Genomic DNA, 72,089 nt, shown 5'->3' on the forward strand with positions numbered 1-72,089 from the left:
TGGATGTATGGTTCCTGGTCATTGCCCGTCTTATGTAGGGGCTGGCAGGCAGGCAGGCACACCTTGCGATTGCGAGAACCGTACGCGCGCGCGGCACCACGGCGTGCAGGCGTGCGTTCGTGTCTTTGCTTCCTGGCATGAAGCTTCTGTCTCCATTGTTTGGATATCTGCCGGAGTGCCGAAGCACAGGTAGATTGACACACCGAGGAGACAGGGAGGGTGTGACACATATCCCAACACCACACAACACAGTTTGTGCGCGTATGTAAGATTGTCGACCGTCCATGAAATGATGGCATGCTTCTGCTGCACCAAGCACGCATGCGCGATTTTCCAACGTCTAGCAAATTCGATACTGTTTATCTTGCACATTCACACTATCAAAATGGCCGGGCAAACAACAAACCCATTCTTTATTCCTGCACTTTCGAGCTTGTTGGGGGGTACCGGCCGGCTAGCAAATCTTTCTCCTTTTTCGTTTTGTTGCGCGGGGGCCGGGCCATGAGATCGTGGCCGTCCATAACAGTACTGACATGTCGCTTTCCTCTTTACGCCTTGCGGTCAGGTCAAAGAAAAGCCAATGGACAATACAGACTAGTGGGCATGCTTTCTAGAAGAAGAAAAATCGTCCATTCGGGGATTGGTGTCCCTGTCTTTTCTTTTTGTGCGCGATATACATCACCCGGCTAACAAAGAGTTAGCTTCTCAACCCTCCGATCAATCATTACTAGTATCTATCATCACTGACTGGCCAAAACAGTTTTTTTATAAAGCTGCCAGGTTGAAATTTCGATATATCTAAATGGCAATGTTTATTTTTGTTCGGTATTCCAACGAGTATAGACGGGTAATGAATTTATAACAAAAACATTTATTTTTGTTATCACTATATTTATTATTAATTTAAAGTTTTGTAGGAATGTGTCTGGCTATTTTGTTATTCATTTTATGCTCTGGTGGAACGGTGGTCAAGCCGGTTTGCGCGGTGAGTATTGTCCGTTACATGTTTTAAGACTTCCGGCATGAAATTTTCATAATAATTACATGTATTGTTTGTGCAGGATGGGTATGAGTTGAGAAAGCTGTTTTTATTATACTTGCTAAAACATCATGGGAATGAAGCTAAAGGAAACTTTTCTGGTATTGTGAAAGAATTTCTTAAGCGCGTCATCTAGATATTAATAGTTTTATAATAGATGTTTAGTTGGAACATCGCTCAGTTTGTTACATGGGCATGTCGTTAATTTTTCTTTATGACATCAATTTACATTGCAAAAATGGACTTCAGTTATTAAATAATTGTGTCTGTGTTATATTGTTTGTATGTGTGGAATTTAACATGTAACTCTTGCAACCTCTTTCAAGAGCCCGTGGCAACGCACGGACATTCTACTAGTCATTACTAGTATCTATCATCACTGACTGGCCAAAACAGTTATTTTAATAAACACTGAAGGACCAATGACCTATTTGTCCAGTTAGGGTTTCTCTTTCCCTCTCTATCTATAGTGGCTAGGGCACTCATCACATCCAAGCTTTGCTAGTGAGCCTCTGGATACACCTCCCCTCTGTCCGCCGCTCAGGCGGCCGGTGACGGGGAGGGGGACCCCGGTGCGCCATGGCTTCGGCTGGTAATTTAGGTTAAGGTTTCTTTTTCGCATGGGCGCCATTTCGGGGGATTATGGCGCTTCATCTTTGAGTTGGTCTTCGAAGCTCAAATCCTCCTCGATTTTGTCCATTGCTACAGAGTTAATGGAGCTCAGGCATAGATTCCCGACAACTCCTTGGGGTAGCGAGGTTAGGGTTTCTCGCCATGCATGCACAACGAAGAGATTTGGTGTAAGGCTCTACATATCGATTCAAGGGTTCAATGGCGATCACAATGGCTCGAGGTCGTCGGTTCTTAGGGGCACATGCACAAAGACTTCAGGATTGTCATTGACAAGGTCAAGCCGGCTCTGGTAGGGGAGTGGTGACAACGACGCGTCGATGACTCGTTCCGGCAACGATAATGGTTGTTTGGTGGTTGGAAGTGCATCTAATTCCCGGATGGTTTTACTAATTCATATGACTTATATACCAATGAACTAATATGCCTACTCAAAGAATGTTTAAGAAAATTTCAATTTAGGTACAACAATTGGGTTGTGAAAGTGGACCCCTCAAAATGATAAGGACGAATGTTGGCAAAGCCTCAAGACTCTACATTTCTATTTAAGTGATCCAAGATCACATTAAGTCTATAGGAAAGCCAATACTATTAAGAGGGGATGAGGTTTTGAAAATGAATTCACTGCTTAAGTGATTAGAGATATTGCTCCAAAAACATCAGTCACACTCTCACCTTCCACTATGTCCAAAACCATAAAGTCCATCTCAGTCACACTGAAGCATACACATCCGGACTCACTATGATACACTTGACATAACCGTTGTCTAAACCCTAGCATCTCGGGCCTACCGAGTTGACCCTTCAGTCCCACCAAAGAGCACTGGCAAACATTCTGTAACCTTCCTGAGTTTCTTGACTTGACTGATATCCATGGACATCTCATTTACCCATATGCAAAATGGGTCGAACAGTGGGTCTAAACCTCTGACAACAGGACCTACATGTGCAAGACAAAATTAATAAAAACTTAAATATTAGAATGATATGTGCAATTGCACAATAATGTCTTATTAGCCAAAGGACCATGCATGTGCAAACCTCGATGGTAAACCTCAGTGTCTTCCCATTGTTTCCCTGCGACACATATAAGATAGACATTGATCGGGTTAAGTAAGAGTCAGTAAACTATAAGTAAAATATGTTAATAAAAAATAAACACATTAGAGATCCGACAGATTAATTCGAGGTGCATGGAAAAGCCAGTTAACCAAACCAAGTGTTTTAAATAACCTGGAAATATAGCAACTGTATATATTTCTCATATATTTAGTACAACCAAATTTGATTTATTGCATACCTGCACAACAATATACAAAATTGTACGCACAACAAATGAACATCACATTGCAGAATTGAACCTAACATTTAACTGAATACCACAACAAATGAACCAAACAGTTAACTAAGCACCACATTGCAATGTAGAACATATATTAGAAGATTAGATAGTTAACGAAACCAAACATGCTTAAGAACTACTTGGAAATAGAGAAATTATAATGTTTATCATGTATAAAGTACATCCAAATTAGATTTTTTTTTTCTCGCATGCATAATAATACAAAATTGTACCCACAAGAATTGAGCATCGCATTTCAGAATTGAACCAAACAGTTAACTGAACATCATAACAAATGAATCAAACAGTTAACTGAGCACCACATTGCATATATATATATATATAGGACAACACTATTCTGATCCTGGGATCAGAATAGCTATTTGGATCACGCGAGCGCGCTATATAGGGCCGGACGGCGATGTTTCCGAACTCGCGAACCCGGGTGGTGACAGGAAAAAATAAAAAAGCCCACCCCACCTCCCGCTCCCCTCCCTCCGATCCACCACCGATCCCCCACCTTTCCCACCTCCCGCCCCGAACGGGGATGCGCCCGCCACCCCATCCCCAACCGGCGGCGCCGCCGCTACCCCGCCGTGCCCCAACCAGAGACACCGTCGCCCCAAGATCCCATCGCTGCCGCCACCAAGACACCAACGCTGCAGGCTGCATCTCGTTGTTCCACGCCGCCGGGATCTCGCCTCCCGCCTTCCCGTGCATGCCGGTGGAAGAGCTCAAGCACCGCTGGTTGCCCCGGGCACCACTCTAGCTTCTTTCGTTGCGACCTTCCCAGGGGCACCACCACGACCTTCTCAGTGGCGTCGCCGCGACCTTCCTAGGGGCACCGCCTCGTCCTTCCCAGGGAGGCCACGGTGACTTGCCGACCTCCACCCGGCGCACATGCTGTCCAGCGACCTTCCGATCCGTGCTCTGCTGCGGCAGCCGCCGGCGGCCTTCCATGCGCCCTGGAACCCCCCCTCCCGCCTGGATCCGGCCCCAGCACCTCCCCTCGCCTGGATCTGGCTATGGCTCCGCCCCGCGCCTGGGTCCGGCCGCCGCGCTGTACCCGCCCTCTCGACCCGTTCACTGTCAGCACCCCCACCCCCAGCTCAGGAGCGCCGGCATCCACTGCTAGCCCCAAGCGCGCCACAGTTCCCCGCCCTACCACCTCCTCTGCTCCGGCCACGAGCTCCTCCTTCCTTCTCTGCTCCGGCCACGAGACTCTACTGTTATGCCACAAGCCACCACCAACGGCAAGCGCCACCAGCATCCTGTCGGCCCTCGTCTCCTTCTCCGTCCACCACGGGTCACTGCCCACATCCGCATATACAACATTTCCTTCAGGATTCAGTTCAACAAAAGAATCTGCAGCAATTCTTCAGTGTCTTATTACTCCATCAGCAATTCATCTTGTGTTTGTTTTTTGTGCTTGGTTTTTGCAAAAAGGGAACCATTTTTCCGGCCAATTTTGAAAAAATTACAGTGTAAAGATGTTCTCTCAAACGTGTCTATTATTATGTGGGTAAAAGAACTTTCCTATACTTCAACAACTTAGTAGTAATATACAGCAGTCCAAATGTTTGTTTTTTCAACGGGCCAATATGTTCATTCACCAATTTTGTGCAATGAAAAAATAGTAGCTAAATTTTTTATGGCTAATGTGTAGTTGAACCAATTTAGTAGGGCTGCATTGAAGATGGGAAGTTCACGAGAAAAAAAGGTGAAGTAAATGAAATTGAAAAAATGAAGTTAATGAAATTCCCTTGATTTTGTTAAACTGATTCCATTCTTCTGATTTCTTGCAGCAGTTCAATGTATATTACACAAGAAGAAGAAAATAACACTAGTTGCAGATGTTGTGCTTTGTGAATGTCGTAGGCTTATAGCCGAGACAACGGCCTCCACATTTCCTACCAGCCTCGCCCAATCCCGGTGCCGGCGTCCACCCCACCACACCGCCTGAGTCCACCACTCCGCGTCCGGCTGCACACCCAGTGCACCACCACTAGAGACCTTCCTGACTCCCTCGGCCTCCTACACACTATTGCTGCTCCCTATACTTTTTTGATGAAGTTAGGTGATGTTGCTGGCTTTGGATGTAGCAATGCAGCTATGGATATTGTGATGATGCTACTATGTTCAACAGGGCATCTGCTTTGATCTGAAAAATGAATTTGTATGAGTTCCTATAAAATAGAATGTGTGGCAGGTCGGATACAAAAAAATTTGAAGTTGAAAGGTAATAGACTTGATAAAAATAAGGAAAACTCTATAACAAATAAGTGTTTGAAAAGGAGTTATGTGGCATGTGCCGAATTAGATCAAAGAATAAGGAGATAACACCAAAAGTGTGTGTGTGTGTGTGTTGTGATGCAGATAGAGTACTAGTTGGTGGGCATGTACGTTTTAGTTTTCAGAGTTGGTTTCTTCCAATTTTATCTCCAAAGTTTTCAGAGCTGGTTTCTTCCAATTTTATCTCCAAAATGCATCAATGCCGTGGAGTATTTATTCTTCTTGTGTTTTTGCATCAGTCAACAATGCCATGGAGAAAAAAAGAAATCGAACTTCAACTTCAAATAATAGCCAAGTACAATATTTATAAAATTCGGATTGTTCCCGTTTTAAGAAAATAAAACTATGAAGTTCAAATTTTAAAACTAGCGAAGTTCGATGTTTATAAAAACACTAGGGAGAATTAGACAAATAAAACGAGTATGAACACATGGAGAAAAAGTTTCATCAGTACATGGACAAAATGTACAAAAATTCACAGTATCACTAAAAAAGATGTTATTTTGTTGATTTTTTTTGACAAAAAACCCCGAGGGAATTTACGTTCCAATTTTTTGTAATAAAACTATTAAGTTCGAATTGAAAAAAGGATCAGTTCGATGATTACAAAAAATAATCATTTTAAAAATTATTAAAAAATTGGATTACCCCATTTCTACAAAAAGCCTAGAGGTTCAAATTTAAAAGAGGAAGAAGTTCAATGTTTATTACAAACCTAAAGAATGTAAAAAAAAAGCATCCCAAACAATTTTATATAAAAAAGGGATTTTTTCCTTTAAAAAAGACCCTAGAAGTTCAAATTTGAATATACGGAACGAGTCGATGTTTATTAAATAGATGGAGAAGTTCGATGATTTTCCTCGTTATTAAAGAATGGAAACAAGAAGTTCAAAAATAAAATAACAAGAAGCTCAAATTTTAAAAATAGAGCGCTTCAAAATTTCATAAAAAAGAATAAGAAATAAAACCAGGAAGTCCATATTAAATCAATGGAGAATTCGGTGATTTTCCTCGTTATTAAAGAAAGGAAACAAGAAGTTCAAAAATAAAATAACAAGAAGTTCAAATTTTAAAAATAGAGTGCTTCAAAATTTCATAAAAAAGATCAAGAAATAAAAACAGAAAGTCCATGTTAAATAGATGGAGAAGTTCGATGACTATAGAAAACTCAGATTTTTCTCGTTATTAAAGAATGGAAATAAGAAGTTCAAAAATTAAAAAATAAGAAGTTCAACTTTTAAAAATAGAGCGCTTCAAAATTTCATAAAAAAGATTAAGAAAAACCCAGGAAGTCCATATTCAAAAGATGGAGAAGTTCGATGATTATAGAAAACTCGGATTTCCCTCGTTATTAAAGAATGAAAACAAGAAGTTCAAAACTAAAATAACAAGAAGTTCAAAAATAAAATAACAAAAAGTTCAACTTTAAAAAATAGACCGCTTTAGAATTCATAAAAAAGGATTAAGAAATTCAGATTAATATTCATAAAAAACTAAGATATTTTCACGTAACTGAGAAAGGTTCAGATTGATAACTCCCAGAAGTTCACGTACTACACGGTGTGCATTTTGTATTAAAAAAGAATGAAAATCAAAGCATAAAGTTTTGTTGCTAGAAGTTCAAGTGCTCGATTGGAGAAAGTTCAAAAATTCTTGTGTGGGAGAGGTTGAACAAAAATACGTGACAGAAGTTCAAGATGAAAACAACGAGAAGTTCAAATACTGCAAGGAATGCATTTCAAATGAGAATAAAAGTATAGAAAATTAAAAGCTTAAAAGGTTTGTTGAAAGAAGTTCAACTGCTCTGTCCGGGGAAGTTCAAAAATTCTTGCGAGAGAGGTTCACCTTGTATTTCCATGTTCGAAAACACACACAAAAAAAATTCTATGTTTTAAAATAATTCTCAATCCACAAATAAGTTCAATTACTATTTGGGAGCAAATTTGACTTCAAAAAGAAATAAAAAAATCAAATTATAAAAATGGAAAAAGTTCATGTAATACATGGTGTGTGTTTGATATGAGAAAAATGAATTAAAAGGCAAGGTCCAATTTTTTTGTTATAAGTTCAAGTCCTCGATCGGAGAAAGTTAAAAAAATTATTATGAGAGATGTTGTACAAAAGGAATATTATTTGTGTAACACTAACGAATGGATGAGAAAATTACAAACAAAAATACGTCACAGAAGTTCAACATGAAAACAGCTGGAAGTTCAACTACTATGCTGAATGAATTTTATATTAAAAACATTTAAAATCGTCGCGAGTATGAAAAGATGATCAACATGAGAAACTTGCGTGCTTACAGCAGCTTTCCATCCGTATATCACCTGCTCAATTCCAGTGAATGGATGGAGAGTTACCAGCAGTGGATGGAGACCTACGAGCAAAAAAATCACGTGAAAAACAGAGTGAAGTTTAGGTACACGCGCCGAGAAGTTCCGGTTCTTCACGCGGTGCATTTTCGAAGAATCTGTTTCGCGATAAATGCAGAACGCATGATCCCGCCGTTTTCAAAATTACTTAAAAACGGCTAGGGATCAGAGAAAACCATCAACATGAAAAAGTTTCACATTTTCCGTAGCTTTTCAGCGGTATATTATTTGCCCCATTCCGATAAAGTTTGTAGAAATTACGGCAAGAATACGTTTTTAAACATTTTCAAAACTGACATAAAACCGTAGTGAATTAGGAGAAACAATATATACAAAAAAGTTTCGCATTTCTTCAAGCTTTCCAACGCCATATCATTTGCTGCATTTGGACGTACGGTTAAAAAATTAGCTTAAAAATATGAACTCGGTGGAACTTGTACCATTTTCTAAATTACTTTTAAACCATTCAAAATTATAAAAAACTTTTAACATAAAAAACTAGCGCATTTTCATAAGATTTCCAACACCATATTATTTGCCTCAATTGGATTAGCCTTTTAGAAATGGCGTCAAAAATACGAACTTGGGTGTTCGGTTTACGAAATTTTACGATTTTCCGAATTACTCTTTAACCGTAGGGAATTAGAGAAAACTTTGAACATGTCGAAGGAGCGGTTTTGCAGCAGCTTTCCAACGCCATATTATTTGCCTCATTCCGATAAACGGTTTAAAAATGCGATCAAAAATACGATTCACGTTTTTTGTATGAAGAAAAAACGGTTTTCAAAACTGCTCTTAAACCGCTCACATTTTGCCAAAATTTAACTTGGGTCATGATACTGATGTCCATAGCTATCCAACTTATATCGCAAGCCCCATTTGGACACCTTTTAGCTGAAGTTCAATCTAGTACTCGGGGAAGGTCAGGCGCGTTACTCGGGAAGTTCATGTTGTGATCAGAATATTATTCTGATCCCGTGATCATAATAGTGTTTATGTATATATATATAGGTAAAATTGTATCTACCGAAGCTTACCACAGAACTAGTTAAGGGTCTCTAAACTTTTAACGGTTTAAAAGTTATCAAAAAATATGAAATAAATATGGGAGCATCTCTCTAATGTAATAAGATGATCCAACGGAGGGATTGCCAAAATATGCATCTATGTGTCCTCGGCAAAAACAATAAGGATTTCAGCTCACTTCAACATAAATATATATTGAACTATTTGTTTTTTTGTCCAGAACACATACAGTAGTATTTTTTAATCCCTCGGTTGAATCATGTTATATTATATGTGTGTTGGTTTAGTGTTTTTTTCAGAATTTTTGCGAACTAGAAGATCAGATTGCATATTAACATTACACAGGACAATTCACTAGAAGGCACCGGCGGTGGCCTCGAGAAAACACCATGAACTGTCATTTAAAGCAGCCAACTCGTGGCGGCGTCCGCGCACAAGGCCTCGACGGTGAGGTGCTCCTCCAAGATCTGGCGGTCGGCACGCATGGTGGCAATCGCGGCCTCATCTGCGTGTGTGGTCGCGATTTTGTTCTCCGCTGCCAGATGCTCCTTGAGCTCCTGGTTATACTGTGTGCACCATGACTTTAGGCAGCACTTATTTGGAGGATGGGGCGGTGATTTGGGTGGAAGGTGTCGTGTCCGTAGTCAGGGCATGTGGGATGGAGGAGGGGGAGGAGGATAGGGGTAGGGTCTGGATTGCCTTACTAGATCGACGAGGTTGCGCAGCAGGAAGGAGCGTCGCCGGTGAGGCGACGCTGCAAGCAAGAAGTGAAGATTTGAACTTGGGAAGGAAGGACGAAGCAGTGAAAATGTGGCTTTGGGGGTAGATATTTCCGCGGTTGCCAATTTTTTTTGCTCGGTGCAGCGAAAAACTGACGCGCAAGTGTGCTTGACGCGCGGGCGGTGGACTGTATTCGAAGCTTCCGGCGTAAGCCATACATGAGGGTGCTCCAATATATTTTATACTGCATGGTACTGATTCTTGCTAATAAACTGTTTCTGGTGTACTTGATTGTTTTCATTTTGATTTAAAAGACAAAATGGGTTATGGCGGGAAAGGACAGTGTTTGAATTGTTAGAACATTTATCTGCAGTGAACATGCAACCATAGGAGTGTCGTGTTAAAATTTGGAATTATTCAGGGTTCGTTTGGTCTTTTTTATATACTCCCTCCGTTTCAAAATATAGTGCTTCCTCGGTTCCCGTGCTTCAATTTTGACCATATATTTAACCAATGAGACCGACTGCAGCGGGAGCAAAAATTATATAATTGAAAACTTCTTTTGAATACGAATTGACTAGTATAAGTTTTGGTTAAATTTATGGTCGAAGTTGAACCTCGGAAAGTGCGGGTGCACTATATTTTGGAATGGAGGGAGTACTAATTGAGTTTATAGGCATTTAATGTGCATAATTCAAATTTGAACTACATGCACATGCTCCGGTGCACCAAAATGGCTTAAAAATCATATATGTGTCCTTGAGTGAATGTTTAGGTCTCATGCAAGAAATGGAAATGAATTTCAAACATTTGGGCATCATGGCTCGGTCCAAAAGATTGACAAACTTGGTTTTTAAATTCCTATAAATCAAAAACTCGTCTGGAATTCATGAAACTTAGCATGGCGTCATGACATGGCACCAACATGCCATAGTAAAAAAATTGTCCGATTTGGAACAAGTTTTGGTATAATCTTCTTACAAACCGGAGCTTCTCTCAAAAGCCTCATGGTTCCGATAAGGAACGTGTCATCTTTGTGGGCGAAACGACATACGCTGCCTCTTCCTGCCTAGATTTTTCACGGAGTCAACATATACCAATAAGAGTGCCATGCTAAAATTTGGAATTATTCAGGGTTCGTTTGACCTTTTTTTACATTAATTGAGTTTTCTAGGCATCTAATGTGCATAATTCAAAATTGAACTAAATGCACATGCTCCAGCGCACCAAAATGGGTTGAAAATGATATATATGTTCTTGGGTGAATATTTAGGTCCCATACAAGAAATGAGAATGAATTTCAAACATTTGGGCATCGTGGCTTGACCGAAAACATTGAGGAACTTGGTTTTAAAATTCCTGTAAATTCAAAACTTGCCTGAAAATCATGAAACTTGGCATGGTGTCATGATATGTCACCAACATGTTATGGTAAAAAAATGTCCAACTTGTGACAAGTTTTGGTATAATCTTCTTATGAATGGGAGTTTCTCTCAAGAAGCCTCATGGTACCGAGAGGAAACGTGTCACATTGGGCGAAGCGACAGACGCTGCCTCTTCCCGCCTTAAATTTTTTTATAGAGACAACATAGACAAATAGGAGTGTCGTGCTAAAATTTGGAATTATTCAGGATTCATTTGGACTTTTTTATACATTAATTGAGTTTTCTATGGATTTAATGTGCATAATTCAAATTTGAACTACATGCACATGCTTGATACGTCTCCAACGTATCTATAATTTTTTATTGTTCCATGCTATTATATTATCTGTTTTGGATGTTTAATGGGCTTTAATATGCTCTTTTATATTATTTTTGGGACTAACCTATTAACCGGAGGTCCAGTGCCAGTTTCTGTTTTTTGCCTATTTTAAAGTTTTGTAGAAAAGGAATACCAAACGGAGTCCATACAGAATGAAACCTTCGCGATGATCTTTCTTGGACCGACTACAATCTAGAAGACTTGGAGTCGATGTCTGGAACTCCACGAGGAAGCCACGAGGCAGGAGGGCGCGCCCCCACCCTCGTGGGCCCCTCGTAGCTCCACCGACGTACTTCTTTCGCCTATATATACTCTACCCAAGAAACATCAGGGAGAGCCACGAAACCACTTTTCCACCGCCGCAACCTTCTGTACCCGTGAGATCCCATCTTGGGGCCTTTTTCGGCAATCTGGCGGAGGGGGAATCGATCACGGAGGGCTTCTACATTAACACAATTGCCTCTCCGATGAAGCGTGAGTAGTTTACCGCAGACCTTCGGGTCCATAGTTATTAGCTAGATGGCTTCTCTCTCTCTTTGATTCTCAATACAAAGTTCTCCTCGATATTCTTGGAGATCTATTCGATGTAATACCCTTTTGCAGTGTGTTTGTCGAGATCTAGTGAATTGTGGATTTTTGAACAAGATTATCTATGAATATTATGTGGTTCTTCTCTGAATTCTTATATGCATGATTTGATATCTTTTCAAGTCTCTTCGAATTATCGGTTTAGTTTGGCCTACTAGATTGATCTTTCTTGCAATGGGAGAAGTTCTTAGCTTTGGGTTCAATCTTGCGGTGTCCTTTCCCAGTGACAGTAGGGGCAGCAAGGCACGTATTGTATTGTTGCCATCAAGGATAAAAAGATGGGGTTTATATCACATTGCTTGAGTTTATCCCTCTACATCATGTCATCTTGCTTAATGCGTTACTCCGTTCTTTTGAACTTAATACTCTAGATGCATGCTGGATAGCGGTCCATGTGTGGAGTAATAGTAGTAGATGCAGAATCATGTCGATCTACTTGACACGGACGTGATGCCTATATTCATGATCATTACCTTAGATATCTTCATAACTACGCGCTTTTCTATCAATTGCTCAGCAGTAATTTGTTCACCCACCGTAAACATGCTATCTTGAGAGAAGCCACTAGTGAAACATATGGCCCACGGGTCTCTTTCCTATTATATTACATCTCTTTTATTTACATCGCATCTCGTTCACTATTTTACAATCTTTACTTTCCAATCTATACAACAAAAATACCTAAAATATTTACTTTACTATCTCTATTAGATATCACATCTGCGGGTGACCGTGAAGGGATTGACAACCACTTTATCGCGTTGGTTGCAAGGTTCTTGATTGTTTGTGCAGGTACTAGGTGACTTGTTCGTTGTCTCCTACTGGATTCATACCTTGGTTCTCAAAACTGAGGGAAATACTTACGGTACTTTGCTACATCACCCTTTCCTCTTCAAGGGAAAACCAATGCATGCTCACGAGGTAGCAAGAAGGATTTTTGGCACCGTTACCGGGGAGATCTACGCCAAGTCAAGACATATCAAGTACCCATCATAAACTCTTCTCCCTCGCATTACATTATTTGCCATTTGCCTCTCGTTTTCCTCTCCCCCACTTCTAAAATGATTTTCGAAAACCTTCGCCTTTTCTTCACCTCTCTTTCATTCGTCTTTTTCGTTTGCCCTTATGTCTAACTTGGATTGTTTGCTCGATTGCTTGGTATAATTGTGTGTTTATTTCAAATCAGGACCAAAACTTATGGATCCTCATCCACTTGCTAATCTTTTTAAGAGATCCAATTATGTCGAACCAATTGCTAGTGAGTTGAGTGCACTAGATTATCTTTATGAAGTTTTCCTTGAAATCCGTGAATCTGAAAATTGTGATGAAGTGCTTTATGAAGTGATTCACGGTAGATCTTTGAATAAAAAGAATGATTGCAATGATGTTATTATAAATTCTATTAATATAAATTGTGCTAATAATATGCAAAACCCTAATCTTAGGGATGCTAATTTTGTTATGTCTACTACTTGTTGCAATGATCATGATTGGGGTGATTCTTCTTATAATCTTAAAAGTTTATTTAAGCCCCATGATGAATATGAGATTGATAATAATGTTTGCAATAATATTGAAAGTGGGTTTGGAAGAGTGTCAACTTTAGATCCCACATATTTGGATAACGTTCAATGTGATGAAGTTTTTGATAAAAGTGGGTACGGAGAGGTCATGACTTTATTTTATGATTATCCCACTATTTTGGTAGAGTGTCAACTTTGCATGCATGTGTATCATGAAGAGAAAATTTTATGTGATACCTATATTGTTGAATTTGATTATGATCCTACATGTAATTATTATGATAGAGGAAAATACGGTTGTAGAAATTTTCGTGTCACTAAATTACCTCTCGTTATGTTGAGATTGCTATTGTTTATTTCTCCTTCCTTGCATATGCTAGTTTTTGCTTGTCTTGATAATTTGTTTGCTTATATGATTCCTATGCATAGGAAGTATGTTAGACTTAGATGTGATTTTCATATGCTTCATGATTCTCCCTTCGTGTTTCAATTGCTATCTTTCATGTGAGCATCATTAAAATTATAGATGCCTGGCTTAATGGCTTTAAAGAATAGCGCTTATTGGGAGGCAACCCAATTTTATTTTTGTTCTTGATTTTTGGGTCATGTTTTGATTTGAATAAATCATCTAGCCTCTGGTTATATGTGTTTTTTTGTTTTAGTTAGTCTTTGTGCCAAGTAAGACCTTTGGGATAGCTTACGGTGATAGTTGATTTGATCCTGCTGAAAAACAGAAACTTTTACGCCCAGGAGATTAGTTTTAATTTTTAATAGAAGCACGATAAAATACTAATTCCTTTTTCAGAGGGTTAATAAACAAATTATCTAGGACTTCCTAATTTTTCAGAATTTTTTGAGTTATAGAAGTATTCGAAAGCTACAGCTTGCTACACACTATTCCGTTTTTGACAGATTCTGTTTTTCATGTGTTGTCTGCTTATTTTGATGAATCTATGAGTAGTATCGGGGGTATGAACCATAGAGAAGTTGGAATACAGTAGGTTTAACATCAATATAAATAAAGAATGAGTTCATTACAGTACCTTAAAGTGATGGTTTATTTTATTATACTAACGGAGCTCATGAGATTTTCTGTTGAAGTTTTGTGTTGTGAAGTTTTCAAGTTTTTGGGCAAAGATTTGATGGATTTTGGAATAAGGAGTGGCAAGAGCCTAAGCTTGGGGATGCCCAAGGCACCCCAAGGTAAAATTCAAAGACAAACAAAAGCCTAAGCTTGGGGATGCCCAAGGCACCCCAAGGTAAAATTCAAGGACAACCAAAAGCCTAAGCTTGGGGATGCCCCGGAAGGCATCCCCTCTTTCGTCTTCGTCTATCGGTAACTTTACTTGAGGCTATATTTTTATTCACCACATGATATGTGTTTTGCTTGGAGCGTCTTGTATTATTTGAGTCTTTGCTTTTTAGTTTACCACAATCATTCTTGCTGTACACACCTTTTGGGAGAGACACGCATGAATTGGAATTTATTAGAATACTATGTGCTTCACTTGTATCTTTTGTGCTAGATAATTTTGCTCTAGTACTTCACTTATATATTTTTAGAGCATGGTGGTGGTTTTATTTTATAGAAATTATTGATCTCTCATGCTTCACTTATATTATTTCGAGAGTCTTTTAGAACAGCATGGTAATTTGCTTTGGCTATAAAACTAGTCCTAATATGATGGGCATCCAAGATGGGTATAATAAAAACTTTCATATAAAGTGCGTTGAATACTATGAGAAGTTTGATTCTTTATGATTGTTTTAAGATATGAAGATGGTGATATTAGACTCATGCTAGTAGAGTAGTTGTGCATTTGAGAGATACTTGTGTTAAAGTTTGTGATTCCCGTAGCATGCACGTATGGTGAACCGTTATGTGATGAAGTTGGAGCATGATCTATTTATTGATTGTCTTCCTTATGAGTGGCGGTCGGGGACGAGCGATGGTCTATTCCTACCAATCTATCCCCCTAGGAGCATGCGCGTAGTACTTCATTTCGATAACTAATAGATTTATGCAATAAGTATGTGAGTTCTTTATGACTAATGTTGAGTCCATGGATTATATGCACTCTCACCCTTCCACCATTGCTAGCCTCTCTAGTACCGCGCAACTTTCGCCGGTACCATAAACCCATCATTTACCTTCCTCAAAACAGCCACCATACCTACCTATTATGGCATTTCCATAGCCATTCCGAGATATATTGCCATGCAACTTTCCACCGTTCCGTTTATTATGACATGCTCCATCATTGTCATATTGCCTTGCATGATCATGTATTTGACATCGTATTTGTGGCAAAACCAACATTCATAATTCTTTTATACATGTTACTCTTGATTCATTGCACATCCCGGTACACTGCCGGAGGCATTCACATAGAGTTATATTTTGTTCTAAGTATCGAGTTGTAATTCTTGAGTTGTAAGTAAATAAAAGTGTGATGATCATCATTATTAGAGCATTGTCCCAGTGAGGAAAGGATGATGGATACTATAATTCCCCCACAAGTCGGGATGAGACTTCAGACGAAAAAGATAAAAAAAAGGAGGCCAAAAAAAGAGAGGGCCCAAAAAAATGAGAGAAAAAGAGAAAAGGGACAATGCTACTATCCTTTTTCCACACTTGTGCTTCAAAGTAGCACCATGATCTTCATGTTAGAGAGTCTCTTATTTTGTCACTTTCATATAGTAGTGGGAATTTTTCATTATAGAACTTGTCTTGTATATTCCAATGATGGGCTTCCTCAAAATGACCTAGGTCTTCGTGAGCAAGCAAGTTGGATGCACACCCACTTAGTTTATTTTGTTGAGATTTCATACATTTATAGCTCTAGTGCATCCGTTGCATGGCAATCCCTACTCACTCACATTGATATCTATTGATGGGCATCTCCATAGCCCGTTGATATGCCTAGTTGATGTGAGACTATCTTCTCCATTTTGTCTTCTCCACAACCACCCCTCTATTCCACCTATAGTGCTATATCCATGGCTCACTCTCATGTATTGCATGAAGATTGAAAAAGTTTGAGAACATCAAAAGTACGAAACAATTTCTTGGCTTGCCATCGGGGTTGTGCATGATTAAATATTTTGTGTGATGAAGATAGAGCATAGCCAGACTATATGATTTTGTAGGGATAGCTTTCTTTGGCCATGTTATTTTAAAAAGACATGATTGCTTTGTTAGTATGCTTGAAGTATTATTGTTTTTATGTCAATATTAAACTTTCGTCTTGAATCTTTCGGATCTTAACATTCATGCCACAATAAAGAAAATTCCATTGATAATTATGTTAGGTAGCATTCCACATCAAAAATTCTATTTTTATCATTTACCTACTCGAGGACGAGCAGGAATTAAGCTTGGGGTTGCTTGATACGTCTCCAACGTATCTATAATTTTTTATTGTTCCATGCTATTATATTATCTATTTTGGATTTTTAATGGGCTTTAATATGCTCTTTTATATTATTTTTGGGATTAACCTATTAACCAGAGGCCCAGTGCTAGTTTCTATTTTTTTGCCTATTTTAAAGTTTTGCAGAAAAGGAATACCAAACGGAGTCCAAGCGGAATGAAACCTTCGCGATAATCTTTCTTGGACTGAAAGCAATCCAGAAGACTTGGAGTCGAAGTCTGGAACTCCACGAGGAAGCCACGAGGCAGGAGGGCACGCCCAGGGGGTAGGCGCGCCCCCACCCTCGTGGGCCCCTCGTAGCTCCACCGACGTACTTCTTTCGCCTATATATACTGTTATACCCTAGAAACATTAGGGAGAGCCACAAAACCACTTTTCCACCACCGCAACCTTCTGCACCCGTGAGATCCCATCTTGGGGCCTTTTCCGGCGATCTGCCGGAGGGGGAATCGATCACGGAGGGCTTCTACATCAACACCATTGCCTCTCCGATGAAGCGTGAGTAGTTTACCATAGACCTTCGGGTCCATAGTTATTAGCCAGATGGATTCTTCTCTCTCTTTGATTCTTAATACAAAGTTCACCTCGATGTTCTTGGAGATCTATTCGATGTAATACTCTTTTGCGGTGTGTTTGTCGAGATCTGATGAATTGTGGATTTATGAACACAATTATCTATGAATATTATGTGGTTCTTCTCTGAATTCTTATATGCATGGTTTGATATCTTTGCAAGTCTCTTCGAATTATCGGTTTAGTTTGGCCTACTAGATTGATATTTCTTGCAATGGGAGAAGTGCGTAGCTTTGGGTTCAATCATGTGGTGTCCTTTCCCAGTGACAGTAAGGGCAGCAAGGCACGTATTGTATTGTTTCCATCGAGGATAAAAAGATGTGGTTTATATCACATTGCTTGAGTTTATCCCTCTACATCATGTCATCTTGCTTAATGCGTTACTCAGTTCTTTTGAACTTAATACTCTAGATGCATGCTGGATAGCAGTCGATGTGTGGAGTAATAGTAGTAGATGCAGAATCGTTTCGATCTACTTGACATGGATGTCATGCCTATATTCATGTTCATCGCCTTAGATATCGTCATAACTATGCACTTTTCTATCAATTGCTCGGTAGTAATTTGTTCACCCACCGTAATACATGCTATCTTGAGAGAAGCCACTAGTGAAACCTATGCCCCCCCGGGTCTCTTTCCTATTATATTACATCTCTTTTATTTACATCGCATCTTGTTTACTATTTTGCAATCTTTACTTTCCAATCTATACAACAAAAATCCTAAAAATATTTATTTTACTATCTCTATTAGATCTCACTTTTGCCAATGACCGTGAAGGGATTGACAACCCCTTTATCGCGTTGGTTGCAAGGCTCTTGATTGTTTGTGCAGGTACTAGGTGACCTGTGTGTTGTCTCCTACTGGATTGATACCTTGGTTGTCAAAACTGAGGGAAATACTTACGCTACTTTGCTGCATCACCCTTTCCTCTTCAAGGGAAAAACAACGCATGCTCAAAAGGTAGCAATGCTCCAGTGAACCAAAATGCGTTGAAAATCATATATGTGTCCTTGGGTGAATGTTTAAGTCCCATGCAAGAAATGATAATGAATTTCAAATATCTAGTCGTTGTTGCTAGGCCGCAAACATTGAGAAACTTGGTTAAATTGTTGTAAATCCAAAACTCGTCTGGAATTCATGAAACTTCGCATGGTGTCATGACATGGCATCAACATGTTGTGGCAAATGTTTTATCCAAATTGGGAAGGCGCACACATTAACATCCAACAAAGTCATTTTGGAACAAAGAGCTGCCACATTACCATCGCAAACAGAAATATTATTGAAATCATGGGAGTTCTAAAGATTTACGTGCCATCATGCATTCCACTTTTTTATTAGCTAGGAGGCGTCGTGCGGGGTAGCTATTTGAGTAAATAGGAGGCGTGCGAGCAGACTGTTGCACGGGCTCACCAAGAGGCGAGCCCTTTGACCTCGACCCACCATCCACCTTGCTCCCAACTTCTCCATTAATGGCCCAAGCCCTTATTTTATAGGCGCTTAATGGTGTGGCTAGGTCTCAATCGACTGAGATTTAACCAAGTCTTAGTTAACTAACATAATACGTAAGAGAGAGAAAAGAAAATCTGAAAAATAGCCCGGATCTTTATGTAAGATCTCACGGATATAACATCGACTAAGACTTAACAGTCGACCGAGACTTAGCAAGACTGATATATATAATGACGATGGCAACAAATAATAACTGTCTTACATATTCAGGTAGATAATTTAAAATGCCACATGCAGCAACGCCCAAAAGACATAAGGGCAAAAGAAGGAAGACACAGACAACGATCTGGATCGCTGATCTCTACTTCGCGATGGGTTGCTGTAGGGCACGGATTTCCTCCAACTCCTTTATTTCCTCCACGACCTTCATCTCCTCTCACCTCTCCTCTTGCATCTTCATCATTGTGTCCATGGCGCAAGATATCTCATGGCGAGCGGCGGTGATCTCTTTCATATCCTCAATACTTTGCTTGACAGTAGCCATGGATTCCTCCACCAGTCTGTCGTGCTCAATGTAGAGCTTTGCCTTATCGTTCATAAGTTCCACTACCATGGCAGCCGACTTCTTCAACAAGGAAGTGCACTCCTCATGCAGCTTTGCCCTACTGGCGATCTTCTCCCTCAGCAGGTCACGTTGGGTGCGGAGCTTTGCCTTGTCATCCATTAGTACCCAGATGACGCGGGTCGCCTTATGAACCGAGGCATTGCTCTCCTCCTGTAGCTTCTCCCAGCCGGCGATCTCCTCCTTTGTCTTATTGAGCTCAGCGTGCATGTAGTCGCCAATGCACTTCTGAGATCCCTCACCTGCCTGTGAGAGATATTTTGATGCCACCACGGCGCGACATGACCTTTGTGCTGCTTCCGTAGCACAGTCGGACCTTTTGTGATGCTTCTGCGGTGCGGCGGGACCTCTCTGCTGCTTCGGCGGTGCGGCGGGACCTCTTTGCTGCCTTGGCGGTGCGGCGGGACCTCTCTGCGGCTTCTGCTTCCCTACGAGCCACTCCCTAGTTATTTCTCGACCCAGAACTCCTCCTACGGGCCATGGTAGACGCGAGGAATGACAAAGAAAGACTTCTTTGTTTGTTGACGAGGAGGAATGTGCAGTCATTTTCGAGTTGGTAGTATTTATAACCTAGTAATAAGCTGCTAAGTGGGAAAATGTTTAGGGTTTGATCAGTGTGAACAGGTTTGCAATTAAATATAGCATGGTAATTTGGAATGTGATGGGAAACAAGCTCAAAATTTATTGACAGTTCCGGTTTTGAAGCGTGAAACGATTCCCGGTGGCGTACATGGGCACACGTTTTCGCAATCGCCGATGTCAGCACATGACCTGTTCCATCAACCATGGGCGCTCGTTATTACTATCGTGCATGATTCTTAGATCACAAATTTCCCAACACACAATTGTATACGGTGTCAAGTGTTATCGCACACATGATTACCTAAGGAACTGTATGTGTAACTTTGAAATCATCACACATGAGCCACCGCGAACAACTCTCTTATAGAAAGTTTTTGCCAATAAACACGCACGCATCTTGTTAAGCCGAATCGCTTGTGTTCTTCTCGATCATCACAAACAGTTCATCCGTGTGACTTGTATGCAGTCTATCGCACACACCTTGATCTGGCTAACTGTTTTTGTTGTTTTGGCTCATTGCAAATAGTTCATCTGAGTGACCTGTATGCCGTCTATCACGCACACACCTTGATTTGGCTGACCGTTTCTGTTGTTTTGGCTCATCGCAATAGTTCATCCGAGTGACATGTATGCCGTCTACCGCACACACCTTGATCTGGCTGTCTGTTTCTGTTATTTTGGCTCATTGCAAATAGTTCGTATGGATCAACTGTATGCCATGATTCACACACGCAACTCTAATCTGAATCATGCTTGATGGATCCGCCATCGCACACAGTTCGTTTTATTGGTGACAGTTTTATTACAATGTCGTTTGCGATTAATACATCACGTGCAGTTTGGTCGATTGGTCTCTTATACATGTGTCGTTTTAGAACCCTCCTGCAGTAGTGTGGATTGATATTTATCAACGTCCAAATGGGGCCCCTCCAAAAAATAACGATCCCATCACAAACATAGGGAGACTTGCCATGAAGAAATTTATAACGACCGACTTGCTTGCCTTGGAACACAACCTACCTTGTCATTGATTAACCCGATGGTCGACCTTCCCAACAATCGGACTAAGTGTCACAGCCCTAGCTCAGCCCCTGTTGCCTTTGCTTGTTTCTCATGTCATCATGTTTAAAATTCAAATGAAGTTGAAATGGGGATGACAGAAACCCCCAGCACCCCCTTAATCCAACTAGGGTTTACTAAAATCCTTTTCAATGAACCTGAAATGCCCTTATAAAATGCTCATCATCTTTGCCTTGGTCTAGAACCTCTGACAAAAATGGCGCGCAATTTTCTAGGACAGCATAAGGTCACTAGATTAAATCATGCTCTATTTGCATTTGGGCATTTAAATACTATAAAATATTTTAAATGTCCAAATAATCATAAACTAAAATGTTTACTGATGGAAATATTCCAAACAGTGGGCATGAGCAGTTTCATGATTTTTGAGTTAGTTTTAGTATTTTTAGAAAAGCCACAAAGTTACAGAAAGAAATAGAAAACAGAAAATAAAAGAGAGAGAGACTTACCTGGCCTCACCTGCGCAGCCCACCCGTCCAGCCTAGGTGGCCCAGCACTGTTCCTGGCCCAGCCCAAGGATAGGGGCGTCTTCTTCCTTGTGCCAGTGGGCACGAGGGCGTGTGCCCGCCGCGCGCGCCCACGCGCCTGGCCACCTCCTGCTTCCCGCAGCTGCCCGACGCCCAGGAAGTCACCACGCACCCCCTGGTCCCTCTCACTCACTCCCTCGTCCTCATCCCCTCCGCTATCCCTCTCTGTTGATCTCCACCGAGTGAGTTCGTCGCCGCCGTTCGCTGCCACCATGCCCAGAGCCACCCCGTCACCCTCTGGCGTGCCCACGAGCTCTGCCTCCATCGTCTACGCCTCCTCGATGACTCAAGCAATGCTAGACACCCCCGAACGCTCTCCCCGTCGTCGTCTTCAACCTCGAGAAGCCGAGATCGCCACGGCCGTGCCATCTGCTCCGAGCCTCCCCCGAGCCCACTGACCGGCTCCTCGTCCTCACAGTGAGCACCTGCGTATTTCCCCTCCCTCCTCCCCTTCGATTTCAAGCCATAGACGCCGCCCCACTGCCGACCGTAGCCACTGCCGCTTGAGCTCGTCGACGACGCAACTCCGGTGACCAAACGGTCACCCTAGTGTGCCCAACCTGCTCCCCGCAACACGTAGCACCCCGCTAGCTCTTCGCCTCGCTCGTTTACCCACTACAACGCCATCCCCGTGCGCTCCCGAGCTCTGACCGCCGCAAAGCTCGTCGCCGGTGCCTTTGCAGGCCACCCCAGCTCCATCCGCCTCCACCACTGGATGCGCCACTCCTCCAGCTCCCCATAGATGCTCCCCGCGCGCCAAACCGGACCCTTTAGCAGAATCCCGATGCCCTCCGCCGTGCAGGAAGGTCGCTAGCGGCTTAACTCCGGCCGTGCCGATGTGGCAGCATCATTAGCAGCTAATGGCGCCACTAATTGAACCCACACCCACCGGCAGCTAGGCCCCATGCCCTAACTAACCCGGGTTTTGTTTGCGTTTAGATTAAACTAACCCTCACAGGCTCCACAGGTCAGTTTGACCTGGCCACATCACACGTTGACCTACCCCACACGTTAGTATTGACTTACTGACGTGTCTGTTGACCCGGCCCCACCTGTCAGCGACCCTAACTAGCACTGTGTCACTGACCAGTGAGCCCCACTGGTCAGGTTTGACCTGGACGGCCCTGTTGACCCCCTGACGTCACCCTGACGCAATTCCGACGCAGTTAATCATTTTCTGGATTTATTCTTATTCAGGAAATTCTAGAAAATGTCCAAAACTTCTAAAATTCATAGAAATTCAACCATAGCTCAGAATGAAATAAGTTATATATGAAAAATGATCAGAAAAATCCAATCTATCCATCTGTACTGGTTTCATGCATTTTTAAGCAACTTAAACTTGCTGTTTAGTTCAAACATGATAAGGCACTATTTAAATTCACATTTTGAGTTTGGGATTGAACCTTTGGTTCAAAATGACCCAAACCCTTCTGGTTTTAGTTGCATTATCTCAAAACACAACATATTGACATGTCATGATCATGCATCATATTGTGCATTGCATTGATTGTGTTTTCCTTCTCTGTTACCGGTATTTGTCCCCTCTCGATAGACGTGCTTTTGACGATGAGATTGATGACACCGATGAAGAGCTATAATATCTTTAGAAGTGCCAGGCAAGAAAAACCCCCTTGTTCATTCCGATACAATCCCACTCTCTCGCTCTTTCTCTCTTTTACTACATTAGGACAACAATGATTCAACTGTTACATGATGCAGTAGTTGAACCCCTTTTCATCTGCATGACCTGTCATTGCCACAGTAAATAGATGAAACCCACTAGCATGAGTAGGAGTTGTTTGAGCCCTGATGTGCCTACTCATTCATGCTTGTTTGTCATGCCTACTACTGCTTAGAGTTGAGTCAGGTCTGATTCATCGGGGATGAATTGGAGGAATGTGAACATGTCCTACTGTTGATAGCTAAGTGTGTGAATATGATTTGGTAAAGGTATCGATGAGAGGCCATGTAGGAGTACATGGTGGGTTGTTTCATTGAAGCCGTCCTTAGGAACTGAGTTCTTTGTTTGTGATCCATGAACAGCTACTACCATGCATTGGGCCCGAAACCAATGGACCCTCTCGACTTATTAACCGCCTTGATCTCTGTCCAGGAGTTGCAACTAGTTTCTGGTGTTTGTAGGATATGTGTTGGAGTCCGTGCATAGCGCTGACCCTAGGGGTGGGCTATGATGTGGTAGATACACCGTGGCATGGTGTGCCAGGCGCCCATTTGGTGTCTCGGGAACCCCGCACACATCGTTTGGGGCTGTGAGCGAAACCCCGGCCGGATCACCTCACGGATGGAACCCGAATAGGCGATAAAACCTGGACTAGAGACTTGTGTGGTTAGTCAGGTCGTGGTCGACTTCCTCGCCAGGCTTCCGCTTGAAGGTTGCCGAGATACACGACGTGTACATGGTGGTAAGTGGCGAGAGCGTGTGTGAATAAGTACACCCCTGCAGGGTTATAAATGATCTATTCGAATAGCTGCGTCCGCAGTAAAGGACCTCTCGGTTGCCTATACAGTTCATAGACAAGTGAAAGTGGATACTCTAAAATGCGCAAGATAAGTGTGAGTGTTATGGATGGCGTTCTCGTAGGGAGACGGGAGCGGATCCATAGTGGTGTATTGATTGGTGAATATGTGGACTCATGTGCGCCACCTCAAAAGAGTTACTTGCAGTCGTAGTTTAGGATAGCCACCAAGTCAAAGCTGGCTTGCTGCAGTTAAACTCCACCACCTCCTTGTTGATACTAATGCATATGTAGATAGCTCTGATGTAAGTCTTGTTGGGTACATTTGTACTCACGTTTGCTTAATTTATGTTTTTGCAGAGAGACTTCAGTCTCGCTAGTAGTTCCGTGTGGACTTTGATGTTTAGCTTGTTACCTCAGCTATGATCTTGTGCCCTCGGCAAGGTCTTGTGGATAGTCAGGCTTCTCAGCCTTTTCATTTGTAGTTGTCTGTACTCAAACAAGTTAAGCTTTCGCTTGTGCTTGTTGCTTGTATGCTCTATATGTTGGGTCATGAGACCCATGTTTGTAATACTTGGCTCCTAGGAACCTAATGAATAAATACTTTGAGTTGTAGAGTTTTGTTGTGATGCCATGTTGTATTTGCACATATCGAGCATATTGTGTGTATGATTTGAAATGCTTGGTATGTGTGGGATCCGACAACCTAGTTGTCTATCCTTGGTAGCCTCTCTTATGGGGAAATGTAGTCTAGTGCATCCACTGAGCCATTGTAGTCTGCTATAGCCCGGTTTACCGGAGTCCTGTTAGCCCAGTTGCTACTGCTCCGGAACACTTAGACTGGCCGGCATGTGTCCTTCTTCGATCCTGTGTCTGTCCCTTTGGGGAAATGTCACACGGTGTCTTTCGGAGTCCTGTTAGCCCGCTACAGCTAGAATCCCGGAGCCCCGCTAGCCCAGTTGCTATAGCCCGAATTCACTCGCTGATGAACGACACGTTCGTTGCTGGGTCATGTATGCATGTCCCTATAAGTTAGTGCACTTTGGGTTCACGACTAATCATGTCGACCCAGGTTCTCTGTCATATGGATGCTAGCGACACTATCATATACGTGAGCCAAAATGCGCAAACGGTCCCGGGCCAGGTAAGGTGGCACCCATGGGAATACCGTGCGTGAGGCCGCAACGCGATATGATATGTTACATGCTAGATCGATGTGGCTTAGGATCGGGGTCCTGACACTAAGGCTCTCCACGAGAATCCTGGGATCACTCACTAACAAAGCAAGGTAGGGTAGGATATAGGGAAGGAGCCAAGGCTACAGCTAATGAGATTCACAATGGTCAACTCTTCGGTGTCAGAGTAACCCATTACCATCACCTTGCTTTTGCCGAATTTAATAGTTAATCTCTACACCTCCTAGAAACATGGGAGGAGGAACTTCAAATTAATAATGTCTAAGGAAATTCCCTCCACCATCAGGATGGTGTAGTCTGCATACTGAAGATGAGAGACACCACCTCCCTCAATAAGATGGGGAACAACCCCGTGTAAGTGACCCTCCGCTTTAGCCACCTCTAGAATGGCGGCAAGGGTGTCCATCGCGAGGTTAAACAACAAAGGGGAGAACGGGCCGCCCTGTCGAACCCCTCTCCACGGTTTGAAGCATGGACCCGTCTCGCCATTGATGTTGATGGGCGTGCTCCCACTAGAAACCAACTCCATGATCCAAGTGATCTAGCGGTGATCAAAGCCCTTACGTTGCAGGATGTCCGGAAGGAAGTCCCAACACAGTGTATCGTAGGTATTATGGAAACCACTCTTGAAGAAAACCATCTTTAGATGTTTAATGTTTACTTCATGACTGATTTCCTGGAGGTTGAGAATTCCGTCATGAATCAAACGACCTTTAATGAAGGCAGTCTAGTTCAGATGGGTGACCCTAGCAACCATCGGTGCGGCCTTAATGGCGTGCTCCTTAGCGAGAATGAAGAAAACAACATTTATGACCATGATTGGCCTAAATTGGCGGATGTCCTAGCCCCAACTACCTTGGGGCTTAAGGAGACAACACCATAATTAATCCAAGACACATCGAGGACCCCCAGGAAGAAATCTTGAAAAATGACCATAACCATACCTTTGATGACTTTCTAGAATTTCATAAAAAACAAGAGCTCATCGGGTCAAGGAGTCGAGTCAGGTCTCATAGCTCTGATCGCTGCCTCCACCTCCCCCAAGAAGAACATAATCAGAAGGTTATAATTTTCAGTCGAACACGCGGGGGTAAATATGTATTAATTTTCACAAGAGTGAATTGTTCTGCTTTGGTAGAGCCAAGGAGGAACAAGAGGCATATATGCAACTGTTCGGGTGTGAATTGGATCTTGTCCTACGTCTGCTTCTTCCCATCTCAATAATAAGCAGCTCATTGTTCTTTTGCATTTTCTAAAGAACTATGCTTGTTTGTTGTGTCAAGCTTATTTATAGGAGCTACTACCATTTGAGCATTTTGGTTATTCGTGAAACAAACATTTCCCTCATCATATTATTTAAATTTGAAGTAACTGTAGATAATTTTCAATCTGGAGGATGTGTTTTCTGTGTTCCTTTTGACAATCATTTTGTCGCACGTTATCTTTTAATATATTTTTTCTATGTACCAGTTGAGAGAAAAATATATTTTTATTAACATGATCTTTTTTGGGAATATCTTATTAACATGATCTGGCCAGTTCTCCTACATCATCTGGCCATTTATTTAAATTCCGTAGAACAAGCACTACCAAGTTTCCTTCAATTATAGCAACGGGCCTTACCCTGAAACTTTTAGCCCATCTAACTGATGAGGTGCTAACTTTTTTTTTCTTAAAGCTTCATGTAAGTTGTTTGAAAGTGATTTGCTATAAATAACTCAAATTCAGTATGTGCTGTGTCACTAGAACTATACCACGTCACAAACAGAAACGTACATTTCTTACGATGAATATCGTGATCTGGTCACATGTATGTTTTTAAGTGGTCTCTTTATTCAAATTCTTGATTATGGGTTCTCTATCTAATAGTGGTATTACAATAAGATACTCCCTCCGTTCCAAATTACTCGTCGTGGTTTTAGTTCAAACTAAAACCACGACGAGTGATTTGGAACGGAGGGAGTATGATGGTACACTGAATTTGACTGTTTACCTGTTCGGCTACTACAAAACCTGAATGAATCATACTAACACAAATTTCTGAGATGGATCTATGCTGCATCTTTTTGGAGCCAACTTGTTTTTCTGGAAAAGGGGGACTTCCCCGGCCTCTGCATCAGAAAGATGCATACAGACACCTTTATGAAACAAGCAAATAGGTTCAACACCAGCCTAAAATTCTCAAACAAAGCATCTCACAGAGCGCTGAAGAAGCAAAACAAATGCCACAGCCGGCCGGCAAGAGAAAGATAGGAAAACTAATTGCCTATCCTATTACATGACCGCCATCCAAACCGGCTGAAGATATCCCGTGCAACCATCTCCCATCGGATAGATCCAGTAACCAAATGCTCCCTGGCCTTCGTCGGAGTGAGTAATGACCACATACGGATCAAAGCAATGGCTCGGAATATAACCTGCAAAAAATGAGTATTGGATGTTCTGTTAAAGACTAAATCATTTATGCAATTCCACATAGCCCATAATAATGCACATACTCCAACATGAATGTGTCTCGCTGTATGGAGCTCAATCCCATCCAATCACGTTCTGAATAACGTATTAATATTCTGTGGAGGAGTAATATTAAAGGCTATTGTCACTGACTACCATAATTTTTTTGCCATAGGACAATCGAGAAAGAGGTGTTTAATAGTTTCATCTGTATCACAAAAGCTACACCGACTAGATCCATTCCAGTTGCATTTAATCAAGTTGTCCTTAGTTAAAATGACTTGTTTATGCACAAACCACATAAACAATTTAACTCTCAAAGGAACTTTGACTTGCCACACATGTTTTGACTTTGGAATAGAACTAGAATTAATGATATCCACGTACATAGATTTAACCGTAAAAACTCCATTCCTCGTAAGCTTCCAACATAACCGATCTGGGCGCTGAGAAAGTTGAACCTCCATCAGTCTTCTCACAAGATGGAGCCAAGCTTCCCAACGGTTACCGAGTAAAGCTCTCCTGAAGCTAATATGTAGAGGCGTGGACTGACACACCGTCTGAACGGTCGCATCTCTTAGTTGAACAATACTATAGAGAGAAGGATACTGAACTGCCAATGGCATATCCCCTAGCCAGGTATCCTCCCAGAATCTTGTAGACGTACCGTTACCGATAACCATCTTGGTCTGGTTAAATAAGAGCGACTTAACTCGCACCAGGCCTTTCCAGAAAGGCGAATCCATCGGCCTCACCGTCACCTGGGATAAGGTCTTGGAATGAAGGTACTTATTACGCAGAATCTGGGCCCAAGTGGCCTCGGTCTCTCGCGAAAGCTTATATAGCCATTTACTAAGGAGACATTTGTTCTTTACCTCCAGATTTTCAATCCCGAGACCCCCTTGGTCCTTAGGTCGGAAAATAATGTCCCATCTAGCTAATCTATACTTTCTCTTCAACTCATCGCTTTTCCAGAAGAAACGAGATCTATAGAAATCGAGTCTTTCCCGAACGCCCACTGGTACTTCGAAAAAAGACAGAAGGAACATGGGCATACTAGTGAGCACCGAATTAATAAGAACCAACCGGCCTCCATATGACATTAATTTGCCTTTCCAGCATCCCAATTTCTTCTCAAAACGATCCTCAATGCACTTCCATTCGCTATTTGTTAGCTTACGGTGGTGAATGGGTATACCTAAATACGTAAAAGGTAACGCCCCCAATTCACACCCGAACAGTTGCATATATGCCTCTTGTTCCTCCTTGGCTCTACCAAAGCAGAACAATTCACTCTTGTGAAAATTAATTTTTAGACCAGACAACTGTTCGAATAAGCATAACACCAACTTCATGTTTCGCGCCTTAGCCAAGTCATGCTCCATAAGGTTGATAGTATCATCAGCGTACTGTAGGACAGATACACCTCCATCCACTAGATGAGGTACCAGGCTACCTACCTGTCCTGCATCCTTAGCCCTTCCTATTAGAATTGTCAACATGTCAGCTACAATGTTGAACAGAATAGGTGACATTGGATCTCCTTGTCTCAGGCCTTTATGTGTTTGGAAATAACGACCTGTGTCATCATTCACTTTGATTCCAACACTGCCTTGTTGCGTGAAAGATTCTATCTGGCGTCGCCAAGCGGGATCAAAACCTTTCATCCTCAACGCCTGTTGAAGGAATGGCCATTTAACTTTGTCATACGCTTTTTCTAAATCCACTTTGAAAACCACCCCATCTAGTTTTTTCGTATGGATTTCATGGAGCGTTTCATGCAGGACCACCACCCCTTCAAGGATGTTCCTATCCGGCATGAAAGCAGTTTGGGATGGCTGCACCACAGAATGCGCAATCTGTGTGAGTCTATTAGTCCCAACCTTGGTGAAGATTTTGAAACTTACATTCAGAAGACAGATGGGCCTAAACTGCTCAATTCGGACCGCCTCTGTCTTCTTCGGCAACAAAGTAATAGTTCCAAAATTCAGATGAAACAATTGAAGCTGTCCAGCGAATAAGTCGTGGAACATCGGAAGCAAATCCCCTTTAATAATATGCCAGCATCTCTTATAAAACTCCGCTAGAAATCCATCCGGCCCTGGAGCAGAGTTACTCTTCATCTGAGCAATAGCTTCAAACACCTCTTTCTCGGAGAATGGGGCTGTTAAGATATCATTTTCATCTGAAGCCAACTGGGGGATATCCTCGTTCCGCGACTCATCAAGCGAGATGAAATTATCCTCCGGAGGCCCAAATAACTTCTTATAATACTCAGTGATGTAAAGTTTTAAATTTTCCTGCCCTACAATCGTCCCTTCTTCTTGCTCAAGCTGAAAGATCCTTTTCTTTCTATGCTTGCCATTAGCGATCATATGGAAAAACTGAGTGTTGGCGTCCCCTTGGACCACTTTGCGGACCTTCGCCCGCAATGCCCACTTCAGTTCTTCTTCTCGCAGCAGCTCTTTCAGTCTCATCTCCGCATCTAGCTTAACATGCAATTCCGTTGGATCTAGGATTGTGCACTCGGATTTTACATCTAAGGCCTGGATAAGGTTAAGGAGCCTTTCCTTTTCGACGTTATACACCCCACTAAGATGCTTAGCCCACCCTCGTAAGAAACTTTGAAGGTGACGAATCTTATTCTGCCATCTCTCTATTGGAGTTCTACCTCCTGAATCTTTAGCCCATTCCCTGGCTATCAGATCCAAAAAACCTTCTCTCTCAAACCAAGCTAGTTCAAAGGAGAAGATATTCTTGTTCCCCACGTGCGTTGCCTCCCCAGAGTCAACTAGCAACGGGGTGTGGTCTGAAATTCCACACGATAACGCTTGTACGGTGACTAGAGGAAACTTCTGTTCCCAGTCCACACTCACTAGGACCCTGTCAAGTTTCTCAAAAGTAGGAGTAGGCAAAGCATTAACCCATGTGAATTTTCGGCTGGAAAGCTCTATCTCTCTCAGATCCAAGCTTTCAATAATGGTGTTGAACATGAACGACCACTTGCCATCGAAATTCTCATTGTTCTTTTCACCCCTCCTTCTAATGATATTGAAGTCGCCCCCTACTAAGATTGGAAGCTTCTCTGATCCGCAAATACGGACTAGATCTGCCAGAAAGTTCAGTTTTAATTCTGGCTGTGCGGCACCATATACCGCCACCAGGGCCCAATTAAATCCATCGATCTTGGACCTAACCCAAAATTTGACAGCGAAACCTCCCATGACCACACTCCGAACTTCCAGCGTCTCACATCTAACGCCAAGTATGATGCCACCTGATCTTCCTCTCAGAGGTAGACAATGCCAATCAAAATTGGGCCCCTCCCGACAGCGTATTAAGGAATTGGGGCGCAAAATTGCCTCTTCCGGTTTCCGAAAGAGCAATAAAGTCCAGCCTCTGTTCGATCGAAGCCTCTGCTAGAAAACGTCTTTTAGCCAAGTCCTTTAGACCTCTGCTATTCCAAAAGATTCCTCTCATAACTCATCATGAAATTTTTAGGTCATCCGGTTCCTAGCACTTCTATGCACTGCCGAAGTCGGGTAGATTTTGCGCTGCCACTTGCGCTTAGGTTTGGGTAAATCCACCACCCGGTCCTCACAACCGGTGGCAAGGATTCTCTTAGAAAGGCCCTCTGTATTATCTTCATCCCCAGTCGTTACAGAACCATGCTCCTCCCCTGACCACGGGGGAGGGGGCCAATATCTATGCAAAGTGAGTCTAACACCCTAACTCCCAAGTGTGAAATCTCAGAATCGTTCATGGGTTTAACTGCTGCTAAGTGGCGAATCATGTCTAAAGCACGATCCGCTTCAAGATCCAATATATCATTTACTGAATGCGAGATTTCATTCTCATTACTACCAAGTGAAACCCCTAACTGGTTTGCATTATGAATAATCTCAGCATTAGAAAAATGAAGAATAGAATTGGAGGTGTTAACCGACATACCAGTAGTGACCTCCAGATCACGAAGCTTGGCCGCCCGCTTGGCGCACCTCACCTGCATGTCATCAATCTCTGGCTGGTCCTGGAGGCAACAGCTCATCCGCCGCCCCTGAGACACAGGATCTGGGATCCCTCCGAAAGCGATTACCTCCTCCCTAGAGACCTGGATAGGGGTCAGGCCTCCCGCCTGACCCCCACCACTTGGCTCCGTGACTGACATGCGCAGAGGGGAAGGGAAGTGAGGGGCCGCCTGCCCCCTCCCTCCTTGCCAATCAGAGCAGCCAGGTCGGCGGGTGAAGCGCTCAAGCTAGTTGGTGTCGGCAGACCCGACCCCTGAGGCGAATCAAGGGATCGCCCGCCCGTGACTCCCACTGACGCCATAGGAGAAGAGTGCGCCTCCACCACAGGCGAAGAAAGACCAAAGGCCTCCTGCCCTGGTCTCCCTCTCCCTGCCGACCCGATGGCAGCGTGTAGTGCATGCCCGTCCCCAATGGTCCTCGACTGAGGAGAAGCACCAGTAGAAGAAGGAGTATAGGGGGCCTCCTGCCCACTATCCCCCTCTTTCTCGGCAACGCCGTCAAACCTTGCAAAGTCCAAGGGTGGTGGCGTGTCCTCTAGTGCATCCTCAGACTCCACCCTATCGCTCCAGAGTCTCGGAGGAGCGGATGCAGGCTCAAACGAACCGAATCGCAAAGTGCTCATAGGCGCCGAAACCGAAGGGGACGCCCCAGACCCAGGTGCCTGCGAGGTGGAACTCGGCCCATTGGCCAACTGATTCTCAACCTCATCCCCTCGCGATTTCGTGTTACCGGACCCATCATCCTTATCCTGCATATGCACATCTGTCCCTGCCATAGCCTCCGCAAAAAGCTCTGAGTCCTCAAACTCTATCTCAAGGTTGAAAACCTCCCCCTTATAAGTCCACTTGACCATGTCAGGTACAAACTCAATATCAAGGATACTCACGAGTAAGCGTGCCACCCCAGTAGCTCTGGTGAAAGCTATATGCACCTTCTCTGTTTTCCCGACCAGCATTCCCAAACTAGCAGCAACTCGGGCATCATGAAGCGGCTTGGAAGGCGCCCCCGAGAAACGCAGCCATACCTGAGTGAGAGGCTTGCCCTGCGGCTCAACTCGTTTCCACTCATGGAACTCGAGGATGCACTCAGTTCCAGGGACTCTGCACAACCCAAAACTGAGCATGCGCTCTAGGTCCTCCGATGTCGGGAAATCCACCTTAAAAGAATTATCCTCGAGGCAACTAAGTTCCCGCACAAAGTCCCCTAGTATAAGCTCAGAAAGCCTGTGAATAACCTGTGCCTCAGACACCTCGCACTTAGTTACCTTAACAATCCCTGTATATGAATTCTGTGGCTCGTCAGGAATCTCCCTCACACTGGGAGACTCAAAAAACATCAACTCAGAATAGTAGACTCCATAAATGGTGATACTCGGCATCTGATCACGCAAAATCGGGCATGCCCCAGACTCATGTACTGGCTTAAGATAAGTATCACAGAGCTCTGTCTCACACTCAGTAATAAAGTGGCCTCTCTCGCCACAATGGTAGCACAATATCTTTTCCTTTTTACGTGCCCACTTGGAGGCTCTCTCCTCCTCAGCCTTGTCTACAGCCCCGGCAGCCTCCGGCGCTACGGACTCCGTCGGAGGCACGTCCGCGGAAGCGAGAGCAGTTACCACCTCCATAGCCTGCCCGGAGCTCCATCTCCTGACCGGTAGAATCAGCCGTCGGGTCCACCACGACGGGTGGTGGAGGCTGGCGGTAACGGTTTCTGCCACCGCGACCACCGCGACCCCACGGTGCCCTCGGTAACCGCCTCGCTGCCTGTAATCGGGGCCAGATGCCCCCTCGACAAAACCTCCCGGAGGTCCGTAGAAAGGTCTTTCGTCTGACCCATCACCCTGCCATGCATAGCCACGTCCGCCACCCGTAGACAATGAGCCACGATGTTATCCGTCCCCATAGGCATTTAAACCATCATCACCCCACTTTCCTCGGGGCGGGCCATTACCACCGCGATTAGTCGGCGCCCGAGCCATAGCCACACCTCCCTCACCCGCGATAGGTAGCACTAGTGGGGTCTAAACTGGTACCGCGCGCTTCTGAAGCGGTCTGGCAACATAGTGTGGCGGAGGAGCAGCATGTGGTAGCCCACCCGGCACCGAAGCATGCGTCGGCGGCCTCTGCAGCGTAGCACCACGCCCCACAGGCGCAGGCGTCGGCGGTCTCAGCGGGGTAGCACCGCGCCCCACAGTCGCCGGCAGAGAAGCAGCCGGCGCCGGAGGCTGAAGGCCTAGAGCACCACGCCCTGCGGCCGGCACCGCCCCCACAGTCTACGCAGGTCGCGGCCCTGGCGGGGTACCACGTCCGGCAGCGCCCGCGGGTCGCGGCCCCTGAGGCACGCCACGACCTACCGGCAGCACCGGCCGCTGACCCTGTGGACCGCCGCCACCATGGGCAGCCGGCGCCGCTCCGGCAGCCACCTGAGACTTGGGACAAGAAGCCGCCGCATCCCCCGTCCCGCCATCAAGGGAGGGATCCGAGTCGCCCGCCCCGGACCACAGCGAAGGAACCCCGATCGACCCCCGCGGCGTTGAGACCTAGGGCAGAGTGATGGCAGAAGCAGAATGCCCGGCAATACACGTTCGCTCGAACGCATGCAAGGGCTTTTGGCTGCGTCGCCCGTGGAGTCCGAGTTAGCCTGGGCCTCATACCCGGCTAACTCCGGCCCACTCGGCTTTGCCACTCGATGGGCCTCACACCCATCGGTAGGCCGTCCCAGATCCATCACCGACCGATCGAGCCCAGCTAAGCCCAATATCGAATTTAAACGCCTTGCCCTGGCAGTTCGGATCTCGGCCGGTCCGCCGGTCACCGGCGCCGGCGCCGCTGCCGCCGCTGCCGGCCTCACTTTCTTTCTTCTCTGGACAACTTTCCATGCCCCGGCCTCAAGAAAATCTGACAAGGTAGGTTTAGGAAGACATACCTTCGGAAGTGGTCCTCGCCATGGCCGGATCGCCGTCGCCGATGTACGCCGGTGGACTACCCAGCGGACAACCTCAATGGCGTCGTGCTCAAGTCCTTGCCGGGCTGGGTCATCCATGGGGATCGCCAAGTCCATGATTTTCGCCGCATCTTGCTCCGAGTACCCCACGCGAAACGCCTCGCAGATCGCATCAGAAGGAGTCGGCGAGCTCACCGGTGACAAATCGCCGCCGTAGTCCCCGTCCTCGTCGTCCGCGTCGCCTGCGTCATCGCAAAGCGCCCAGAAGCGGCCTCCTACGCGCCGGTCACCAGTGGCCGTGGTCACTCCCGTCGTCGCCCGCGGCGCCCCGTCTCCCATTTCGCTCGAGGTGTCTCCAGACTCGAGAAGCCATACTGCACATCTCCAGTTCAAAATTTCAAATGTAGGCAGCAGACAATCACCATTCAGCAAGCTGCATACTGTTGGTGGCCCTCGGGGGGCTTGCACATCTCCAGTTCAAAATTTCAAATACACATACCGGTGCACTCTTGGGCACACATTGAATGACTGACATTTGTTTGTTTTCAGTTAATGTTTTCAGCCTGCTAATTAAGGAAGAAAAATACTCTGAAACTCGCGGTAAAACCTGGAAAGTTATTCAATGTGTTCCCAATTCTGCACCAGTGTATTTGAAATTTTGAACTACCATCGTTCAAATTTTGAAATTTTAAATAAGCGATAGAGGATCACGCAGCCGTGACAAGTTTGACCTGCCATCGTTCTCCACAGGATGACGAACCGGATTACTCTTTTCCAATGCGAATCTGGCCCGGTTGGTACTGATAGGCCCATACACGGTGTCCTGTTCGAATTCCTCATCCCGGAAACCCGCAACAAACACCAGGCGAGGCATACTTTCTTTCATTTAGTACCACACTGCCTGTCCAAGGAGGTAGCAGAGGCAGCGCAACCTATATAAGCAGGGCATAGGGCAACCTTGAAACATACTCCCTTTGTTCGGGATTACTTGTCTCGGATATGGATGTATCTAGAACTACAATATGTCTAGATACATCCATTTCTGCGACAAGTAATCCGAACGGAGGGAGTACTTACCTGGACGGGGTCTATGGTTGAGCAAGAAGAGCCATGGCCTAGACTAGTGACCCATATTGCACTTTGTGGGTGCGCTGGCTTACCATCTCCCCTTTGAGGGAGAGTGGACGTCATAATTTGTGATAGAGGGGGTACGCGTTCGCGCGGCCCCTGCCAAATATCAATTTAAACTTTTGGTCATTTTGATATATGGTTTGGTCCTTAGTGTCGACTCTGAATTCTCTGAGTGTGAAAGACCTTGGCTATTTTCTCAAGTCTATAAAACTATGAGTGGCTAGGGCTTTATAAAACTGTGAGTGACGTCATAATTTTCTGCAGAACTGTGAGCGTGAATGGCCTTGAGCTGCCAACTATTAATTTTAAGTTTTGTTCCTTTTGATTTGTGATGATTTGGTCCATGCTGTCAGCTCTGAATTCTCTTGAAAATTTTCAAGTGGCATTATGCCCTTTCTCTATTGTCCGTTCTCTACCGGGCCGAGTTTCAGTTCGAATTTTGCACCTACTTGGATCCTTAGAGCATCTCCAACCGCGCCTCCAGAAAGGCCTCCCAGACGATTTTCTCACGCCGGCGCCAAAAAAACGGTCCAGTCGTGTCCCAGGAGCCCGATTTTCGCCGGCCTGGGCCGAAAACAGTGCTGACGGACCCAGGCCAAACCCGACGCGCTGGGGGCGCCCGGGGGCGCCGGGGTGAGCTGTTTTGTCGCGAAAAAGCCGCGGGCCAGCCGCGTCAGCGACACGGCGACTCGTCTTCCCCCAACGGCCTCGATTCCCGCGGGGAATCAATGGCAAGGCTGCCGCCGGTCAGCCTTGCCATTGATTCCTCACGGGCAGCGCGTCACGGGACATGATGATGTACGGGCAGCGCGTCACGTCACTTGATGATGTAGGGGCTTCACATGAGGCTTTGTAGGCACCACTTGATTTGTTGTGAAGTTCCACTTTATCCTTAAGTGACATCTCATGAGCAACAATTCTTCCAATAACCTCCGTTGGCTTGAGATCTTTGTAATTGGGCATCATTTGGATCAATGTGCACATGTATCATATTTTCCATCCAAGGCTCTTAGAATCTTCTTGATGATGAATCTATCGGTCATCTCTTCACTTCCTAAGCCGGCAATCTCATTTGTGATGAGAGCAAGCCTAGAGTACATTTCAGCAACACCTTCACCATCCTTCATTTTGAACTTTTCAAGTTGACTTTGAAGCACATCCAACTTGGATTCCTTGACGGAGTCGGTACCTTCGTGCATATCAATCAAAGTGTCCCAAATTTCCTTTGCATTCTCAAGACGGCTGATTTTGTTGAATTCTTCGGGGCACAATCCGTTGAAGAGAATATCACAAGCTTGAGCATTGTATTGCAACATCTTCAACTCATCCGCGGTAGATTCACGGTTTGGTTCTTTCCCATCAAAGAAGTCACCTTGCAAACCAACACACACAATAGCCCAAACGGCGGGGTTATGTCCAAGAATATGCATTTTCATTTTATGCTTCCAACTAGCAAAATTAGTACCATCAAAGTAAGGACCTCTACGGTGATAATTTCCCTCGCTAGACGCCATACTCTCCTAGGTTGTGAAACCAAGGCTATGACCACCAAACGCTATGGAGATCAAAGCAAATGGAGACCAAAGCTCTGATACCACTTGTAGGATCGAAAGTATGTCTAGAGGGGGGGTGATTAGACTACTTGACCAAATAAAAACTTAACCTTTTCCCAATTTTAGTTCTTGGCAGATTTTAGCTATTGTAGGACAAGTCAAGCAATCATCACACAATTCAAGCAAGCATGCAAAGAGTATATTGGCAGCGGAAAGTAAAGCATGCAACTTGCAAGAATGTAAAGGGAAGGGTTTGGAGAATTCAAACGCAATTGGAGACACGGATGTTTTTCCCGTGGTTCGGATAGGTGGTGCTATCCTACATCCACGTTGATGGAGACTTCAACCCACGAAGGGTAACGGTCGCGCGAGTCCACGGAGGGCTCCACCCACGAAGGGTAATGGTTGCGCGAGTCCACGGAGGGCTCCACCCACGAAGGGTCCACGAAGAAGCAACCACCCACGAAGGGTCCACGAAGAAGCAACCTTGTCTATCCCACCATGGCCATCGCCCATGAAGGACTTGCCTCACTAGCGGTAGATCTTCACGAAGTAGGCGATCTCCTTGCCCTTACAAACTCCTTGGTTCAACTCCACAATCTTGTCGGAGGCTCCCAAGTAACACCTAGCCAATCTAGGAGACACCACTCTCCAAGAAGTAACAAATGGTGTGTAGGTAATGAACTCCTTGCTCTTGTGCTTCAAATGATAGTCTCCCCAACACTCAACTCTCTCTCATAGGATTTGGATTTTGTGGAAAAAAGATTTGTGTGGAAAGCAACTTGGGGAAGGCTAGAGATCAAGATTCATATGGTAGGAATGGAATATCTTGGTCTCAACACATGAGTAGGTGGTTCTCTCTCAGAACATATGAGTTGGAATGGTGTATGTGTTCTGATGGCTCTCTCTACGAATGAAGAGGAGGTGGAGGGGTATATATAACCTCCACACAAAATCCAACCGTTACACACAGTTTTCCAATCTCGGTGGGACCGAATCAACAAACTCGGTCGGACCGAAAAGGTAAACCTAGTGGCCGTTAGAGATTTTCGATGGGACTGACATGCAACTCGGTAGGACCGATATGGTTAGGGTTTGGGCATAACGTAATCTCGGTGAGACCGATTACACAAACTCGGTGAGACCGAGTTTGGTAATAAGCTAACCAGAGAGTTGGTCAGGTAAACTCGGTGGGACCGATTTGCTCTTTCGGTGAGACCGAAAAGTTACAAAAAGGAAATAGAGAGTTTACACTGCAATCTCGGTGGGACCGATTCGCTCTTTCGGTGAGACCGAAAAGTTACAAAAGGGAAACAGAGAGTTTGCAATCCCATCTCGGTGAGACCGAGATCCCTATCGGTAGAACCGAATTGCTAGGGTTTGGCAGTGGCTTATGACAAGTGAAACTCGGTGGCGCCGGATAGAAAGAATCGGTAGGACCGAGTTTGGCTTAGGGTTTAGGTCATATGTGGATATGGGAAAGTAGTTGAGGGTTTTGGAGCATATCACTAAGCACATGAAGCAAGAGGCTCATTAAGCAACACCTCATCCCTCCTTGATAGTATTGGCTTTTCCTAAAGACTCAATGTGATCTTGGATCACTAAAATATAAAATGAAGAGTCTTGAGCTTTTGAGCTTGAGCCAATCCTTTGTCCTTAGGATTTTGAGGGTTCCACTTTCACATCCATGCCATGCCAATCATTGAGCTTTCCTGAAATAGTCATCTTGGAATAGCATTAGCTCAGTGAGCTATATGTTGTTATGAATTACCAAAACCACCTAGGGATAGTTGCACTTTCAATCTCCCCCTTTTTGGTAATTGATGACAACATATAGATCAAAGCTTCGACAAATGATAATAAGCATGAAATATATCGTCGCTTTGATAAGTATGTGACAAGTAAGAGCTCCCCCTAAATTTGTGCATATTTAAAATTTGCTTTGGACTGCAAATGCACAAAGAGTTAGAGTCATGGGTTACTCTTCCATGTCACATACATCTTGGTGGAGCGCTTAAAATGATAAGAATGAAATACATGCACTCATCACCAAGAATAGTGAATGATCACATAAGATAGATAAGATGATAATATTAAGCAAACATCAAGTGTAGCTTATGATCAAACACATGATCATCAATGTCTCACGAGCAATGACATAGTATCTCACACAAAAGCAAACAAAGTTCGAAAAACCACCAAATAAAACAAGAGAGAATAAAAGCAACACTCTCTCTCGAAGCCTATGATCTATACATTTTCTCCCCCTTTGGCAACAAGTTATCAAAAACTTCCTAGAAAATGCATAGTGCTAAGTCGACACTCAGGCTTGATCTTCAGGTGGTGGTGGAGTCTGGAGCACTCCAAGGACGAAGCCTTCTGTAGACGTGGTCGGAGTCGAGGCTGAAGTGGACGCTGGAGCTGATGGAACTGAGGCTATAGCTGGTGCAGACGTGGTGGCTCTGGGGTCAGCAACTGGCACTGCAGACGACCTCGGACCTCGTGGCACTCTAGCAAAGGCATCAGTTGTAGTCTTGCCTCTCCTCTCCTGCATGTCATCCTGGAGCTGCTCCACTGCAGTCTGAATCTCTGTCACTTTGACATCCAAGTCATAGAACTTTTGTTCCATGATCCTCTCTAAGCTTGCCTGGTTCTGAGTTAGGGTGGCTAGTCCTTGCTCAATCCGCAGGGTGGATGCAATCAAGTAACCAAGCTGCTCTTGTTTGGTTTTCAGGAAATATTCAGATGCCTCCTCTTGAGTAGGCATCTTGGCAGCTTTCTCCTTCCTCGCCTTCTCCTTCTTGGCTTGTGCTTGGGCAGATGATGGCTCATTCTCAGTCATGACCACTTGATTATCTTCAAAGTCTGGACGGATGGGCAGGTGTTCCTTGTCCAATAAGTATATGCCCGTGCCCATTTTAGAGTTGATGAGCTCCTGAATCTGTGGGGCATATCCACAGCTCCTCTTCTGGTCTGCTGCTATCTTCTTGATTGTTTCAATCATAAGGCTCATGACTTTGAATTTCTGTGGCACGTCAAAGATATGAAGCAAGTTGATCGCGTGGCCCCTGATCATCTTGTGATCTCCAGACTTGGGCAATAGGGTGTGCCTAAGAATCCAGTTGATGGTTGGCAGCCCTGACAGAAGATAGTGTACTGAGCCAAACTTGAACGTATCAAGTGCTTCATTTGGAATCTCCTTGTACATGTTTGACATTGAGTTGTGGTCCATCTTCTTCTTGGCATAAATGTCCAAGTCATCGTCATGCTCTTCTGGGGCATTAATCAGCTGAGCCCATTCAGCAACTGTAGACTGGTACCTCGTACCCTCTGACATCCATACAATCCTGCCATCTGGATAGAAATGGGCTGTGGAGTAGAACTGCATGATGAGTTCCTCGTTCCACTTTGTGAGCTTCTGCCCAACAAAGTCCTCTACTCCACACGCCTTGAAGCTGTCCTGCACTCCAGGGTAGTACTCTTCGTTGTCCTTGATGTATTGCCAATCAACCCATCTCATATCACAGACAATTGGCTTCTTGTCTAGCAGCACTGTCTCATAAAAGTCTTGCTGCTCCTTGGTGTGAAACATGTAGTCAACTGCAGTCCTTCTCCTTGAAGCATACGAGTCTGCTTCTCTCCACTTCCGGAGCCCTGAATCTCTCCTGAGTTTCATATCCTCAGCCACAGGATGAGCATCGTTGTGGTCTGGGATCTTGGGCTTGAGCTTTCTAAGAACATTCTCTTCTTCTTCTTCTGCAGCTTCAGGCACTGGGGCCTTGTTCTTCTTAGTAGCTGGGATGCTTCTTGTGTTCCTCTTTGGCTTTGGCTTTGGAGCTGGCTTGGCCTTGGAAGCAGCTGCCCCTGTTCTTATGGCATCACCCATCAGCTTGGGTGCCTTAGGTGCTGGTGCAGCTACCTCTTCTTCTTCCTCCTCCTCATCTTCCATGATGGAAGCCTTGCTAAGCACTCTGGCTACAGTTTTCTTCACCCTTTCTTTCCTCTTCTTGCCTTCAGCAGCAACTAGATCAATGGGAGTGGGCTTCTCAGTTGAAGCTCTGGCCTTTGACATAGGCTGCCTGCCTGCTGGCCTTTTGATCTTCATCCCTGGTTTTATGCCCTGTGCTGGCTCAACTCTCTTGGAAGTTGCTTCCTCTTCTGCCACATAATCCTCATCTTCTGAGTCTGAGGTTCTCTTCTTTCTCTGTCTTGTGGCAGCTTTAGGCAGATTGCTACGGGTGCTCCTGCTGCCATCATCTGAGGAACTTGAGGGACTAGTGCCCTCACTCATCTGCACTTGCTGCTCTGACAAGTTCTGGCTATCACTTTGGTCTGACATGATGCAAACTCTGACTGCTGACCCTGTGAATAGGTTATAGATGAGATAGAGTGGATGAGCATCACAAAATGCAGAGATTTTTGCAAAGGAATAATTCAAAAACTTAGTTTTAGTTTCCCACTGAAAGCATCTCGGATCTACCGATTTCTAAACTCGGTGATACCGAAGCAGTTTTGGCACCTAAACTAGTGAACTCGGTCAGACCGAGTCACAGTTCGGTGGCAACGAGACTGCTAGGGTTTCACAGAGTTCCAAAAGCGGTCACACCGATAAGTAATTCTCGGTCAGACCGAGTCTCACTTGTGCAATGGCATAAGCCAAATCGGTGGGACCGAGTTTTTCAACTCGGTGGGTCCGAGATGGTTTCGGCGGAAACCGAACCCTAAAATTTTCCAATTAAACCTAATCTACGAGTTCATTCACTGGATAGAAGTTTAACAAACGTGGCAAGAATCATGATGATCACAATGTGCTAAGAATCGGATTGGGGAATAGCACAAAGATCGAGTCCATACCCTAGTTCGGCGAAGACTCGCTACGGCGGCAACGGCGGGGTTGAATTTCCGTTGACGGCGACGGAGACCAGCGACTGGAGGCGGCTGGCGGCGAGGAGACGATCCGGAGACCAAGTTGGCAGAGCAGGCTATCGCGCGGGCGAAGGGGTTCGGAGAAATTTCCAAATTTTTGCCCGTGACTATATATAGCCCGACCCTGTCGGTGTGACCGAGTGGAACAACTCGGTGGCACCGAGATGCAAAACTGTATACAGTTGCTGCAACTCGGTGTGACCGAATGGTTCAAATCGGTTGCACCGAGATCGAAAACCTAGATCAACTTAATGATCTCGGTAGGACCGAAAGTAGGGTCTCGGTCAGACCGAGAATCATAAAGAGGTTTTGGAAATTTAAGTCTATGACGAATCGGGGACTCCGAGCGCTCCTCACACAGAGTGGTTCGAATCTGACTTGATCAAATTTTGTGATGTAGCATGAATAGAGTTTGAGACGAGAAAAGCATAGATAGCTAGAGGAGGTTCTTAGGCATTCTTGTCCATCCACTTGGCAAAAGGAAATAAAACCAAACAATCAAAACAACAAGTGGATGTCCTCGAATGAGTAGAATATGCAACCAGCATGCTCACACAATAAGATGGCAAATGAAATATGTGACAAGGCATGCACAACCAATTCTAGCATCTATCAAGCAATTTGCGATGACAAGGTCATCTATATATGAGTATATTGACTTAGGAGTCAAGTGAGAACACTTGATCATAGGTCATACTCATCGTTTAAGCATAAGTGGGGTTACCACTTTTACATAAAGCATTGTTGTGTTCACATCTTTAGAGTTGCTTTAGCTCAAGTCTTAGAGTAAAGCTCCCCCTAGATGTGATATCCCCCCTTAGAGGGATGAACTAACCTCGGGTTTTGTAGATGATGACTTCATGTAGATGTTGAAGATGTGGATGCTCAATGTTGATGTAGATCACTTGGAGCTATCCATTTGAGTGAATTGCACTTTCAATACCTACATGGGTTAGTCCCACAAGGAACAAACAAGGATATCCATAGACATAGAGTGATGCACACACAAGATGATGTCCATGAAAACTTTTAGGTTACCTTGTCCCTTGTCTTACCAACAAGAGGGTTTGTGACTCCTTGAACTAGTGCAAGATGTGGAGGTTGATTGCACTTGTTCTTGCCAAAATGATAAGAGTGAAGTATGTTGGCGGAGTCACCCTCAAGAACTCTCTAGTTCTTCTTCTTTTGGATCCACACCATCTTGATGGGAATCCTTGGAGTTGTAGTCGTACTTGATGAAGTGGAACTTGAAGTAGTCTTGGGAATCCACTTGACTAAGGTCTTAGGAGCTTCTTCAAATGCATCAATTTCCTCTTGAAGCTTGTCCTTGCCTTTTTGCTTGTAGTCTTGTGGTGGAAGATCATCTTGAGCTTGTGTCCCCTTGAAAGAAGTATCATACTTCTCTTGTTGAGGAACAAACTTTGTCTTGGGGTATTGATCTTCTTCCCACTCAACTCCATTTGCATTGAACTTTCGTTCAAAACCAACACCTTGATTCTTCCGGTGCATTCCTTGCTTGCGCACAATTTCCTCGAATTGCTTACTCCCGGCAAGGCTTTTGTACACTCCTTTCTCTATAATTCCCTTCAATAAGCTATTTTCTTGCTCAAGTGTAACTTGGCTAAGAGAATCATTAGTGGAATCAAGAGAACTACTAGAAGCAACAATATTGGATTTAGCATGATCATTGTTACTGCTAGAGGAAGAATCTTTCTTGTTCTTGTTACTAGACTTGACTTGAGGCATGTAAGTGGATAAGAGTAAACGCTTGGCAATGTAAGAAGAACTTTTCTTGCGGAGATCATCATTGATTGCTTTTAAGAACTCATGCTCTTGCTCAAGATTGAGCTTTTCAAAGCGTAATTTCTCATGAGCTCTTAAAAGTTCTCGATGATCTTCGAAGATAGTTTCATGAGCTAACTTAAGAGTGTTTAGTTCTTTAGTTAGAGCCTCAATCTTCTCCTTATCATTGTCATTCGTTTTATCTTGATTAGCATGATTAATTGACGTTTCATCATAGTATTCATCACTAGAGTTGTCAACAAGCAAATCATCACCTAACAAGTCATCTTCATCACTATTGAAATCAACATACTCGGGGTGTGTTACCTTAGGACCTTTGGCCATGAAGCATCTTCCAATTCCTTCATTTGGTGAGTCAAATATGTCGTAGGAGTTGGTTGACACAAGTGCTAGACCGGCAACACCTTCATCTTGAGTATCTTCGGAGTCGGAGTGATAATTTCTCTCGGAGTGGCTGTCGGAGTCGGAGCCGGATACCCATTCACCAACATGAGCTTGATGTCTTCGTTTTGTGTAGCTCCTTGATGATTTTTCCTTCCTTTCCGAATCCTTGCTTCTCCGTGAGTATCTTCGTTCATAACGATCATCTCTACTCCTTCTCTCTCTTGGTGGTGATTCTTTGCTTCTTCTTTTTGGAGAATCTTCTCTTCTCTTGTAGGGAGCCGTACACTCATTGGAATAGTGTCCGGGTCTTCCACAACTGTAGCAGTTTCGCTCTCGACTAGAAGATCTTTTGTCATTGTAGGACCTTGACTTGAAGCTTCTATCTTTGCTTCTACTCTTGTAGAACTTGTTGAAGTTCTTCACCATTAAGTTCAATTCTTCATTGAAGTTTTGTTTCTCACTTGATAATGTAGGGGCTTCACATGAGGCTTTGTAGGCACCACTTGTTTTGTTGTGAAGTTCCTCTTTATCCTTAAGTGACATCTCATGAGCAACAATTCTTCCAATCACCTCCGTTGGCTTGAGATCTTTGTAATTGGGCATCATTTGGATCAATGTGCACACGGTATCATATTTTCCATCCAAGGCTCTTAGAATCTTCTTGATGATGAATCTATCGGTCATCTCTTCACTTCCTAAGCCGGCAATCTCATTTGTGATGAGAGCAAGCCTAGAGTACATTTCAGCAACACCTTCACCATCCTTCATTTTGAACTTTTCAAGTTGACTTTGAAGCACATCCAACTTGGATTCCTTGACGGAGTCGGTACCTTCGTGCATATCAATCAAAGTGTCCCAAATTTCCTTTGCATTCTTAAGACGGCTGATTTTGTTGAATTCTTCGGGGCACAATCCGTTGAAGAGAATATCACAAGCTTGAGCATTGTATTGCAACATCTTCAACTCATCCGCGGTAGCTTCACGGTTTGGTTCTTTCCCATCAAATAAGTCACCTTGCAAACCAACACACACAATAGCCCAAACGGCGGGGTTATGTCCAAGAATATGCATTTTCATTTTATGCTTCCAACTAGCAAAATTAGTACCATCAAAGTAAGGACCTCTACGGTGATAATTTCCCTCGCTAGACGCCATACTCTCCTAGGTTGTGAAACCAAGGCTATGACCACCAAAAGCTATGGAGATCAAAGCAAATGGAGACCAAAGCTCTGATACCACTTGTAGGATCGAAAGTATGTCTAGAGGGGGGGGTGATTAGACTACTTGACCAAATAAAAACTTAACCTTTTCCCAATTTTAGTTCTTGGCAGATTTTAGCTATTGTAGGACAAGTCAAGCAATCATCACACAATTCAAGCAAGTATGCAAGGAGTATATTGGCAGCGGAAAGTAAAGCATGCAACTTGCAAGAATGTAAAGGGAAGGGTTTGGAGAATTCGAAACGCAATTGGAGACACGGATGTTTTTCCCGTGGTTCGGATAGGTGGTGCTATCCTACATCCACGTTGATGGAGACTTCAACCCACGAAGGGTAACAGTCGCGCGAGTCCACGGAGGGCTCCACCCACGAAGGGTAATGGTTGCACGAGTCCACGGAGGGCTCCACCCATGAAGGGTCCACGAAGAAGCAACCACCCACGAAGGGTCCACGAAGAAGCAACCATGTCTATCCCACCATGGCCATCGCCCATGAAGGACTTGCCTCACTAGCGGTAGATCTTCACGAAGTAGGCGATCTCCTTGCCCTTACAAACTCCCTGGTTCAACTCCACAATATTGTCGGAGGCTCCCAAGTAACACCTAGCCAATCTAGGAGACACCACTCTCCAAGAAGTAACAAATGGTGTGTAGGTAATGAACTCCTTGCTCTTGTGCTTCAAATGATAGTCTCCCCAACACTCAACTCTCTCTCATAGGATTTGGATTTTGTGGAAAAAAGATTTGTGTGGAAAGCAACTTGGGGAAGGCTAGAGATCAAGATTCATATGGTAGGAATGGAATATCTTGGTCTCAACACATGAGTAGGTGGTTCTCTCTCAGAACATATGAGTTGGAATGGTGTATGTGTTCTGATGGCTCTCTCTACGAATGAAGAGGAGGTGGAGGGGTATATATAACCTCCACACAAAATCCAACCATTACACACAGTTTTCCAATCTCGGTGGGACCGAATCAACAAACTCGGTCGGACCGAAAAGGTAAACCTAGTGGCCGTTAGAGATTTTCGATGGGACTGACATGCAACTCGGTAGGACCGATATGGTTAGGGTTTGGGCATAACGTAATCTCGGTGAGACCGATTACACAAACTCGGTGAGACCGAGTTTGGTAATAAGCTAACCAGAGAGTTGGTCAGGTAAACTCGGTGGGACCGATTTGCTCTTTCGGTGAGACCGAAAAGTTACAAAAAGGAAATAGAGAGTTTACACTGCAATCTCGGTGGGACCGATTCGCTCTTTCGGTGAGACCGAAAAGTTACGAAAGGGAAACAGAGAGTTTGCAATCCCATCTCGGTGAGACCGAGATCCCTATCGGTAGTACCAAATTGCTAGGGTTTGGCAGTGGCTTATGACAAGTGAAACTCGGTGGCGCCGGATAGAAAGAATCGGTAGGACCGAGTTTGGCTTAGGGTTTAGGTCATATGTGGATATGGGAAAGTAGTTGAGGGTTTTGGAGCATATCACTAAGCACATGAAGCAAGAGGCTCATTAAGCAACACCTCATCCCTCCTTGATAGTATTGGCTTTTCCTAAAGACTCAATGTGATCTTGGATCACTAAAATATAAAATGAAGAGTCTTGAGCTTTTGAGCTTGAGCCAATCCTTTGTCCTTAGCATTTTGAGGGTTCCACTTTCACATCCATGCCATGCCAATCATTGAGCTTTCCTGAAATAGTCATCTTGGAATAGCATTAGCTCAATGAGCTATATGTTGTTATGAATTACCAAAACCACCTAGGGATAGTTGCACTTTCACCTGTGCCCGCACAAGCCCCGCCCCGTGCCGCCGCCCAGCCCCTCCCTCTACCTCTCTCGAGCACCGCCGCCCAGCCCCTCCCTCTGCCTCTCTACCTCTCCCGAGCCCGTCGCCATGGCAGAGCGTTTCCCCGAAGACGAGGCGGCGGCCAACGGCTTCGGCCGCCGTTCGCTGCGCGAACAGGAGTCCTGGCTCCTGTTCCAAGCGAACATCCCGACGCCGACGGACATGCGCGCCGGGTCGACGGGGTGGAGGCTCAGCGACTGGGGAGTGCCCGTTCCCCCGTTGCCCGACGCCGTGGCCAAGCCAAATTACTTCGCCGAGGATATCGAGGTCGTCCGCGCCTCCCTCAGCGACGCCCAGCTCTCCCTCTCCCAGTACGCCGCCGACAACCACGCGGCTTGGGCGGTGTACTTCGAGCGCCGCCAGCGGCAGCGGTTGGCGTCCACCAACGACGCGCCGGTGGTTGGCGGCCAGAAAAACAGCGAGGGGCGCCACCTGTGGTGGGGCGTCCCCGGCCGCACACTCGAGGGCGTGCTGACGCACCTCGAGGGCGGCAACAACCCGTCGTATGCGTACCCGGCGAGGGCGGCCACCCCGGCGCACCACCGACGCGCCGGGCCATGGGCGCTAAGGAGGTTCGGGTCCTCCTCCTCTTCTTCCTCCTCTCGATCTTCCTCGCACTCGTCCGGTGCCCCGGCCCTGCTCGGCGTCAAGGCCGAGCCCGCGGCGGAGACGCCGCTCGGTCGGCGCACTCGCAGCGCCGGCATCGTCATCAACGAGGGCGGCCTGCGCGCCTCCTCGTCGGCTCCTCCTCCGCGCTTCGTCAAGCCAAAGACGGAGCCGGGGCTCGCGCCGGTGAAGACGGAGCCGGGGCTCATGCCGGTGAAGAAGGAGCCGGCCGCGCCGGTGAAGATGGAGCTCGACAACGACGACGCGGCCCTGGAATGGGCGCGCAGGGACTCCATAGCAATGGAGAAGGAGCGCCTGGAGAAGGCGAAGGAGCGCCAGTGCGCCGCTTCGCGGAGCGCCGACGCGGCCGCGACGAAGGCGGGGTCGTCGTCATCTGCGATAGCAACGATGACGACGCGCCACCGCCACCAGCCCGCGTCGGCGACGCCGGTCAGGGGTCCACCAGGGACGGCCGCGTCAAGGAGGAGAAGTCCGACGGCGGCGGCGACGATGGCGACTACTCGGCGTTCAGCCAGTTTCTCTTTTACTTTATTAGTTATCTATTTTCCTATGTAATGAAAACCGGCGAACATGTCTAATATATGCCTAAGTTTATCGAAATTTATCGTGTTTCGCTGAACTTCGCCGAATTGTGCCGAACTTTGCTAAACAAATTTTATTTTCAAACGCGCCTGGGGGCGGCTCTGGGGCCGACGGCTGGGGACCAACTCGCCCCCAGGCCCAATTTTTACGCCGGCTCACCCCCAGGCGGCGATTTTAGACGCCCCCTGGGGGGCGAACGGCTGGAGATGCTCTTAGTCTGTGCAAGAGAGTGACCTTTTCCTCTACAAAGTTAGAGTAGCCTTGGTTTTGTTTCTGTTGTTTGCTCTGTATTTCGAGTACTCGCCCAAGTCTGAATTGCAGTAAGAGCATACTGATAATGACACCAGAGGGGCGAAATTGTTGATAAAGTAACCTTTTTCTTTCATAAAACAGACGATCCCAGATTTGACTGCACGGCGTCAATTTCTGGAGTCTGAAGAGCAACCACACTTCACAACACATTGCTTACTAAAAATAAAAAACCAGGCACCGTATGTTGACAGCAAATACTTCTTCTGTTCAACATACAGCTTCTTTTAGCAACACGTGTTTCTTTTCATGCAGAATGCGTTTTTTCCACCTTTGTGAAAAGATACAGGTTTAGGTTGAGAAGATTCGTCAAGCAATCCGGAGAAAATTAGAACTAGCTTGACTGCAAATGTGCTTTGTGTTCTTTTCCTGGTTTCTTATCTGAAGCTCGGGAACTGAATATTAAGGATTCCATATTTGCTCGGGAACATGCATTTCAGAAAGTTCTCTCAGCGCGGCGCCCGCACGGTCTCCTCAGTACTACACTGAAGCAATCAGCTCCGATCTGGGCAAGTGGTGACTGGTGAGCAGAGCTTCTTCACTCTTTAGTACTTTTTTTTTGTTTTGAAATGGTCACTCTTCAGTACTTAACCATGCATGTAACTAGCCATGTCCAAATTGTTTATTTACTGATTTTTTTATGCTTATACTACATTGTTGCAATAGTAGCATGTATAACCAGGTGCCATGTTCCATCTCTTCCTTCAAAACTCAATTGAGAAATATGTATGGTGCAGTACTCCACGTAAAGATATTCAAGCATAAATAGATGACTGATTTGAGTGCGTGTGGTGTATGATTTCTGTCGCCTCAAGTTATTGGTGAGCACTGTGTCATGATCATGGATACCAAGACGAGGTCATCTCTAGCCGATCCTTTAAAAAGTTTTAGAGTAAAATTTTGGTTTTAAGAGGCTAAACCGGACCTAGCTGACCCCTTATTAGCTTTACCGAAAAAGGCTTTCGCCCCGCTTTATATATAAAGCAAACCACCACATCCAAAAGTTCAACACTCACACACCCACACACAAGGTAGCACAACACGAAGTACGAGGTATGAAAGGGTACTGCTGAGGGTACAACTGAACAAGCCCTAAAATTAAAAAAAAGGCGGACGCACCGCAAACAAAGATGTTAATCCGGCTCCGGTGGTGGTGGAGGAAGCGGCGGCGCCAAGCGGAGAGCCATCGAGCGAAGGTCGGCGATGATGATGTTGATAGCGTCCTGGTCCTGAGGACGGCTAAGCTGCCGCCAGAGCTGCAAATAGCCACACATTTTGAACGCCGCGTCAGTCGCACGTCGCAGAGGGATATGCTGGATCACAAGCTTATTTCGAACCATCCATAGCGTCCAGGTAAGGACCCCAATAGCCAGCCACGTAATGTGGTGGCCCGTTGGAGGTAAGGTCTGAAGCTGAGCGAAGAGGTTCGGGAAGTTGGTGTTGCACCAACGACCACCAACCACCTCGCGGAAGCAACTCCACAAGAACTGGGCGGACACACAAGAGAAGAAGATGTGGTTGGAGTCTTCCGCCGTCCCACATAGAGGACATATCACATCGCCCTGGCCATGTCGCTTGAGCACCTCCATGCCGCAAGGGATGCGGCCCCAGATCCATTGCCAAATCATCGCCAAGGGGGCAGGTCTCGGCGATGGTGCGATGGCCCGGTAAACCCCTTATCGGCTTTAGCGCCTTGTAAGTGTCATTACTTCTCGCGTCGATGGCCTCTTATATTTATTCGACCAGCGCCACTTCTTAGGAAAAATTCCCCTCCCTCGGCGACCGCCCCTCTCCAACGCTCGACCACATCCACTGCGGCGCGGCCGTCCTTGCCCCTGTCGGTCACCATGCACCACCATAGTTGCCCATAGCACCCACCACTCCTCCACCCACTTCGATTCGGTCGATGCTTGTCCCCGTGCCACCGGATTCAACACATCTACGCTCGTCACCACCGTGGACGGATTCGATGAACGTATGCCCTGCAAAACCGAGCCACACAGCCAACCAGAGCTCACTGCGCCGCCTTGCTGTATGTCTTCCTTAGCTCGCCGTTCGAATTGTCGTCCGACCGCGGGAGGATCCTCGTCCGCCGGTTGGTCGGGTTCAGCCCTCGCCCAGCAACTCGTTAGTGTTCCTCTACCGATCATCAAGTGTGATGACTATTGGCAGCTGGTGCTGCGCCAGGTATCGAAGACGACAGAACATGACGGGTCTTCTTCAAGTGTTAAATGGACAAAGTGAGTGCATTTTTGTGCGGTAGTTCTTCGGTTCAACTAAAATATGTGCTTATTGTTATATAGAATAGTTTTTTTTAGAAAAGGAGGATCACCCCGGCCTCTGCATCTGGGAGATGCATGCGGCCAATTTATTGATTATTCTCGAGGACCTTAAAAAGTATTACAACAATATGCCTGAATCCGCCATCTTGGCAGCATATGCCACTACTCCTATCCATATGATGAAGGTGTGACGCCCCGAGACCGTTCGCCAGGTGTCTCCCAGTTATTCGCCGTCGTTGCCATGTCATTCGCTTGCGTGTTGCATCTTGTCATGTCATCATGTGCATTGCATCATCATGTTTTCAAAACTTGCATCTGTCCGGGTTCCCCTAGTTTCGTCAGTTGTCCGTTCTGAGCCCAAACACACTTGCACGCGCCCGCGGCATGTCCGAAATAGTATTTTATAAGTGGCCGAAAAATGTTCTCGGAATGAGTTGAAAGTTGGCATGCGGTGTTACTATAGTGTAGATAGGCCGCCTGCCAAGTTTTATCGCATTCAGAGTTCGTTTGATGCCCCAACAAATAACTATAGCGGCAATATAGCCGATCTTTTCGTCGGACGTTTTCGGTCTCCGGAAACCGTCGTTGGGCCGCACTCTTTCCCTCTCATCTCAACCCAACTCCCCTTCATAGTCCACTTGACCTCGTTCGCCTAACCCCTCTTTGCATAGTGCATCGACCCCTCGCCCGCGTCCGAAAGCTGTCCCGAACCCGACCCGGACTATCGCTACCGTTGGATCCGGATCATCCCCAAACTTCTATAAAACATCATCGTTTTATTTATTGGACTCCCTAGTCTATTTTTTCTCGACCATCCGATTTCGATCGGAGGGACTAGGTAGCCCCTAACCTAATCCCCTACCTATTTAAACAACCTAACCCTAGACCAACTCCTTTTTTTCCTCACCCCGCCGCCAAACCAGCTCCACCTTGGGATCGTCCCCACAGTCACCTGCGCAGTCACTTCTCTCCTCGTTTTCAGCCACCACCCAGTTCACCCCAGACTCCAGATCCATTCATCCGAACCGTTGGATCGTAATCCAACGTCCAATAGGTGCCCCATGCAGCTCCCGTAGCCACAGCCTCCTCGATCCGATCTGGATCGGGAGAGGAGCACCCGTCCTGCTCCTCTGCCGCCCTTGTTGCGAGTCGCCTAGATTCGTCGGACCCCTGCTTCGTCCCTGTCGTCATGTCGCCGGGATGCTCCGGTGATCCGTAGGCCTCGCCATGCCCTGCCTCTCCCTTCCTTCTCCTTTTCTTCTTCTCTCTCTCACTTGTGTCACATCGACGCCGTTTGTAGAGGCCAACGCCGCCGCCTGGAGCTTCTGCGCCACAGGAGTCCTTCGCCTCGTCCGCATCACCGACTCGTCTCCGCGGTCGGTCCTCCCCAAGCCCTCATCGCCGACCTCCCTTGCTTCTGCGTGTGGGAACGACAACTACCAGCGACAAGTCCCCTCGCCCGTGCGTTGACCTCCAGCCCGCTCGATCCCCCTACTTCACGAAACGGGTCGCGGCCTCGATCTAGGGTTCTGGCATCAACCGGCCCAGCTGCGAACTAGCCTGCCTCCCACGCCAAGGCCCCTCAAGGCCCAGCCGAAGCCTGCCGGCCTCTCCCCTCTCCACCGACTTGGGCTTGGCCCAGTGGTGAGCAGTCGCCCGCCTTCCCCTGTGCAGTTGGGCCTTCCAGTTTCGGCCCATAATGTTTTTTTCCTGCTGCTGCGATTTTCTCATTTATTCCAGAGACTGCAGTTTTTCAGAAAACCCCTTTAGGTTCATGCATATAATAACTCCACAACTGTGCATCGGATTAAAATGATTTATATATGAAAACTGACTAGAATTTCATCTAGTTTCACAATATCCAATTTTCATCCATGTTTGAAATGTTTAAAATGATGTTTGCTTTAATTTGCTTAGATGCCATGCTAAAATGATTTAATTCATAACTAAATAACCGTAGCTCCAAACCCAATAAACTTTATATGTAAATGGGGTGGAATAATTCCTAGTTTAACATGGTGAAATTACTTTGCATGTTTAACAACTCTAAAATATGGTTTAGGGCAGAACAGTATCAAATCCATAATTTGCATATGGGGATTTTCCGGAATTGTTGTTTGTTATTTCCGGTCTCATTTATACTTGCCTAGATAGGTAGTTTTCATATGCCTCACCTCTTGCCATGCTAACCAACAATTAATATTGTCGAGTACCTAAACGAGAGAGAACTAAATAAGTCATGTGGTGTTTTCTTCAATATGCAACTCCGTTGCATATTGAGCTCCACTTAATGTGTAGTGTTGTTTGTTGCGCTTTGCCATGCCATGCTTCATTAAACCAGACATGCATCATACTTGGTTGTGCATCATGCCATGAGTATGTGATGGTTGTTTACCATGTTGTTTGCTTCTTTCCGGTGATGCTTCTTCGGATTAGTTCCGATAACATCGCGTTTGTGAGGATCCGTTCGACTTCGTCTGTTTGTTTTCTTCCTGGACTCATTCTTCTTCCTTGCGGGATCGCAAGCAAGATGATCACACCCTCGAAATCACTTCTATCTTTGCTTCCTAGTTGTTCGCTCTACCTCTATGTCGTGCTACCTACCACTTGTTATATCATGCCTCCCATATTGCCATGTCAAGCCTCTAACCCACCTTTCCTAGCAAACCATTGTTTGGCTAAGTTACCGCTTTTTCTCAGCCCCTCGTATAGTGTTGCTAGTTGCAGGTGAAGATTAAGTTTGTTCCATGTTGGAACATGGTTATTGTTGGGATATCACAATATCTCTTATTTAATTAATGCATCTATATACTTGGTAAAGGGTGGAAGGCTCGGCCTTATGCCTGGTGTTTTGTTCCACTCTTGCCTCTCTAGTTTCCGTCATACCGGTGTTATGTTCCTTGATTTTGCGTTCCTTACATGGTTGGGTGTTATGGGGACCCCTTGACAATTTGCTTTGAATAAAACTCCTCCAGCAAGGCCCAACCTTGGTTTTACCATTTGCCTCACCTAGCCTTTTTCCCTTGGGTTTCCGGAGCCCGAGGGTGATCTTTATTTTAACCCCTCCGGGCCCGTGCTTCTCTAAGTGTTGGTCCAACCTGAGCGATGTCCGACGCCCCCTGGGCAACCAGGGTCTATGCCAACCCGACGTCTGGCTCATCCGGTGTGCCCTGAGAACAAGATATGTGCAGATCCTATCGGGATTTGTCGGCACATCCGGGCCGCTTTGCTGGTCTTGTTTTACCATTGTCGAAATGTCTTGTAACCGAGATTTCGAGTCTGATCGGGTCTTCCCGGGAGAAGGAATATCCTTCGTTGACCGTGAGAGCTTGTGATGGGCTAAGTTGGGACACCCCTGCAGGGTTTGAACTTTCAAAAGTCGTGCCCGCGGTTATGGGCAGATGGGAATTTGTTAACGTCCGGTTGTAGAAAACTTGACACTTAACTTAAATAAAATGAATCAACCGCGTGTGTAGCCGTGATGGTCTCTTTACGGCGGAGTCTGGGAAGTGAACACGGTTCTTGTGTTATGCTTGAACGCAAGTAGTTTCAGGATCACTTCTTGATCACTTCTAGTTCACGACCGCTGCGTTGCTTCTCTTCTCGCTCTTATTTGCGTAAGTTAGGCACCATATATGCTTAGTGCTTGCTGCAGCTCCACCTCATTACCCCTTTTCTACCCATAAGCTTAAATAGTCTTGATCTCGCGGGTGTGAGATTCCTGAGTCCTAGATACTTCCAAACAATTGCAGGTGCCGATGATACCAATGCAGGTGACGCAACCAAGCTCAAGTGGGAGCTTGATGAAGATCTTGATCGTTGTTTTGTTTCGTTTCCTGTTGATCAGTAGTGGAGCCTAGTTGGGGCGATCGGGGATCTAGCATTTGGGGTTGTCTTTCTTTATTTTGGTTCCGTAATCGCACCTTGATTGTATTTTGGATGATGTATGATATATTTATGTATTGTGTGAAGTGGCGATTGTAAGCTGACTCTGTATCCCTTCTTATTCAGTACATGGGATGTGTAAATATTACCCCTCTTGCGACATGCCTACCATGCGGTTATGCCTCTAAGTCGTGCTCCGACACGTGGGAGATATAGCCGCATCGTGGGTGTATAACGTACTACTAAAATCAGAGTACACGTTTTTGTGGGTGGCACGATGGTGCGTGTGAGAAGTCCCGAGAGATAGGTTTAATGCATTAATTGCAATGCATGTATGCATAAAGTACATGCATTGGTCAATTTTCTCTTAATACTTGCATGCAATGATTTAATGCACCTTGGAATCTGAACATGTGTTGGGGACAACCAAATTGAGCCTTATAAAATGGAAAAACTAAAATTTTGAGATAAGCCCTATAAAACCGGAAAGGAGGGAGTAGAAAAAGAAGTACTCCATCCAGGAATAGTGCCGCACTTTGAAACTAGAACCGTCAATAAATTTTGAGCGTGCGTCTCGTCACATTCCAAATTACTCCACGCTATATTGAATTGCAAACCTATTCACACCGATCACAACCTAAACGGTTTCCCACTTAGGAGCATATTAGTACTCGGTTATAAATACTAGTATGCCAAGATGACTGCACATTCCTCCTCAACTCCTCATCCACAAAAACAAACAAGTCATTCAGCATCCTTCCCTTGCATCTGCCATGGCCAGCATGAGTTCTGGGTCGAGAGATTACCACCAGGGAGAGGCGAGCATGGAAGCGAAAGCACGAGAGATGTCCCGCCTCGCTGCGAGAGCAGCCGACATGTCCCGCCGCGCGGAAGTAGCAGCACAGAGGTCCCGCCGCGCCGCTGAAGCAGCACAGAGGTCCCGCCACGCCGTCGATGCAGTAGACTGGTCCGGAAGTAGCAGAGATGTCCCGCCACGCCGCGGCGGCCTGGGAAAATTTCTCGCGGGCAGGCGACGACTGTTACAGGCGCATGCATGCGATCGTCCATAGCCAGATGGATCAGATCTCCGGCTTGGCGAGTTTGCAGGACAACATGATAGCCTCGTTTGAACAGGCTACCGGCATTATTCGGCAACTAAGGGAGGGCAATGAGAGGCTCCGGGCCGAGCGCGACCTGCTGAGGGATAAGATCGTCCGAAGTGCGGACTTGCAGGAGGAGACCAGTGCCTTGTTGAAGAAACTTATGGACAAGAATGACATGCTCCGCAACGAGCGCCAAAGGCTGGTGGAAGAATCTGTGGATGTTCTCAAGCAGCGTCTTGAGGACACGAAAGAGCTCATCGCCGCTCGCCGCGGAGACTAGTTTCCTGGTTTCTTTTGATGTAATAATCGGTTTAGTATGTGGATTGTGTCGTTGATTGTGAAATGTTGGGTTCTAGCATGGATGTTTGGCCTTTGTTGGCCTCTTGGGATGTTGCGATTTCAATCTGGTAGCTTTTAGTCCTTCGTGTTAGGCTGGAGTTGTGCTGAACTTCTTGTGAATTGTGGTGGTTTTCAGTAATGAAAATCGAAAGGGGCAAGCCCTTCTTTGATCAAATTTTTTAATCGTCCTTATATATTCATCAGTCTTGCTATAAGTCGCAGTAGATGCTATATAGGTCCGTTGGATCTTACATCAAGATCCGTGCTTTCAGATTTTCTTTTTTCTCTCTTACATCTCAGTCGAGTGAGACATAGCCATGCCACTAAACAGAGGCTCGGGTGCCATTAATGGAGACCTTGGGAGAGAGGTGGACGGCAGATGGAGGTCAAAGGGCTCTCCTCCTGATAAGCACGCACAGGGGTCTGATCGCATGCCTCTCGTACTCAAATAGCTACCCTGCACGGCGCCTCCTAGCTAATAAAAAATGGGGACGCGTGGCGGCACGTAAATGGTACTACTAAGTAGAACGCCCACGGTTTCAATAATACTTGTGTTTCCGATTGTAACGTGACAGCACTTGTTCCAAAATGACTTTGTTGATTGTTAATGTGTGCGCGTTCGCAAATTGGACTGCAAATTTACCACAGCATGTCAGTGCCATGTCATGGCACCAAGCCAAGTTTCATTATTTTCATGCGTGTTTTGGATTTACAGGAATTAAAAAACTAAGTTCCTCAATGTTTCCAACCCAGCCACGATGCCCAGAATTTTGAATTTCATTCCCATTTCTTGCATGGAACCTAGAAATTTACCCGAGGACACACATGTGATTTTTCAACCAACTTTGGTGCACTGGAACATGTGCTTGTATTTCAAATTTGAATTATGCACACAAAGGTGACACGTTCCCTCCCAGAACCACGAGCCTTCTTGAGAGAAGCTCCGATTTGCAAGAAGCTTATACCAAAATTTGTTCCTATTCGGCCAATTTTTTTACCACGGCATGGTACTACCATGACATGACACCATGCCAAGTTTCATGATTTTAAAACCAAGTTTATCAATGTTCTCGACCGAGCCACGATGCCCAGATGTTTGAATTTTATTCTCATTTTTTGCCTGGGACCTACTCCCTCCTTCCATCTATATAGGGCCTAATGTGTTTTTCAAGACAGCCTTTGACTATTGACAAGATTAATAGCACATTATATGTATACTATGAAAATTACATTATTGGAAGCTCCTTTGAGATACAAAATTGAAGGTATGCTTTGTGTAAGTTGCATGTCATATATTATTGCTCTAACGTTTGGTCAAAGTTAGCCTCGAAAAACGCATTAGGACCTATATAGATGGAAGGAGGCAGTAGAAATTCACACGAGGACACAAATGTGATTTTTCAACCAACTTTGGTGCACGGGAGCATGTGCTTGTAGTTCAAATTTGAATTATGCACATTAAATGACCAAAAACTCAATTAATGTGTAAATAAGGCCAAACGAAGCCAGAATAATTCCAAAATTTAACAGGGCACTCATGTAGTTCTATGTTGCCTTTGTAAATAAGCTCAAGGGGGACAATGTATATCGTTTCGCACTCAAAGGTGGCACGTTCCCTCTCAAAACCACGAGCCTTCTTGAGAGAAGCTTCGGTTTGCAAAAGCTTATACCAAAATCTGTTCCTATTCGGCCAATTTTTTTACCACAACATGGTAGTACCATGACATGACATCCATGCCAAGTTTCATGATTTTAAGACTTTTTTTGGATTAACAAGAATTTTAAAACCAAGTTTCTCAATGTTCTCGGCCGAGCCATGATGCCCAGATGTTCTAATTTTATTCTCATTTCTTGCATGGGACCTAGAAATTCACCCGAGGACACAAATGTGATTTTTCAACCAACTTTGGTGCACGAGAGCATGTGCTAGTAGTTCAAATTTGACTTATGCACATTAAATGACCAGAAACTCAATTAATGTATAAAAAACGACAAACGAACCCAAAATAATTCCAAAATTTAACAGGGCACTAATGTAGTTCTATGTTGCCTTTGTTAAGAAACTCAAGGGGGGGGGCAGCGTATATCATTTCACACTCAAAGGTGGCACGTTCCCTCTTAGAACCACGAGCTTCAAAATTGGCACAATTTTTTTACCACAACATGTTAGTGCCATGACATGACACCATGCCAAGTTTCATGATTTCCAAGTGAGTTTGATTTACATGAATTTAAAATCAAAGTTTCTCGATGTTCTCGGCCGAGTCATGACGCCCAGATGTTTGAATTTCATTCTCATTTCTTCCATGGGACCTAGAAATTCAACCAGGGACACACATGTGATTTTTCAACCCACTTTGGTGCACCGGAGCATGTGCATGCAATTCATATTTAGATTATGCACATTAAAAGTCCAGAAACTCAATTAATGTATAAAAAGGCCAAATGAACCCGAAATAATTCCAAAATTTAACAGGGCACTCATATAGTTCTATGTTGCCTCTATAAATAAAATTAGGGGGGAGGCAGCGTATATCGTTTCGCACACAAAGGTGACACGTTCCCTCTCGGAACCACAAGGCTTGTTGAGAGAATCTCCGGTTTTGCAAGAGGCTTATACCAAAACTTGTCCCAATTCAGCCAAAAATTATATGTATGAAAACAGGGTTTAGATTATCCCAAACATCTCGCTACCTAGACCAATAATGTACTATGATTTCAATTCAACATAAAATGGATACAAATATTTGAATTGGAGAGCGTATGGTACATGTAGTTCATAGTGAAATATGATTACTGCTCTATGTATGTTTTTTGTTATCAAGATAATATTTAAATTATTGTATAACTTGACAACAATCGTATTCAAGTAAGGAAAATTGATTCAAATTTAGTCCATATGGTAGACGACAATATATATGTTCACATGGTGGAGTAAAATCTTCATATATGATGGAAGATCAAAATGTATGACTACATCAATTATAAACCGCAAGGTCACCTAACGATATATTCGAATTCAACATAACGTGGATTCAAAAATTGAAATTCGAGATCATGCCATCTGTAATCATATAAAAAGGGACATTACTCTTTGTTTGGTGGGTATTGATTTGTTTTTTGTTGTTGTTGAGGGAAGTGCGAATCGATTTGGTACTGTGCAGGGTAATCTTGTTCTCCCGTTTTTTTTACATTTTTCTTGTAGTTTTTTCAATGGCATCTATAGCAATATAGTAAAAGGGGACATGACTCTCTTGTGTCTCGTATGAATTGTTTTTTTACACGTTAAGTTTGTTCTGCTGAACAAGGAATCCACACCTTGTTATCCCAAAATTTTCAAGCTCGAGTATCTTTTGTCTCACCTGCTTTGAAACTCCCGCTTCTTCAACCCGCGCCGCGCCTTGTTATCCCGAAATTTGGACGCGTGCGAGAACTCCCTCCTCATCCAAAATCGCTCCCGCAACCCAGACATGCAATATCCCCCTTCTACCCCTCAACCGGAAATGAAGTTCCATGTCGCGGTGTCAAAACCGGTGGGGGTACGCTGGTAACTTACCCTACATTTCGGACAAGCGTGTCCCTAAGCTTGGCTCACCCCTCCCCCTTCGCCCCCATTCGTACACCGAGGCCACCAAAACCTGCGAAACCCCACGCTCCTCCGTCGGCCTCCCGACCGCTGCCCAGCCGGAGACTCTTCCCCGACTACGTCGTCCACCGCAACAGCTCGCCGTCCCTCATCCACCGCACCGGATGAGGATCCATTGTCGATCTCGTCGTCCCGCCGGATCAGCCGCCCCGTCCTCCACCTCCAAGGAGCTGCCCCGATGTTCGCCTCGTCTATCGCGCCACCTCAATCCCCACAACACCGTCTTGACCTACCCCACCGGAACCGCAACACCCTCACCAATTCCTCTGATGAAGCCGAGGCCAACTCGGCGCCACCAAGGAGGTTCTGCACTCACCGCTGCATTTTATCTTTTATTCTATCTCACGGGGCTGCCGGTGCTCGATACCGAGCAGACATGGCATGTCTCCATCAACGGCGCCGTCGCCGGCCACATCATCCACGGCGTTGCTTCCTCGGCGGCGACTTCCACAACGGCACTAGCTGCAGCTGCTCCGGCTCTCACTCGCGTTGCGGCTCTGTTCTTGTTGTCGGTCGCGCTACTACATTGCTCCTGCTTTCGTTCGTGCTACTGCTCTGCTCTTGCTCTTGCTTGTGCTGCTACTGCTGCTGCTCGACCTCCGGCAGCTACAGGAGTTGCTGCTTTAGCACTCGCTCGCGGTGCTACTGCACGACTTGCTCTCTGCTAGTGCGTTCCCTGCTCGAGCGTCTGCTGATTTAGATCATTGCTTCTCTGCTACTAGTGCTCGAACGCCCTAAACATCTATTGCAATGCTCTGTTACTAGTTCAATCAGTTTCGATAGTAAAATTCAGTTTTGACTGTGAAGTTCATTTTCTTCAGTTAAGTTCAGAGTGAACAGTACTCACAGCATCTGTCAGAGCAGCCATGGCGCGGCTGATGCGTTTTACATCTAGCACTTTTTGGTGATGTATTTTACATCATCTATTGCAGATGATATTAGGGTCCCACTTCAGATTAACGTTGTCTGTCTTGTCATGCTTCAGCCTCGTCGCCTTATACCTTAGTGGAGCTGCTCCAACGACGGAACCGTCCATCACAGCGGAGCAGTACCCTCGGCGCCGTTTCCAGATGCCTGAGATCTTCTTCCCCGCCTCTAACAGTCACACCGACATCATCACCATCCTCCACGTCCAACCCAATGATGCTGAGGTCCACAAGGCTAAGCCAAAGAGGTTGTACACTCATCGCATCACTTTGTTTCTCCATTCCTCTATTCTTCCAATTCATGTGAGCTAAACACCCAGGTTGACTGAAATCCCATGTTTCCAAATGCTCTGTTTTGCACGTGCATTCCTATCCTATTCCTGTGTTTTTCCTGTCCCCGCGTTTATAGAATCCTCCAATTCTAAGGAGCCCTTACAGATTTACTTCATTTTCAGATAGGTGTCAAAGAAAACTCTGTGTGTTATGTCCTGCTCCTGTCGTGCCGTCATCTACCCCACCTGAGGTGCACCATCGACAGAAGCGTTCACTGCAGCAGAGATCCCCCCTGCAGAATTCCTTTCGCTGCCTCAGATCATCTTCCCCATTGCCGGCAGCCACACCAACTGCATTACCATCATCGACTTGAGCAGATGAACCTGATGACTACACAGTTCTGGAAGAGAGGTCGCAGTCTTTCGTGTTTGCTTACGTTATACACTACTAGGAAAAGGGCTATAGATGATATGGCCACTAATGGCGCACAAGACATGTGGTGCCCCATTAGTATACTAATGGCGCACCATGTGTAGGTGCGCCATTAGTGTCCAAATATTAATGGCGCACCACATCCATGGTGCGCCATTAGTAACATTTTTTTTTCAAAACTAGTAATGGCGCACTAGTGGATAGTGCGCCATTACTAGTTAAACTAGTAATGGCGCACCACATCCACGGTGCGCAAGTAGTAAATTTTTTTCAAATTTTTTATTTATTTTTTCAAAACTAGTAATGGCGCACCAGTGGACAGTGCGCCATTACTAGCATTACTAGTTAAAACTAGTAATGGCGCACTGTCAACTGGTGCGGCATTACTAAGTTTTTTTCAAAAAAATTCAGAATTTGTTTTTTTTTCAAAACTAGTAATGGTGCACCGTGGGTGTTGTGCGCCATTACTAGTTTAACTAGTAATGGCGCACCACTCCCACGGTGCGCCATTACTAACTTGGCCCAAAACTTCCACGGAATGACCCCCCCCCCCCCCCCCGTGGACCGCCTTTTCAGTTAAAAAAATAAAAAAATTGATGGAAATGTCAAAAAAAAATAAGTTTCCCATGTGATATGTGGTCTAGTTGTTGGGAAAATTTACAAATATGAATTTCGACTTTATTTGCAAAATCTCTCTGGAATTTGTAAAATGGGCATAACTTTTGCATACGAACTCGGATTAAAAAGTTTTCTATATGAAAAATCATCTACTTGGAAAGTTACATCCAAATTTAACCGGGGGAACCCCGTTAAACATTTTGAAAATCCCCAAAAACCTAACAGAAAAAAGTTACGGGGCTTTTAAGATCCGGAGGCAAAAAAATTCAAAAAATTTCAAACTTACTAGTGGCGCACCGTATGCTAGGTGCGCCACTAGTAATAGAAAAAAATTGGTTTCGAAAAAAAATTGAATTATTTTTCAATATATGATACATAATATGACCGGGAAGTTTGAAATATTTTTTCAAAATTTCATCATACTCATGAACTAAGTCCTAGACATCAGCAAGGTTTAATAGGATTGATATGATAGATATATCAAGAAGTGCCTGTGAAGTGAGGTGGTGCTGGGGTTGGATAGAACTATGAAGTTAAGCGTGCTCAGCTTGGAGTAGTGTGAGGATGGGTGACCTTTCGGGAAGTTTAACCACAGAGTGTGATTTGACCTGAGATTAAGCCATAGTGACTCGTGATTAAGAAAAAAATAAAAAAAATTGAATTTTTTTTGAAATAAATTTGAAAAAAAATTGAAAAAAATTGAAAAAAATTGCTACTACATCTCGCTACAACTCCCTTGGCAACCCTAGCACCATAGTACTAACTTCCTTCGACCAAACACCACCACTGGCTTGTACTTAAGAATGGGTCTTGGCTGAAGGTATCGATATCCGGTGCGAATCAACTTGACACCATTCTTCGGCACACATGGAGACATACCTCCCATAGCTGACCCCTGAATTCAAGTTACTGTGACTGATAAACACCAGTCCTATCTTGTGCAACAGCAAGCACTAGAGGATTTAAGCGCCAAGCAAGAGAAAGTTAATAAGCTTGCTAAGCATCTTGCCAGCATTATGGGTACCCAGGATATTGTTTCTTGAACTCTTCTGAAGTGGTTTTAGTTCTGGACTTGTTTTTCTGCGGCGTTTATATGCTGCTTTGTTCCCTATATTTGCACTGGTGGCGAACTTTGATGCCCAGTGGATGTAATATGTGTAATAGCTGTGATAGCCTAGCATAAGTTGCTTGCTTATTTATTTCCTTGTTGTCTTGTTTATTTGTTTGCTTGTAGTCAGTGCAGTTCTTTTTCTGCGGTTTGCTAGTGGCTGCAATAACCTATTTTTTCAAACTAGGCCACAATAACCATGGTCTAATATTTACTATAGTGACACTGGGCCTCCTACGGGCCGTAGAAACAGTGGGCCTTCTACGGGCCATAGAAACAGTAGGCCTTCTACGGGCTGTAGAAACAATGGGCCTTCTACGGGCCGTATCATCAATGGGCCTTATACGGGACGTATGATCGATTGGCCAAACATGGGCCAATAACAGGCCGCATTATGGCCGTAAACGGGCCATCGTTAATAGGCCGTATTTGATGATGCTATGAAAATGGCCCAACGTATTAACGGACCACAAATGGGCCGACTGTAACCACGGGCTGAATTTGGCCCACAAGCAGAAAATGACAGTAACGGGCCGTAAGTAAACGAATGCTGGAAATGTCACAGCCCTAGAATTGGTTGTAACTAGTTGCACAAGCATTCATGCATCATGTATATATTTCTGAAAGTTGAATTGGGGAAAGTGGAAAGCCTCAGAAATCTTTTCTAAAAATAATCAACATTGGGGAAAGTGTCTAAAACTAAATCAAAACAAATAACAGAAAATGCCAAACAGAAAGAATTAGAAAAAAGAGAGTGAGAGAGAGAGAGAGAAGAGCTCACCTGGCGCTCACCTGACACGGCCCAGCCCACCAGAGCCAGGCGCCAGTCGTCTCCTTCCTTTGCGAGGAGGACGACGGCGTGGCGCACGCAGAGGAGGCGAAGCCACCTCCTGCTTCCACCTCCTGCTTCCTCCCCACTCCGATCCGTCGCGCTTGGAAACGCCCGAGCCCCCTGGTCCTTCCCCTCTCTCGCAGCTCACTCTCCCCTCCTCTCCCTCGCTCTCTCCCACGACGGCCGACGCGGCCATGGAAGCGCCGCCGTGAACCACCGCGCTCCCCGACCCCCTCTCGCCTTCCCGTGTTGCGTGGAAGCTCCGCCACTGTCGCCTACGCCTTCTGCACCGAGCCAAGTGAGCCGGGAAACCCTGCTTCGTCCTCGGCGTCGTCTTCTTCAACCTCGGCCACCGGAGATTGCCACCGTCGTTCGCCACCGTCCGCGCTTCCCCAAGGCCGCCGACCAGCTCTCTGGATCCGCCGTGAGCTCCTCTACCTAGCCCCCACTTCCCGTGCTTGATTACGCCTCGTAGCCACCGCCCCCTTCGAGCCCGAGCGCTCCTCGCCGCCGGCCATGTCGCCGTCGTGGCTACGGCCGTGCAAGCACGCGTCCGAGTGCACCACCGCATTCAGTGCGTCCCCAGGAGCCTAACGCACGCACTTCCTCGCCCTGCCGTGCACCGTAGCCCTCTTTCCCTCTCCGCCTGAACTTCGCGCCGCCGCGAGCTCAGTTCCGGCGAGCTTCGGCCACCCTGTGACCGTTGTTGCCTCTGCTCGATGCAGCCGAGCGAGGGCTCCCCTCTGGTGCCCTCAGCACACCCAGCCACCGCCCCTAGCGCCATTCCGGCGAACTTCCGCCGCATCCCTGGTCGCCACCGACGTAACTCCGGTGAGCTGATGTGGCTTCATTAGTTTAGCGCTAACCCCTGCCAATTAGGCCTCAACAGACGCTGACAGTAGGCCCCACAGTGGGTCAAAGCCCAGTTAGCGTCGGGTTTGACCCGAGGTTGACCTCTGTTTGACCCTTGGTCACTGACATGCGGGCCTCGCCCGGCTAACCCAGTTAGTTAGAGCTAAACTTAATTAAGTTAGTTTAGTTAGTCACTGACCAGTGGGCCCAGTGTTGTTTAGTTAGTCTAGTTAACCCAAATAGTTAACTGTGAGACTGACTAGTGGGGCCCAGCCGTCAGGTTTGACCTGGTCGACGCCTTTGACCTGCTGACATCACCCTGACGTCATGCTGACGCAGTAATACATTTTCTGGATTTAGTTTAAATTATAATAATTCAGAAAATTCCAGAAAATGCCCAAAACTTCTAAAATTCATAGAAATTCAACCGTAACTCCAAATGAAATAAATTATATATGAAAAATGATCAGAAAAATTCAAGGAATCCATCTGTACCATTTTCATGCATGTTTGAACAATGTTTGTCCTCTGTTTTGGACAAAACAATTAAATGACATTTAATAAAGCACATATGGAGTTTGAATTTGAACCTAGTGTTCAAACCAACTCCATTTAACTTGTTGCTAGTTGCATTAGGCCAATCAACAGCATATTGCCATGTCACATTCATGCATCATATTGTTGCATGGCATTGATTGTGTCCTTCCCTGTTTGCTGGTAACCATCCCCTCTCAGACGACGATGTTTCTGACGACGTGATCAATGACACCGATGAAGAGATATACTATGTTCAGAAGTGCCAGGCAAGCACAACCCCCTTGTTCATTCCGATACAAGCCCACTCTCTCGCTCCTGCTCTTTTTTTACTGCATTAGGAAAACAACGATTCATCTGTTACTTGTTGCGGTAGTTGAACCCCTTTATCCTCTGCATGACCTGTCATTGCCACAGTAAATAGATGAAACCCACTAGCATGAGTAGGAGTTGTTTGAGCCCTGATGTGCCTACTCATTCATGCTTGTTTGTCATGCCTGCTACTGCTTAGAGTTGAGTCAGGTCTGATTCATCGGGGATGAATCGGAGGTGTGTAAACATGTCCTACTGTTGAGAGCTAAGTGTGTGAATATGATTTGGTAAAGGTAGCGGTGAGAGGCCATGTAGGAGTACATGGTGGGTTGTCTCATTGAAGCTGTCTTCAGGAACTGAGTTCTGTATTTGTGATCCATGAAACAGTTACTACCACGCATTGGGCCCGAAACCAATGGACCCTCTCGGCTTCTTGATCATCCTTGTCCTCTGTCCAGGAGTTGCAACTAGTTTCTGGTGTTTATAGGATATGTGTTGGCGGCCGTGCGTAGCGCTGACCCTAGGGGTGGGCTATGTTGCGGTAGATACACTGTGGTCGGGCATGCCGGGCGCCCGTTTGGTGTCTCGGAACCCTGTACACATCGTTCGGGGCCGTATGTGGAAACCTCAGCCGGACTCCCTGCGGATGGAACCTGGATAGGCGATAAACCTGATCTAGAGACTTGAGTGTTTAGGTAGGCCGTGGCCGACACCCTCGTTGGGCTTCCGCTTGAAGGTTGCCGAGTACATGTCGTGTAAACGGCGGTAAGTGGTGAGAGCGTGTGTAAAGAAGTACACCCCTGCAGGGTTAACATCATCTATTCGAATAGCCGTGTCCGCGGTAATGGACTTCTGGGTTGCCTATGACAGTTCATAGACAAGTGAAAGTGGATACTCTAAAACTCGCAAGATAAGTGTTAGTGCTATGGATGGCCTTCTCGTAGGGAGACGGGAGCGGATCCATAGTGGTGTATTGAATGGTGAATATGTGGACTCGTGTGCGCCACCTCAAAAGAGTTGCTAGCAATCGTAGTTCAGGTTAGCCACTGAGTCAAAGCTGGCTTGCTGCAGTTAAACTACACCACCCCCCCCCCCTTGTTGATACCGATGCATATGTAGCTAGTTCTGATGTAAGTCTTGCTGAGTACCTTTGTACTCACGTTTGCTTAATTTATGTTTTGCAGAGAGAGAGACTTCAGTCTCGCTAGTAGTTCCGCGTGGACTTCGACATTTAGCTTGATACCTCAGCTACGATCTTGTGCCTCGGCAGGATCTGGTAGATAGTCAGGCTTCTTAGCCTTTTCCATTTGTAGATGTCTGTACTCAGACATGTTAAGCTTCCGCTTGTGCCTTGATTTGTATGCTATGATTGTTGGGTCATGAGACCCATGTTTGTAACATCTCGCTCCTCGGAGCCTAATGAATAAATACTTGAGTTGTAGAGTTATGTTGTGATGCCATGTTGTATTTACACATATCGAGCATATTGTGTGTATGATTGAAATGCTTGGTATGTGTGGGATCCGACAATCTAGTTGTTTAGCCTTGGCAGCCTCTCTTATGGGGAAATGTAGTCTAAGTGCTTCCATGAGCCATAGTAGTCCGCTACAGCCCGGTTCACCGGAGTCCTGTTAGCCCAGCACTACTGCTCAGGACACTTGACTGGCCGGCATGTGTTTCACTTCGTTCCTGTGTCTGTTCCTTCGGGGAAATGTCACGCGGTGACATCCGGAGTCCTGCCTAGCCTGCTACAGCCCGGGTTCCCGGAGTCCTGTTAGCCCAGTGCTACAGCCCGGATTCACACGCTGCTGACCGACACGCTCGATGTGAATCATGTATGCCTGTCCCCATAGGTTAGTGCCGCTTTGGGTTCACGACTAGCCATGTCGGCCCGGGTTCTCTGTCATATGGATGCTAGCGACACTATCATATACGTGACCCAAAAGGCGCAAACGGTCCCGGGCCATAGTAAGGCGACACCCGTGGGATACCGTGCGTGAGGCCGCAAAGTGATATGAGGTGTTACCGGCTAGATCGATGTGACTTGGAATCGGGGTCCTGACAGGAAATGAGCCCAAGAATAAATGGGCTCTGAGAAGGCCGAAAGATAACATGGGCTGGAAAGGGCCCAACGGAATAACGGGCCGTTAATGGGTATAAAGTGATACATTGTTCATTACGGGCCAGTTTCACCAAGGGCCGTTAATGGGTGTAAAGTGATACACTGTTCATTACGGGCCAGTTTCACCACGGGCCGTTAATAGGCCAAGAGTTACATAGGGCCTCATATGGGCCGAAAGACGTCATGGGCCATACATGTGTAACGCCCTCGATGCGGCTATATCTCCCACATGTCGAAGCACGACTTAGAGGCGTAACCGCATTGAAAGCAATGTCGCAAGTGAGGTAATCTTCGCAAACAACCCATGTAATACAATAAAGGGAAAGGTACATAGTTGGCTTACAATCGCCACTTCACACAATACATGAATAAAGCATTACATCATCCAGATATAATCAAGGTCTGACTATCGAACCAAAATAAAAGAAGACTACCCCAAATGCTACACAGATCCCCGATCGTCCCAATTGGGCTCCACTACTGATCAACTGGAAACGGAACAACATAACGAACACGATCTTCATCGAGATCCTCCTTGAGATCAGTTGCGTCATCTGTACCGTCTCATCGGCACCTGCAAGCTGGTTTTGGAAGTATCTGTGAGTCACGAGGACTCAGCAATCTCACACCCTCGCGATCAAGACTATTTAAGCTTATAGGTAAGGTAAAGGTATGATGTGGAGCTGCAACAAGTGACTAGCATATATGGTGGCTAACATATTCGCGAAAGAGAGCGAGAAGAGAAGCCAAAAGCACGGTCGAACAACTATGATCAAGAAGTGATCCTAGAACAACCTACGTCAAGCATTACTCCAACACCGTGTTCAGTTCCCAGACTCCGCCGAGAAGAGACCATCACGGTTACACACGCGGTTGATGCATTTTAATTAAGATAAGTTTCAGGTTATCTACAACCGGACATTAAAAAATTCCCATCTGCCCATAACCACGGGCACGGCTTTCGAAAGTTCAAATCCCTGCAGGGGTGTCCCAACTTAGCCCATCACAAGCTATCACAGTCAATGAAGGATATTCCTTCTCCCAAGACAACCCGATCAGACTCGGAATCCCGGTTACAAGACATTTCGACAATGGTAAAACAAGACCAGCAAAGCCACCCGAATGTGCCGACAAATACCGATAGGAGCTGCACATATCTCGTTCTCAGGGCACACTGGATTGTCCAAACTTCCGGTAGGCCAGCCCAGAGTTGCCCCTGGTGGCCACCGACGGCTGACAAGTTGGACCAACACTCTGAGGAGCACTGGCCTGAGCGTTTAAATAAAGATGACCCTTGGGCTGGCCGACCCAAGGGAAAAAAGGCTAGGTGGCAAATGGTAAAACCAAGGTTGGGCCTTGCTGGAGGAGTTTTATTCAAGGCGAACTGTCAAGGGGCGGCAAGAGTGGAACAAAACACCAGGCATAAGGCCGAGCCTTCCACCCTTTACCAAGTATATAGATGCATTAAGTAAATAAGATATATTGTGATATCCCAACAAAATAACCATGTTCCAAACATGGAACAAGCTCCAATCTTCACCTGCAACTAACAACGCCATAAGAGGGGCTGAGCAAAGCGGTAACATAGCCAAACAACGGTTTGCTAGGATAAGGTGGGTTAGAGGCTTGGCTTAGCAATGTGGGAGGCATGATAAAGCAAGTGGTAGGTATCGTAGCATAGGCATAGCAAAAGAGCGAGCAACTAGCAAGCAAAGATAGAAGTGATTTGGAGGGTATGGTCATCTTGCCTGAGATCCCGCAAGGAAGAAGAACGAGTCCATGAAGAAGACAAACAGACGTAGTCGAACAGATCCTCACACACGCGACGTTATCGGAACTAACCCAAAGAAGCAACACCGGAAAGAAGCAAACAACATAGTAAACAACCATCACATAAGCATGACATGATGCACAACCAAGTATGATGCATGTCCGGTTTAAATGTGCATGGCATGGCAAAGTGCACAAGCAATCCTACAAATTAAGTGGAGCTCAATATGCAACGAGTTGCATATTGACGAAACACCACATGACTTATTTAGTTCTCTCTCGGTTATGTACCCAACAATATTAAATGTTGTTAAACATGGCAAGAGGTGAAGCATATGAAAACTACCTATCTAGGAAAGTTTAAATGAGGCCGGAACAACGAACAACAATTCTGGTAAATCCCCATATGCAATTAGCAATTTGGTGCAACAACAATTATACATTTTAAATGTCATTATCATGATGCGAATGACATGCGCAAGTTTATGCAAGTTTTTAAGGAAAAGTTGACATGATAAGATATGAGGCACTTGTCGCCATGGCGGAAGCAAAAGGGGTGCCACGGCGGCGAAACAGAAATGTTACCATGGCAACATTCCGATGATCCGGCAACTCAAATGAGATGCTAGTGCAAAGGAACAAGTGTGGGTGTGCGAAACGTTCAAGAGTGACGGGGAGTGATCCCGGATACCGGGTGTCCCACATGTCGGTGGCAAGGCAAAAGAGGGGCAACGTGCACCGATAGTTTGGGCTCGAGGCGAACAAGGGTGCATCTCATACAACATGCATTTATTCATTCATGGGCGTCGTCTCGGGGTTATACCTCTCGACGCGTGCATTATCGGAATGGATCAATTTCGTAGAGGGAAGTAGGCGTTCTCGCGATGCCGGTAGTGGACGTAGTCGTTCTCGCTTTGCATATGTTCACACTCCATAGGTGTTCGGGGTCAAAACAAGGAACTTGACGTCCACGGGTCTTCGAGGTTCGACGGTACATGTTCTGTAGACGTTCGAGTGGCGGTAGTGGTACACGTTCACAGAGTAGTCGTACACGTCGTCAGTAGTTTGTTCACTCAATGACCTTCATCAGCGGTACTGGAAGTAGTTGTACATGGTTGCGACCGTAACCGAACTTGGCGATCCGACGGGTTACACTGGTCGTCGTAGGAACTTGGTGAATCCGAGGTCTTCGGGGTCGATGGTAGTTGTACATCTCATAGTGGAACTTGACGGATCCGATGCCTTCGGACGTAGTGGTACATGTTCGTTTTTTGGAGAGGTACTTGGCGTTCTTCGGTCATAGGTACTTGACGGTTTTGCTACCCGGGTCTTCGGCGACGGTAGTCGTACACTCTCCGAAGATGTTCCGGGTCGTCACCGATCATAGTCAATGTAGTTGAACTTGAAGGTCGTCGACGTCATGGTACTTGGTATTTTGGCGCCCTCTTGGGCTTGACATCGATGAAACGGACGTGACGATGGACACTCCGTGTCCAGCGACAACAACAGGATGGTACACGGGGCAGGGTCTTCACCGGTCATTGTTGCACTTCGGTACCACTTACTGAAGGTGACCCCTGAGGATTCGACGAAGGCACTAACCACGGAGATGCATAGATGGTGCTTGGAGGCAGCAGCAGGTGGCAACCAAACAAGCAAGGCAGGCGGCATAGGAGCTGAGGGAGAAAGTCTACTACTGGGGGCAGCCCCGTCCATGACGAGGTGGAGATCAAACGGGGGTGGAGCTCGGTGCAAGGCGTGCACAGAGACAAAGCAGGCGCGGTGGTGGCCTCCTGCAAGGGCACATGGATGACGACGGGGTTGGGGTGGTCCGGCAAGGTGGAGATGGAGCTGGCGACGAGGTGCAGAAGGACGGCGAGGTGGAGCTCAGGGAAGGGGCACGGCGCGGCAGAGGAGTGTCCACGCGTGCGGGGTAGCTGCCTAGAGCTCGCCGGAGTAGCTGTAGGGGAGGCATGGCGGCACTCGGAGGAGGTTGAGGA

At 45.6% G+C, this 72,089-nt stretch overlaps 1 protein-coding gene and 1 non-coding gene across 2 annotated transcripts; one reads left to right on the forward strand and one right to left on the reverse strand.

The window, feature by feature from the left end:
* Nucleotides 1-27,506: 27,506 nt before the first annotated feature.
* On the reverse strand, nt 27,507-35,015 carry LOC147965792 (uncharacterized). Its single transcript, XM_087530610.1, has 2 exons — nt 34,659-35,015; nt 27,507-27,665 (listed from the first exon to the last, which is right to left on the reverse strand). Exons 1-2 carry the CDS (start codon nt 35,013-35,015, stop codon nt 27,507-27,509), a joined length of 516 nt encoding a protein of 171 aa, XP_087386736.1.
* Nucleotides 35,016-35,745: 730 nt separating this feature from the next.
* On the forward strand, nt 35,746-35,906 carry LOC125517738 (U1 spliceosomal RNA). Its single transcript, XR_007287779.2, has one exon. It is a non-coding gene; the product is annotated as a U1 spliceosomal RNA (small nuclear RNA).
* The last annotated feature ends 36,183 nt before the right edge of the window (nt 35,907-72,089 follow it).

This window comes from Triticum urartu, chromosome 6A, assembly GCF_056163025.1.
Source record: "Triticum urartu cultivar PI428250 chromosome 6A, HENAU_Tu73, whole genome shotgun sequence".
NCBI lineage: Eukaryota > Viridiplantae > Streptophyta > Magnoliopsida > Poales > Poaceae > Triticum > Triticum urartu.

Bases quoted from the DNA above. Each gene is read 5' to 3' on its own strand.
- LOC147965792 (XM_087530610.1), bottom strand. From the start codon at position 35,015: ATGGGAGACGGGGCGCCGCGGGCGACGACGGGAGTGACCACGGCCACT. The intron at 27,666-34,658 runs GTATGTCTTCCT...CATTTTTTGCAG, and splicing joins GGCGAGGACCACTTCCGAAG to GTTATATTCCGAGCCATTGC.